Consider the following 71,512-nt stretch of genomic DNA (forward strand, 5'->3'; position numbering starts at 1 on the left):
GAGTTAACCCAGCACAGCTCTCTTTCCTATATCCTCTCTCAGGAATAGCATGCATGAGTACCTCTATTCTGCTCCATGACTGCTTTGTATGCATGATTAATGTTTAGCTGACTATCCTTGACTGATTCGTGCAAACAAAACCTCTTACTGGCATGTTGGGGTTGCCCTCAGGTGTCCAACTTTACCGTAGGCCTCCCTCAGAGAGGGTAAATAAAGAGGTTTGATACCATTATACAAAAAAACTCTGTAATAGCCTACTTTTGATTCTTGACAACCATAGGTTTGTAATAGGATGCATTTCAGAAGAAGCATCGCATGATTCATGTGAAATTAAGTATTTTACCTTGTTCTGTTCAGGGTTAGACAGAAAATGCATTGCTTCTGACAAAGACCCGCTGAATATAATATGTCCCACCACCTCCTGCAGAACATACCTGGACCACAGAAGGTTAATTGGTAACACTTTACGATAAGTTTCATTAGTTTACATTAGTTAACTACCTTAGTTAACATGAACTAAGAATGAACAATACTTCTACAACATTTATTAATCTGAGTTAATATTAATTTCAACATTTACTAATACTTTGTAAAAAGGTTGTAAAAGGTTGTATTTGTTAACATTAGTTAATGCACTGTGAGCTAACATGAACAAACAATGAACAGCTATATTGTTATTAACTAACATTAACAAAGATGAATACATACTGTAACAAATGTATTGCTCATTGTTAGTTCATGTTAGTTAATATATTAACTAATGTTAACTATAGAAACATTGTAAAGTGTTATCGGTTAATTGTAGGGTATTTGGCAGACAGAGGGCACGAAATGAAATGACATTGTCTGCACTGCACAAAACATTTGGCAGTGTTTTGGCATTTGTTGTTGGGGGATATTTCCTTGATATAAGCTGTTTGACAGCTGAGGATACTCATCCTCATGCAATATTTCACAATTAGGGGACAGCAAGGGCAAAGGCTGCCAGCCTGATCAACGCAGCTTTTGATGGGGTTGGGGCATGAAAAACATTATGGTGGATCATGAAAAACCACTTGAACAATTTGGGGCAGATGAATATCCTTGAGAAAGATCAGGAGTTCATTCTTGAGTTATTCATGAAATCAGTCCTTGAATTGAATAAGTATCCAGATATGACCCTCATGCTTACCTTGAGCAAATTTGGTCATAAGGATAAGAAATGAATTAACATGAAGACACTGGTTAATCTAGAAAGAGGAGCTACACTCCATTCAATCTGCTTCAGGATTGGTGAACAGTTGTTTCATAACATTTCCAGCAACAATTCTTAACTTACCCACTAAATCTCATGTAAGCTGCCCTCTAAACTACCATCAAAGCTAATAAGACAAACATTCAGGAATGTCTTGGATGTGTAACAGGAAACTCAATGCACCAAAGATGTTGTTTTGTTTTGTTTTTAAATCTAGGTAAAAGAGGGCCAAAAAGACGATACTTGAACAGAAGGCTACAAACACAACACAGAGCAACAGCAGCATCTTCTGGTAGGGTGTGCATACTAGCTATAAAACAGCACTGTGAGCAACAATGACAAAAAAAAGGGGCTACACCTTAAGGTAATAAATTAATATATTAAAGCACTCAATCATTAATCAAAATGCAACAGATCTTTAGCTACATATTCATAATTACTATCCTAGAAGAAGAAAAATGATATACATACAATTATTGTGTTAATATATTAGATATTTAATGATACATAAGGATTTGCTGCTTTTCATATATTGAAAAATGTGACAATATATTTACACTGTAAAATGTAAAGTTGAGTGTACTTAGAAAACATGAGGAAAATAATTGCCTTAAATTTCTCAAGGATTTTTTACTCATAGTTGTAAGTTGCTAATACAAATACATACAAAAGAGTGTCAGGACAATGATAGACTGTGCATTCATTTGCATTTAAGATACTGCAAATACTTTGTGTATGTCTGAAACTTAACTGAAACTTAACTTAACAAAGCAGTTAATAGAGATCACTGTAATTGTATTGCCTTTTAAATAAAGCAACATGCAGTACATGATCAATGTTTCTTTGTCCTGGACTGAAGCACAGGCACTCCTCTTCAGCACAATGGTAGCCTCAGAAAACTCAGACAACAGAAACCCTTTAAATCCCAACAGAACATTAAACACTAACAGATCTCAGCAGAGGAGGGTTAACAACAAAAACAGCATTACCAGCTTCACTTACTAACAAGTTTGACTTTATTTCTGTCATACGTCTAGAGAAGTTCTTATTGAGAATTAACAGAGGTTTAGATGTTGATGATTTAATGAAAATAATAGTTTATAATGATAGTTACCATTGTGGAGATCAGTGTTTGCTGTAGTTGGGCTCTTGACCCTTGACTTTTTAGCTTTAATTTTCTCTGCTTGCTTTAACTGTGTGTGTTCATTAGACCTACTAATTCATTAGACCTACATTAGCACTCCTAGCTACCCCCCTGCGTGGGTATGTCTGTTGTCCCTTTGGTACCACTCATACGAAGCTTGGGAGCCTGGCTAGCGCTTCCCAGTCCATCCCGTAGGCCGTCCCAGACCATCAAACTCGGCTATGAGATTCAGTTTGCCAGACGTCCCCCCAGGTTCAGCGATGTCCTGTTTACCTTGTAAGACGCAATAGAGCCTGTCCCTCCAGCCGAGATGAAGTCAGGATTTTACAGTCCGTACTTCATCGTACCCAAGAAAGACGGGGGGGGGGTTACGGCCAGTCTTGGATCTGTCTCTTGAATCGGCCCCTTCACGAGTTCCTGTTCAAGATGCTCACACAGAATCCTCACGTGCATCCTCACATGCGTTTGCTTCCAGGATTAGTTTGCGTCGATTGACCTGAAGGACGCGTACTTCCATGTTTCGATTCTCCCTCGTCACAGGCCGTTTATCCACTTTGCATTCAAGGGTCGAGCATATCAGTACAATATCCTACCCTTTGTGCTGTCCCTGTCTCACTGCATCTTTACCAAAGTCGCAGAGGCTGCCCTTGACCCGCTCAGGGATCTCGATGTCAGGGATCAGTTATGCGAACACAGGGACCTGGTGCTCAGGCACCCCAGCCATTTGGGGCTTCGGTTCAACTTAGAAAAGAAAAACTCACCCCCGTGCAGAGCATCTGTATGACAGAACGTCTCACCAACGAGCATGCACAGTCTGTGCTGAACTACCTGAATACGTTCAGGCGGAGGAGCGGTTCCACTGAAACTATTTCAGACGGTCTTGGGCATATGGCATTCACAGCCGTGATTACGCCGCTTGAATTGATGTATATGAGACCGCTTCCGCACTGGCTACACAGCAGAGTCCCGAGATTGGCATAGCGCCACTCCACTCTCCGTGTTGCCATCACACTGAGCTGCCACCAAACATTCAGCCCTTGGTCAGAACTTGCCTTAACCACGGACAAGAATGCCCCCTAGTTGTTGTCACAACAGATTTGCCCTACAAAGGCAAAATACCATAACTCGCTAGAGTGTGGAACTGAGAAAAATTACTTTAAAGATTTTTAGTTGTCCCGCAAAAAAATAATTATAGGTAGGACACTGGAAATCTGGCTAGATCTGGCCACTATTTTAAAGTTACTGTACTCTGCCTTTGTATTGTCAGCTAAAAAGTGAGAAGTCATGCCAAGGCAAAAGGCAGTATCTTCCACATTATCAATATTTGGTTGCTGATCACCATTAACAAAATCATTATAGTAACACCTGTATAAAATCTATTGACAGTGGCATTTATTTTGAATGATTTACAATTACTTATAGCCATCTACTTATTGCTATCCTGTACTTTGGTTGCATTCTGATGGCATTAATTAATACATTAGACATGACAAAATACCTCCATAGTGGTAAAGATATCTTCAATCGGTACCGATCGAGTGACAGAAAGGCGAATAACGGGAGAAACAGGTGAGAGTCTAGTTGACACAATCTCTGCTGACACTTCAGGGATGCGTCTGGATACGGCCCGGATCCAGCTGATTACATCATGCGTTGTGGTCGTGTCTAGGAGCAGGTCCACCATCTGATTTGGATACGGCCTGGATCCAGCTGATTACAGTGTCAAGTCAAGTCACCTTCATTTACATAACGCTTTTAACAGTATGGATTGTTTCAAAGCAGCTTTACAATGATAATAGAAATTAGTGTAACACTGAAGTTGCAAAGATCATTAGTCATTAACTTAGGGGCCGCTAACACGACTATAGTATATATATATATATATATATATATATATATATATATATATATATATATATACTATATATGTATATATAGTAGGCTATAGCAGGCATCATTAACAAGGAACACTTCAGTAACACTACACTAGAGAAAAATATATGTATGTGCTCGTTGTGCCACGGCGTTGGACTATGTTCTTTAATCTTCTTTAAGCACAACGGAGCAACTGTGTCTAAAGTGCTGGAAAAGAGAGAGTTAAAAGTTTCTGTTGCAATATCAAGTTCTTCTAAGCTATCCGGGATGCTGAGATGATGAAACTGATTAGGAAGATTATTGATAAAGCAATCTTTAGTGGCAGAAGTGATAGGTCTAACATATTTATAACACGGAGTCGGCTTTGTAGCCTTGGCTAAATGTAATTTACATGAGACTAGATAATGATCTGAGATGTCATCGCTCTGCTGCAGTATTTCAACGGCATCAACATCTATTCCATGTGATAGTATTAGATCTAGAGTATGATTGCGACAATGAGTCGGTCCTGACACGTGTTGTCTAACTCCAATTGTGTTTACAATGTCTTTAAATGCCAATCCCAATACATCTTTTTCATTATCTATGTGTATATTAAAATCACCAACAATTAGTACTTTATCTGCAGCCAATACTAATTCTGATAGAAAGTCCGCAAATTCTTTGATAAAGTCTATATGGTGCCCTGGTGGCCTGTATACAGTAGCCAGCAGAATTTTCAAACATGATTTATCGTTTACACTATATATTTTTACATTAAGCACCAACACTTCAAAAGAATAATATTTACAACTACATTTCTTAGTGGTTTTGAAAATATTACTATAAATTACAGCAACACCTCCTCCTTTGCGTTTCAGACGAGGTTCATGTTTATAACCGTAATCTTGTGAGGTTGACTCATTTAAGGCAATGTAATCGTTTGGTTTTAGCCAGGTTTCTGTCAAACACAGCACATCTAGGTTATAATCTGAAATCATATCATTAACTATTAGCGCTTTTGAAGTAAGAGATCGAATATTCAGCAACCCAAGCTTTATCATTTGCTCATCCGTATTATATCTGTTTTTTATTTTTTGAACATCAATTAAATTTTTAACCTTAGATGGGTTTGAACGTTTTTTTTGATTTCCAAGTTCGGGGAACAGACACAGTCTCTATATGATGATATCTAGGTGAAAGAGGCTCTATGTGATGGGATTTATCTGACCTTGGTGACGTGAGGCCACTAGCAGACGGTCGGTTAAGCCAGTCTGTCTGCTTCCTGACCTGAGCCCCAGATGGTCATGTTTTATCTCTAAGACTATGAGCCAAATTACTAGAGAGAAGAGCAGCACCATCCCAGGAGGGATGAATACCATCTCTTTTCAACAGGTCAGGTTTGCCCCAACAGCTTTTCCAATTGTCTATGAATTCCATATTATTTCGCGGACACCACCCAGACAGCCAGCCATTGAGTGAACACAATCTACTAACTATCTCATCACTCCTGCGAACAGGAAGGGGGCCAGAGCAAATTACAGTGCCTGACATCGTACTTGCAAGTTCACACACCTCTTTAATATACATTTTGGTGATTATCCGACTGGCGGAGTCAAAAGTCATTAGTGTCGACGTGAATAATAATCTTAGAGAATTTACGTTTAGCATTAGCCAGCACTTTTAAATTTGCTTTGATGTCAGGCGCTCTGGCTCCCGGCAAACATGTGACTATGGTGGCTGGTGTCTCTATTTTCACGTTCCGTGTGATCGAATCACCAATTACCAGGGCACAATCAGAATAATTCTCAGTGGGTGTTTCAAATCGATTTGCTATCGGAACGGAATAGTGTTTTTTTGATCCGCGACTAGAGCGATCTCTCACTGTCACCCATCTGCCCTGCTGGACGGGCTCTACTTCAGCCGGGACCGACTCATGTAAAGAGTTCACTAGGCGAGGCGCATCCAAAAAAGTATCAAAAGCTCTAGCACTCTTCTTACTATTCTCGATTAAAGTTTGGATGCGTGTCTCTAGTTCTGAAATCTTCTCCGTCATCCTGACTGTCTCCTTGCATTTATCACATATAAATACTATATTGCCGACAGAGAAGGCTATGGTAAAGGTGCAGGTGACAATAACAGGACAAGACATTACTCACCGTGTTAGTTGACTGATTCTTACTCACCTGGGCTTTTATGAACTCAAAGGCTCGGGCGCGCGAGAGAAAAATAAATAACTGAGCGCACGGGTGGTGCGTCAACAGGCTAGTGAGTTAGCGTGTTGTGTTACCAATAACGGAAGCTAGCAATGTCAGGTTAATCTGAGATGTTGGGTAAGCTGTATTTAGTAGTATAAACAACTAGAAATGATAGTAAATGATGGTTCAAAACAGAAAGAAATACGAAGCTAATACGAGGCTTAGCAAACAAACTCACAGCAGAGTCACAGCGAGACAGACAGGAGCAATCAAGACAGACAGGAGGTTAAGTCTTCTCTCAGCTGTCCCAGGTAGGTTGTGCTTGCTGGCAAATTCCCCATGATAGAATCGACATAAATGTTAGTGTCCTCCCAAAACTCTCTCTCTTCATGTAGCTCACATTGCTTTACCGGAGCACATGACAAAGTGTCAGCTACCCACAAATCCTTTCCTGGCACATGAACAATGGAGTAGGAGTAACGCATCAGTCGCATTTTGAACCTCTGGATACGAGGAGGGAGAGCATCCAGAACTTGTTATCCTAAGAGACTCAGTAATGGCTTGTGGTCGGTTTCCAATTCAAAATGTTTGTCCGATGCCCCAAATTCAACAGTTCTTTTTCGACAGCAGATCACGGAGAGCTTTCTCTTTGTCCGCCAGTTGGGGAATAAACTTCCCAAGCTGATTTACCATCCCAAGGAAGCTCCGCAATTCACTCACGTTTGAGGGCTCCGTCATGTCCCTGATGGCTGCTGTTTTCATTGGGTCGGGACTAATGCTATCGGCAGAAATAATGTGCCCTAAAAAGTGTACTGTCCGCTTTGACAACTCACACTTCTCGAAATTAAGGGTGATGCCTGCCTTTTGCATTTTCCTCAGTACTGCATGCAGACGGGTGTCATGTTCCTCCCTTGTTCTCCCCCACACCAGAACATCATCAATGTGACACACCGTACCTTCCAGTCCTTCCGTGACCTCTGTAGCCATTCTATTCTGGAAGTGTTCTGGTGCGGATGATATTCCGAAAGGAAGCCGTTTGAAGAAGTAACGGCCAAATGGGGTTATGAACGTTGTGTAGCGTGCAGAATCCTCTGACAATGGTATCTGCCAGAATCCCATATTGGCATCTAACTTACTGAAGATCTGCGCTCCGGCAAGCATTCCTAACGTCTGTTCAACTGATGGCAGGATGTATTTTTCCCGGCGAACTGACTCATTTAACTTGGAGTCGTCTACACATATCCGAACAGCACCTGACTTCTTTGGAACTATCACCATGCCAGCACACCAGTCTGTTGGTTCCTCCACTCTGTTAATTACCCCCAATGTCTCCATATGGCCCAGCTCTTCTTTAACTTTATTCATTAAAGGTAACGGGATACGTCTTGGGGTTTTAAGAGAGAATGGAGAAGCCCCCGATTTGAGCCTGATAACATATAGCTGTCGTACTTCTCCCAGACCGCTGCACAATTTTGGATAACTTGTCTTTAATGTTTCCATATCAATGTTATCTAATCGTGCCACAAGCTCAAGCTTTGCAATAGAAGCCCAGTCTGCCCAGAAGTGCGGTGTGCAGATTTCTGATTATGTACACATCTTCCTCAGACTGTTTTTCACCTCTCTTCAACAGCAGAATAGTAACTCCCCTCTAAGGGGACTTGCCCTGGACCTAGCAATGGCCTTGTTGCATCCTTGAGGTCAGGTAAATCTCCTCAAACACCTCCACTGGAATGACAGTGACATCCGCGCCAGTATCAATCTTAAACGGCACACGTTTGTGTCTAATGTCTAAGTCCACGATCCATGGTTCGCCAGTACCTGTGATGCTGCCAAGAAATATAGGATCCCCCTCACACACTTCACGCACAGTTTTTGATGATGTGCACATCCGCTTGTAGTGGCCTTTTTTCCCACAGGAGTGACATTTTACATCATTTGCTGGACAGTTACGCTTTGCGTGTGCTGGGGAGCTACCACACTTATGGCACTGGTTGCTATTCATCTTACTGGAGTGTGCTGTATGTGATTTTTGTTTAGGACCATTTCGTTTTTGGGGTCTCCCCACGTTATACTTTCCTTTGTACACTCTATCGACAGAGCCCGCCTCTGCAGCTACAGTGTCTGTCACACTTCTCAGCGCAGCTTGCTGGTGAGGTTTCACCTCCTCACTTTGCCGCGCCATTGCGATTGCTTTTTCCAAGGTCAGCTCATGATCCAGCTGCATGCGCTCAGAAAGCCGTCTGTCAGTCAACCCCACGACGAGCCGGTCCCGAATCAGCTCGTCATGTAATGCTAAATAATTACATGTGTAATTGTATGCTACAATGTTCAGCCAGAGCATACAAAGCTGTCACAAATGAGTCAACAGTCTAATTTTCTTCCTGTTTACGCATATTGAAACGTGCCCGTTCGTAAATTACATTTCTCTTCTCAACGAAATGTGTCTCAAAACCTGCTTTCACTGCGTCATACTTTGTTTTGTCAGTGTCCGCCAGTGGTAACCCACGGAGAATATCATCTGCCTCATCTCCCATGCAGTAAATGAAAGTATTCACTAGGGTTGGGGGAAAAAATCGATACAGTATCGCGATATTTTCTGTGGCAATACTGTATCGATACACGGGCGCCAAGCATCCATCTTTTATTATTTAAATTACACATGAGAATTTAACTTTGGTAGTAGAATGCTAGAAATCATTTGCAATTGCTCATTCAGTCCACTAGATGATGCTGTTTGTTTTCTGGTGAGGTCAGCGGGGTGACTGTCGGGTTGACTGTCAGCGTGCAGGACGTAAATAAAATAAACATGGCAGCATCAGAGAAAGAAATCAGAAATGCACTGTCTGCGTTTAAATCAAGTGTATGGACTTTCTTCTGATTTTTTAAGGAGGGGACAACTGAGATGGATATGAAACACGGGATTTGCAAGGAGTGTTGAATGAAAATAAAATACTCTGGGAATACCACCAACATGAGGGCTCATATCATTTTCATCTCACAAAAATTCCCCCCGTCGAACAAGCACTCAGCGGGACTGCAGGACTGGAGAAGCCGGCTAGGAGTCTCTCCCCACGCCGCCTTCAGATTCCGTTCCAGCTGCGCTATCCGGCGCGTTCATATCCTTTTGCAAAGTTCCGTCTGTGTCGCCGCTGCATCACAGACGTTTTTTCCTTATCTAAAAGAGCAAATTGCGGGCATTGTTGCAAATAACAGGCGTTATATATAACAATTGCAGGCGTTGTTGCATCTCATCAATACCTGTAGTAACACAGCAGTGCATACCTGTTTGTATTACAGTCTAGTCCACCTTAAATGCAAACAGTTCAGTTTGCCAGGTGTATGCAACATTTACCACAGGTTCATGTAAGTGTTTGTTAGTTATTCCGCTTGACAATCACATTTTGCGGCAATAAAATTGATGTGACATGAACAAACAGATGTTGACAGTTTTCCTTTGCGGATATAATTTGAAGTTGGAAAAAGGTAATACATTTCAATATATTTAAAATTTCAATATGTTTAAAATCTTAATAATATCGTATCGTGACCCAAGTATCGGGATAATATCGTATCGTGGTGCCTCTGGTGATTCCCACACCTAGTATTCACCTGATTTTCCTTCGAGTTTTCTTGCAAGTTGCTCGCATATCGGAACCGTTCAAACCTCCGGATCCATGTGGTTTACAAAAGTCGAACGGCTCAGGCGGCCGTATGCTGAATGTAACACCATAGCAACAACACCACACAGCCTCCTCTTTTACCTCTCCTGGGCCTTATTCCCGCCATTTTCTACAAAGGTCCAGAAAAGCAAGTCATTTTTTTGTGATTTATTGTTTTATACATAAAATCATCTTACATAATGAAAGAAACATTCTGTGAAAACTAGGGGTGTAACGATACCTTAATTTCACGATTCGATATATATCACGATACTGAACTCACGATACGATATTATTGCGATACTCCCAAGACATATGATAAAAGGTTAACAAAAAATGTACTGTTGATTAAAATGCTAACTTTGATATTACATTGTGGGTTTAAATGAACAGGTTTGGACTTGGTGCTTGTAATTCAAAGACAATGGTGACACCAGAATAAAAATATTCATGATTCTGAAGCTGACCATTATTATACATTATAATCAACATTATATAGTAGTTTAATGTAGTACTGACACTAAAACTCTGAAAACATGATTTTTTTCTTATACAGTAATTTCTATTTTGGGTGAACTGTCCATGATACATTTTGTCACGATCCACGATACGTATTGTTGCATTTTTGTATTGCGATATATTGTGGCACGATATATTGTTACACCCCTAGTGAAAACATATCCTTGATATTTTTAATACTGAACTTAATGATTTGACAGACAGGGTTACATATGAAACCGAAACATTAAAGACCTGAAACCTTAAAGTTAGTTCACCCAAAAATGAAAATTCTGTCAGTAATTACTCACCCTCATGTTGTTCCAACCATGTAAGTCTTTCGTTCATCTTCGGATCACAAATTAAGATATTTTTGATGAAATCTGAAGGCAGTCTCACTCCTCCATAGGCTTTCAGAGGGATCCAAACTCGCCGGCCCAGAATAGTTATTGAAACATCGTTACAATAGTCCAAGTGACTACAGTGGCTCTGTTAAGTTTATCATGTGACGTCAATACTTTATGTGCGGAAAAACAACAAAAATAACAACTTTATTCCACTATTAATTTCCTTCTCTCTGTCTCTAGTTAGTTCACGTAGTGTTTAAGCGCAGCGCGTCTGTGTTGCACGTCACCACGTAGACTCACTATTGGCCGACGCTGGTCATGTGTGTGATGCGTGGTGACGCGCAACACAGACGCGCTTCGCAAAAACACTACGTGAACTAACTAGAGACACAGAGAGAAGGAAATGAATAGTGGAATAAAGTCGTTATTTATCCTTGTTTTATTCCTCCGTTTGTCACAAATTCTGCGTGTATCCCCATATAGACGCTTACGTTTTGTTGGCACTTCAATACATGGAAAGAGTAATCGTGATCCATGATGTACACAACAGATATAACCACCACTTCCACATTTGTCCACGTGATATTGCGGAAACCAAGGATAGAGCGGATATTGCGTCACTGACAGGCGAATTTTTTTTTCCGGGACGGACAATTATTTAATATTGGAATTTCTCTGAAATAAAAAATCTTTGGAGACTTTTGGGATATTGTAAGTACATAACTGCAGGAAATATATCACACTGTCCAAGTGATTTTTGGATCTTTTATTACAAAATTGTTACATATTGTATCTTTAAAATAAAATATTAATTTCTCACACATCACTAAATTTTATTTTAAATAAATAAAGCATTTCAATTAAGATATCCATCATTAAATGCAACAAGTCTGGCTGTGCTTAATGGGTATGTTTTTGTACCCTTTAAGCACACCCCTGTTGTCAATAAGCTCAACTTGATATTTAAAGAACCTTTTTTAACAATAATTGAAAAAAGTTGTATGTGATGGTACGGAGTCAAGCTTCACATATAAAAAAATAGATCTGGTAAATCCCCAGCCTCATTGGGAAAGGATCTACACAAAGAAGAAATTGCCGGTAAATGAAAACATTCACACACACATATTCAGAAATATTAATAGCGCTGATCAGTACCTGACTCCTGCCAAACACTGCTCTCTTTTAACAGTTCAGTTTGTCTAACTTTTACCAAGCCTACCAGAAGACAACCTGAGATTTCCCTTTCTGTCTCTGCACTAAACACACTGCCCTTGATGCGCATCAACACTGATGTGCTCCTTTACTCTCTGGGTCAGAGCTTTCCTGTCTACTCCAAACTTCCTAGATAGATAGAAGGCTACTCATGCCTCTTTCATCTTTGGGCATAAACTAGTATTGTCAAAAGTACAGACTTTGGTACCAAGTCGGTACTAAAATTTAAAAAATGTGATGATACCAGAATTCCTCCCTAGCATTTTGAGTGCTGTTGAACGGATTCTTAAACACCTCTGATTGGCCATTGTGTTCACACGCTCAACAGATCTGTGATTGGCTAAAATGATCAACGCTTCAAAAACATGTTGTCTTCACCGAACGCTTACACAGATACACACAGGAGTGTTTGAAACCAGGACGTCTATCAGCGGATCCCTATATCCACTGATAAACCAATCCGCTGATAGACGCCTGCTTTCAAACACTCCCGTGTGTATCTGTGTAAGCTCCCTGAAGTCGGTACTTTTGACAACACTATCATAAACTATAGTTCAGTCTAGATTTTGTCCTCTTAAGGCTGTGAAAATAAGTTATAAATTATTTTATAAATATTAACTTAAAGTGACTACCATCAGTTAATATTTAAAAAATAAACGGTGGTCCGTTTATTAAGTAATTACATAGACGTTCAATGTGGACGAGCTTAAAGAAAGCACACTGAGCTTAATTGGAGCAGCGACAATTTTTTATTAATAAATATTACATACAATTTAAAGGACAATATTTTGCTTAATAAATAATCTAGGTAATGTATTGGGTTTATACATAGTTTAATATGAACAACTATTATTGACAATATCAAAGACAATAAGATGAAATTATAATTTTTCTAATTGATGTCACACTGAAGCTGTGTGATTTTCATTGTAGTGCACCCTTTAAATCTCTTAATTTTGCAGTAAGTAGTTATACTAACCCAAAATAAAGGCTTAAACGTTTTAAAAAATCACATTTAAGGGACTCCTCTTCTGGTGAAAGTTTTCAAACAGCTTTCAAAATGGTCGCCAGACAGTGTGAACACATGGATACCCATATCTCAGTGTGCAATGGTCTGATTTGCTTGAAATGACAGAAGCTACACATTAACACATTAATTGGTTAAGACGTCAAGTAGGATATTTTTTTCTTTTTATAATCTGAGCTCAAAGATGGTAGTGTGCTTAATGGGTACGTATACCCTACTTAATATGCTAATAGTATTTTTTTTGTCCCGAAAGAATCACTCCACTAATGTTTACTTAGTATGTATCTTTTTTAAACTTATAAGTAGCAATAAAGCTGCCGATTTTACTGTTAATAAATGACAAAAAAAAAAAAATCAACACTAAATTATGAATTCATCTCGCTTTATCAGAACAGAAAGATGAATCATGCTTATGTTTCACCAAAGCTAACTTGATTAACAGTTCATGCTCTTTAATTTCACAATCGTCTTATTAACAATAATAGTTTAAAACGTTATAAACTAAAACAGATTTTAACATAAAGAGTAGCGAGTGATATCGTCGCCGTCAGACATCCACAGAGAAAAGGCTTCGGTCAGGTGGGAGAAGAGGGTTTAGTGGTGCTTTTTATTTATAACTTAGTAAATGTAACATGTGGCTATTATTTTATACTTAGAATATATTTTCCAATACCGTCGTTGTCGTAGATCTGTGTCAACATGGTTTGAGTTTGGGTTTGAGTTTGACAAATTCTGACATTATGAAGACTTCTGGCGGTCAGCCAATCTGAAGCCGCTTCATACACACGTATTAATAATTAAGGAGGAGGCGCAGTACCAAGTCCTGCCTACAGAGGCGCACTTCCGATACACACGTCATACACAAATTCAGGTTTATGTGAAGTATAAAGACATGTGGAGAAATATTGGAACACTTCTACATTGCCCGAATTATGAGGACACAGGCCATGTCCTTATAATCCAAAATGTCCTTATAATGTGGCGTGTATTCATATGAAATGTCCTCATAAATCACATAGACGCACACACACACACACACACACACACACACACACACACACACACACACACACACACAGTGCACATGTATACTAAGAATGGGATATCATTCTTTATACAAATAAAGATTGATGAATTTGTGTATTGTTTGTGTTTTGGGGTATTGGGGAGAGAGTGCTTGCCAAACCTAATGTTGTGCATTAAAGTTTTTATGCTTTGAGCGCGCTCCAATTCAGACTCAAAACGAGGCGCAACCAGTTGCAGTAGCAGCACCTGACTGGTTTGTGTGTGTGGGGCTGCGAACCACTCAGGTGATTCATTCAAATGAAGCAGTTGCTGCTTCGGACATCATATGTCACGTGATTTTTCCGTAGCAAAGCAACGTTCGGAGCAGTGGTTCAAATGGAATTGTAGTTAATTCTAATTGTTTGAGGCACGTATCGAAGCTTCAGTGTCAGACTGCCATCACTACTGTGCGTGCAGATGCATCACACCTGCGGCCAATATTGATCAAGCTCTGCACGGGTGGTGACATGAAACTGTAGCTGACTCTTCAGGAGCAGAAAGTCCTGCTTGATGGACACTCTGGGACATCCTGAAAAGCCTTCACTGAAATTGAACCTCTCACCGTGAAGTTCTTGATAATTAGGTAAATGTTTTTTTTAGGTACAATATTCTTTGCAGCAATTTCCTTGAATGTGAGGCTATTTTGAAGCAAAATATTTTTTTTTAACTATTGCTAATTCAAGAACACAATGATTGGAAGCTCTTCTTCCCTCCATTTATAGTAATCAGTCAGCTTTTATAATCCAATCCGAATGATAGAGTGATTTTACCTGACTAGTACTTGTTCACATTTTCCCATGTGCTGATGATATGAACATTTGGGTTTTTGTTCATTTTTTTAGCCAATAAATATGTTTGCAATTATTTAAAATGCATCTGATCACATCTGAAACAATGTGAATCAACACCACAACAACTGAAGCAACTTTGCAAAACACAAAATTGTAGTCACTGCCAATAATTTTGGCCATGGCTGTAGATGTGAACATGTCTACAGGGTTTGACTCAGAAACAGGCAGAACTGAGCTTCTCTTAGCACACTAGAGGCAATGCAGTTGAAAGTGCCGTTACCGCCAAAGCCCCTGAGCAAGATGGCAAGACCTGCTGAAATATTTATCAGTGACAGCCACATTCACAGTTTAATGTGGCAAATCAAGCAAACAGAAGCTCAGCCGTGACTGCTTGTCTTGAGAGAACAATCTTCCAGAAGCTCAAACGTGCTTGCTTGAAGAACACACAAGCACACACATTTGAGCTTCCGTTTACCACATTTGATGTGCTCTATGTATGCGTTGAACAGTTTTAAGTGTAAATAAAAGCCTAAAGTAAATATAAATTAAATTAATCTGTTCATATAAAGTGATTGTCTTTTTAGAACTTGTTACATCATAAGAAGGATGGCGTCTACGCTAATATTAGTCTCTCTGTTTATCCGAGATTTACCGCAGTTTGCCGTATCCAGGCCGTATCCAGATCTGATGAGGGACCTGCGCCTGCACACGACGACAACGCAGTCCTGAAGTGTCAACCAGTCCTTTCCCTGTTACTGAAGTCAACGGGATCCCGGCCGTATCCAGATCAGATGGTGGACCTGCACCTGGTCTCATCCATGACGCATCCCTGAAGTGCCAGCCGGCGTGATGACTCCGACCTCCAACCAGATGGAAATTGATAAATAATCTAAATGTTCTGATCCAATCTGACTTGTAATGCTCCTGAATCATAATCATACACTGTTCGTTCATTGGCCAGAGGAGAACTGGGCCTGGTTTCTCCCAAGGTTTTTTCTGTCACCTGATGGAGTTTTGGTTCCTTGCCACTGTTTGCCTTGGATTTTGGCTTGCTTAGTTGGAGACATTTATTATTCAACAATATTACTGATCTGCCTTACTTAAAGGATAATTCCGGTATTTAACACGTTGAGTCTATATTGTAGTTTGTTTTGGATGAACAAGAGTGGACAACATTTTTTTGACAATGGTTCCTCTCTCTCGAGTTTTTGACTATAATAGAATTGGCCATGGACCCATTTAACATTGGAGTCAATGGGCATGTCCAAAAATGGCATTAAAACAGCCTTTAACATTAGTTTTCAAAACTGTGCAACTCACCGAGTGATTAGTGATGTTAGTTGATGTTCCAGAAACAAAAAGTGTTGCGAAATACAGTTTCTGTCGTGTTTTATTCGTCATTTTGTAAAATCCCATTGAATTCTGTTGAAGGACTGAGTGCTCGTTAATATAAATGCGCTACCGGAAACGGAAAGGGGGCAGTTTACATTTGGTCGATGTAGTCTTTTTGCTCGCTTCCGTTTCTCATAAGGCTAGCGAGCAGAGCAACTGTGCTCCGGGAGAGTAAGCGAAATAAACAAACACAACCTTCATTAATTGTTACTTGTAATATGAAGTTGAACTCGACTGTGACCGTGAGTGTCCCGCGAGACATAAACATCAGTTATCGCCATCAAGTGGTCGGGAGTGTGCTAACGCTTCAGATTCAAATATTGAGCGGAAGTTACACAGTTATGAAGTGTCTGAAAAAATAGTTCCACTATAGCAAAATAAACGGATTGGAATCATATATTGCGACGATATATTGTTTATAATCATCAACGAACACCACTAACCACTCGGTGAGTTTAACAGTTTTGTAAACGACCATTATTGGCTGTTTTAATGACATTTTCGGACATGCCCATTGACTCCAATGTTAAATGGGTCCATGGCCAATTCTATTATAGTCAAAAACTCGAGAGAGGAACCATTGTCAAAAAAATGTTGTCCACCACTCTTGTTCATCCAAAACAAACTACAATATAGACTCAAGGTGTTAAATACCGGAATTATCCTTTAAGGTGGACGATGATGCAATTTTCTTCTAGAAACAAACTTTGTTGTATTATTTTCATGTTATCACTGTGAAGCTTGATTTGATATAATCTGTATTGTAAAAAGCGCTATATAAATAAAGATGACTTGACATGTAAATCCTGTGCTGACAGAGAAGGCTATGCTATACATGTTACATGAAGTGCACGTAACAATAAGAGGAGATGACATGACTCACTGTGTTTGTTGACTGATCCTACTCACCACAGCTTTGATGGATTTGTAAAAGGCGCGAGCGAAATAGATAAATAAAAGAAAAGCACACTAAGATGTATTGATGTATAAATAAATAAGATGGCACACTAACAGGCTAGCGAATTACTAGCGTGTTGTGCTAGCAACTATTTAGATTGAAGCGATGTCAGGTTAATATGTGATGTTGAGTAAGTTATATTTAGCAGTATTAACAACAGGAAATGATTGTTGATTTCACAAGATGACAAGATGATTTAGCAACTTGTGTTGCTAAATGGCATGCAATTCATTTAAAAATATATTTTTTCTTGGAGAAAATGCTGTATTACTGTTGCTAAAAATAAAGCTCTGTCTTATTATGCTATGTTAGCCACTTTACAAAATAGTATTGTCTCTGAGATATGGTACAAACATGTTACTCGTGGTAAATCAAGAAAACAAGAGATTCAGATACTAACCGTGTTCAGCTATACAACAATGTTTAGTTTTCTGTTGAAAAAGGTATCCAAACATTTCCTCATAAGTCTAATAATACACATAATATATTAAAGCGTCTTTGGTGTTTCCATTGTTTCTACAGAAGTAAAACTGGAGATCAAGGGTATAGTGGATATTAAGTCATTGACCGGCGACGCAATGACACAGGCCGTTATTCTAGTTAAAATTGTGCATTTCTCTGGATTTAAACATTGTTGGAAACATTTGGGATAATATAACAAGTCAACAAAATATAAAACATTGTTTTAGTGTTTTTTTTATATTTTAATCCAAAAATCTTACACATTGTGCCTTTAATGATTTTTTCCAAACATGTAAACACTCCTGTCCCATCTACCATTGTTCTGTCAACAAACTTTTGTTGAGCTACTGCTGTGTTGTGCTAGTCAGGATACTCAAACAAACAGAACAATGTTTTCACTTACAGAAAGTCAACCTTCTTACAGCTGTCTCTGCGTATTGAACTGGGGAAGGAAAATCAAAACAAAATCTTATATATAATTAACGTACGTCAGCTTTAAAAAAGAGTGAGACAGATTTCGTAATTCTAGATGGAACACAAGAGCCAAACCACCTGCCTGTTTTGTGGTGTGGTGACAGTATGAGCTTTCTCCTGCCTATTTTGAAGGTGTTAATTAAACACTGTTTGCTTCTGGGACGTCATTGTCCACTAACTCATTGGCCCCTCTTCCATAAATATATCCAAGGGCCCAAGGTCCCCTAGGCATCTCATCAAACAGAATGCCCTCCAAACACTTATAAATTCTAGCCCCTTCACTTCACCCCCATGCCCCACACACACCATTTCAGATTTATTGAGGCTTCAGGTTTACAGGCAACTTGCCTTCACACTAAATAAATGGCAGTGTTCTGCCAAGAGTAATAACCACTATGCTGATGCACAAGGAGGGGGAAGTGTCTTTGCTCTCTCCATCAGTCTCAGAGCACAGCCTTAATATTACCTGCTTGCTTCCAGTCCCAGGATGAGTGCTTTTACATACAAGTCATTCTAATGGAGTGTGAGGCCTTGCCATAATACAAAATGGTATGACTTTATGCTCCACTATACGTAGCAAGACATATAGGACATGTATTCTAAATGAGCATTTGCACTTCCAGATGTTAGACAATATATAGTGGCCTGGTTCAATGCCTGAGATTTCATTTCTCAAGGACAAAAATGATGTAAAAGTATGGTGAAGGTGTCTGAGAATGGCACTGCAGAAGGGCCATTTCTATAAACCACTGTAACTGTAAGAGCAATATGAGATTGCTTCAGACTGGCATTAATGTTGCATCAAAACACAGCTCACTTTCAAAGAATAAATAGTATTAAAATTGAAGATCCATTATTCTCAACCCCTTTCCCCGCCCCGCCCCCTCCATTTTTTACATTGAACAAAGAAACTGCACTCACAACTGCTTGGTAAATGAGCATGTATTCCAGCCTTGCTGCTTTTATACAACATAAATATTTAAGACACAAAATTGTATCATCATTATTCCTCATGTAAAAATATATTTCTAGAATAATACCGCTAGAAGATATAGTGCCTGATCTATGAACTAAGGTTAACAGTTCTCTAGTTCGCTCTATGTGTGCAGCGCAGAGATGTTTTCCTCATATTAACTAAATAAAATGTATTTTACTGGCCAGTCGACATCTAGACTCGTAAGTATCCATTTTGCAATATAGTATGGAACATAACACTTTACGATTCCCTCATAGCAAGAACAATTGATAGACTGTTTATTATAACTGCACACCTCAATATTGTTAATAGCATGCATGCCAAATAAATTTCTATACATTGCAAGTACTCTGTCTGTCTGCTTGACCAGTTTCACAATCTAAAGAGATTATAGACGGTCAATAAAAACGGTCTGCAGTTCAACATGGACACAAGTGCCACCTAGTGACAAGAAATAAAACATGAATCCATTGGGTTTTCAGTTAGATTCATATTTTATCAGTGTTTTTTATAGTACGCTACTGTTTTTATATTAAAACATTTAGGTAAGATTAGTCAGCACCAGTGTGGCTTATCTTGTTGATAAGGGGAAAAGGATATGACAAAGTGTAGGACAAGACTGCAGTTAAAAAAAAAAAAAAAAACTCTTAACCAGTTTCAGGTCTTTCAAACTGTCAGCTTAAATGTTCATTTTAGTATTTCATCTGGAAAAAAAAAACCTCTTTATCACACCTTTCTATTCATAGTCTAAGTGCCAGACTGTTCAGGGAGCTACTTGACATTCACAGAAACATTCAGTCTAGACTGAAAATCTGCATGTAAATTATGAAAAATGTATATAGCTGTTTGCGAGTGTGTCCCATGCAAAGTATTTCAGAGTCTATGGTGTTATAGTTTTGATTTCCAAACACACATTCCAAACTGAATTTAGTTGTGAGAAAAGAAACATTCAGTTAATATAACAGATAAGCCACTCTATATTCCATGCAGGTATTTACATTGTCATTTCAAAATGGCATGTTTATACATTCAGAGATTTACAGCTGAAGAAATAGCATCAGTGAAAAAACATCCATCACCTTTCACTCTTTGATTACCATCAAAATCAAATAGATAAAAAACAAAAAATTAACAGCCAATAACCTTTTTAAGAATGTGCTTTTTGTCATGTTGTCATAGTTTGTTCAGTGTATACATACATCAACAAAAGAGACCAGCTTGTAAAACATATATGTGTCTGTACGCATGACAATAAGCAGAAGCTGATGGATGAATTTAAACATTACAAAAGAGTGTAAAGAGTGGCAGACAGCACTAAGAGGGTTCATAATTCAAAGATTTGGCTGGAAACACTGAGACAGTACTAATTATGCACTGAGATCACAAAATGTGGAAGTACAGATATCCTGTTTTTGGTGTCCCAGTGATTTCCAAGAGGGGCAATAGGGCAGAAAAGCCAACGCTTTCGGTGGAAAAACAAAGGAATGAAAAAAGAATGAGGATTTTGCTTCCTATTATTCTCCTTATAATGCAGCCAGTTCTTGTGTCAGTTGCTCCTTCTCTTTCTGGAGTTTGATGATACTTTGTTTATTCTGTTCCAGTCGATCTTCCAGCCACTGCAGCAGCGGACCGCTTATGGCCGACATCTGACTGCACAGGTTTTTAGTGAACACTGAGAAGCACGCAAACATACAAATTACAAAAGCACAACTGTAAAAAAAATTCTTCACATTTATGCAAATAAATAATGTTAGTCCCACACCATACCCAAAAATACTTATATAATAATGATTTATAATTAATAAATTGACAAATTAAAATAATATTTTGCATATAACATAACTTGTATGTTAGACCCTATACCTAGGGTCTTAGGGTTAGAGTTAGAAGAGATAGGAGATAGCTAAAGCTACAAGCTATTGAAGAGATAGGAGATATCATTAGGAAACATGGAATTAGCTTTCACTGTTATGCTGACGATACTCAGCTGTGTATTTCTTCAAAACCTAACGAAACCTACCAATTCACAAAATTAACGGAATGCATAGCTGATATAAAAAATTGGATGACTAGTAATTTCCTACTACTAAATTCAGAGAAAACTGAGATTCTAATTATTGGACAAAAATAAATTACGTCATATGCTCTCATTGACAAATGCCTAATCTAGAACAATTAGTTCATGCGTTCATGACCTCAAGGCTAGATTATTGTAATGCTCTACTGGGTGGTTGCCCTGCACGCTTAATAAACAAACTACAGCTAGTTCAAAACGCAGCAGCTCGAGTTCTTACCAGAACCAGGAAGTATGACCATATTAGCCCTGTTCTGACAACACTGCATTGGCTGCCTATTAAACATCATATACATTTTTAAATATTGCTAATTACTTACAAAGCACTAAATGGTTTAGCTCCGCAGTATTTGAGCGAGCTCTTAACACATTATAGTCCTTCACGTCTACTGCGATCTCAAAATTCCGGCCAGTTAATAATAACTAGAATATCAAAATCGACTGCTGGCGGTAGATCCTTTTCCTACTTAGCACCAAAACTTTGGAACAGTCTTCCTAACATTGTCCGGGAAGAGACACACTCTGTCAGTTCAAAGCTAGATTAAAGACACATCTCTTTGACCTAGCATTCACATAATGCATTAAAGACTTCTATAACTCAATGTTAGGCTCCATAGATTAGGTCAGCCGGAACTGGGAACACTTCCCTTAAATCCTGATGTACTCGTTACATCATAAGAAGAATGGCATCTACGCTAATTTTAGTGTCTTTGTTTATCCCGAGGTTTTCCCGCAGCCTGTATTTTCTATACCGGTCAATGTTTTATGTCAAATTCTTAAAATTCCATTAATTTAATTATTAATATAATAAATAAAGCAATACATTAAACTAGATAAATTATTTAAATCAAATGAAATCAGTATCAACAAAAGGCATATTTGCACTGCAGTGGCACAAGCTGCATCTAGATGTATTTACACACTGTTTAATGCTGCTCAGAGGTGGCATGAATGCAGTTACAATGGCATTAATAATGCTATGAGAATGTTTTAAACAAAAAATGTTCAATAGAAAAATATGAAATTCTGGTTTAAAAAAACTAAGGGATACTTTATAATATTAAACTAAACTAAAACCGCCAGTAGGTGGCGGCAAGTCACTGTCTTGCTACATCTAAAATCACATACTCACGAGTAGGCACTTATTTTGAATAATTACTTCACAACCGTTGAAAAAGTACATTCTATATAGAATGAATGTGAGTAGTATGAATGGAAGACATACTACATTCGCCATGTTGTCATTATAATGTGACCTACAAACATCAGTTCACTACCATTCACAAGTGTCCACCGTATGCACACTGGAATCTCGCCAGAAGTAGGTGGTCACCCGGTTACTTTTTGCCAACTCTTTTATGAGTACCGTGAATTCGGACATACTACTCTTGGCACATACTGTTTTTCGCCTACTATATAGTTGGGAAGTATTCGATTTTGGATGCAGCCATCGAATCATTCATTGATTCATTCAGTAACAAAGCAAGTGGTTGTATTAATGAATGGTAATTGAATCATTGACTCTCCCGATTTGTTCAAAGCCTCAGATTCGTTCATTCGAAACACTCCTGTGCACTTTAGAGACGCACAACAGTTCTGCTGCGGATTCCACTGGATTTTGGAACTATTCTTTCTTTTTTTTTAAATAGAACAAACAACGACAATCCTGTGTCTAAAATGTACATTTTGTGATGTTTTGTTAAAATGTGTGGATATTTGGGGAAAATTGCATTCTTGCTCATATAATATATAATATATATTAAAAACAAGTTTTTTTTATGTTTTAGTCTTGAAGTGACTGAGTTTTAAATCAATCTCTTATGCACAGTCTGTTTATTTATATATATTTGTTCTTCATGCTAGTAAGAGCTAAAACACCACTTTTACAAAGATACATTGTCAAGAACAGCAGTAATGTATCGTGATTTGCTAAGGCAAGAGACTCTGCAGGCACCCTGTCATACGCAGGCTTCTTGTGTGGATTCAAGTCAAGTCACCTACATTTATATAGCGCTTATTAAAATACAGATAGTTTCAAAGCCGCTTTACAGTGATAATAGGAAATGAATGCAACAAAGATGCATTCAGTTTTGACCGCAAAAGATGAGGTAATATGATTGATGTCATGCATTTGACCTTTTGCGGCACTACCATTTTCCTGTTTATACACTAGAGACGGCATTTTGCCTGTTAGAAATGCATGCTCGGTTTTAAGGTGGGGAAGAATTAAATGAATAACAAAAATTCACATACCCCAGTTTGGGAACCACTGATCTATGTAATTTACATGTGCAATGTGTTTGATCTTTCTTATATCTATATTTTTAACAATCTACAGCTGCTTCAGACTAAAAATATATTGTCGCACATTAATTTGTGTGCAAAGACAATAACAAAATGAGAAAAACAAGTGTCATGATGATGAAAAATCAGCTTTGATTTTATTTACCCAAAACCTAAGTATAAAACCTATACTTATCTAAAACTTTAACCCCCGGTTTCACAGACAAGGCTTAAGCCTAGTTCCAGACTAAAATGTATGTTAGAGCTGGTTTAATTGAAAGAAACTTGCTCTGACAGATCTTAAAATATGTCAGTGCCGTTGGTTTGTCTCAAGATGCACACCAGTAATGTTTTCTTCTAAGGCATGTTTATAAAAACTACTTTAATGTCCTAATTGAACTAAGGCCTAATCCTGGCTTAATGTAAAAACAAGGCCTAACAGTATTAAATTGCTGCCGTGAAAGCACTGCTAATTCCTTTATGAAATACAAACTAGATTTTATAATTGCATTACCTGATCCATTATGTATCTTTGTGATTGGATCCAGATGAGTTAAACTGGGGGGAAAAGGAAATTGAGAGGAAAAAATACATATTGCATGAGGTCATAAGCAACCATTTACTATGTAAAATAATCTTAAATATAGCTACAAGGAAATATATCCATGACATTTTTTATAAATGAATTAAAGTAATCTTAAACAAGGAAATGGATAACTCTGGCAATGGCCTATACCTGTGAATCCTTCTGTATGTATCCTGTTCTTCTTGACAGAGGATTCTGGGCAGTTCCACGGCAGACTCCAGGCATACTTTTCCAATGGCTTCATGTGGGACTACATGGATTGGGATCTCAATCCGCTCATACCTTGTCATAAGAGAAGAGTGTCATTTCTATATTTATGATCAAAAACACTGCACAAAATACTTTTTCTAGCACACTACAAAAGGCAATAGCCCTAACTTGGCTTTACCATGTTTGTGAACCTGTTAAACAATTAATCAAACATTTAGAGTTATATTAAAACAAATAACTAGTCAGGTGGGGACTAGTTTTGGTTTATAGACAGAAGCTAATAATTTAAAGGCTTGTGTTTAAATGCCTTAAACTAGTTTAAAATATGCATGATGCATAGATCGAAGTTGCAAAATAAAACTGTAAAACATTATTAATTCATGAATGTGTTTTTTAAAATAAAAAGCAGTTATTTACTCTGAGCCTTTCTGGGCCTGTACTGACTGGAAACAGGTATACAGAACTCTACCGGTCTGCAAGAGAAACAGAAAGAGCAGCCAAGGTAAAAAATAATAATAATAATCAGAATTGTATTGTTTCCTGTCTAGATAGTTTGCTTAACATACCTTTGTGTTTTTATCTTCTATAAAGCATGAGAAGATGAGTCCAACAAAACCCTGATCCATCATCTGATACATTGCTTGAGTCCTAACATCTGTATAATGCAAAGATCAAGTCAAATTAAAAAAAATAAAGGGAATATAATAATGCATAATTAAATACATTAATAAATAAAAAACATTATAAATTAAAGAACACACAAAATAAAAAATATATATAAAAGATGATACTAACCAACATGTGATGGCCACACAGTAATGTGTGGATGAGAGTGGTACCAGCCCACAACCCTCATGGGACGTCCTGTCATCTCAGCCAACCTGTGCTTCATTTTAAGAAAATATGCTAAAACAGTATCTGGTCAGGAGGAGTACACTTTATTATAAATTGCATTGAGCAGTCATGTTTTAAACACTATACAGTATAGTGCGTAAAGTTATAGTTCACCCAAAAATCGTTGTTCCAAACACGTATGATTTCTTTATTCTGCTGAACACAAAAGAAGATATTTTGAAGAATGTTGGTAACCAAACAGAACTGTTTGGTTACCAACATTCTTCAAAATATCTTATTTTGTGTTCAGCAGAATAAAGAAATTCATAATATTCATACATTTCTAGCATATCAATTTGAGAGAAAAATGCAGAATATGTATTGCTCATTTCACATCATATTGGTTCTTTGTTTTAAATTGTTTTAAAATCCTAAAACTTTGCTTATTGCAAAGCAAAATTACATTTTGAGTTTCAACATGTCTCAGATATTTTAGACCCATGGTATGAAAATATATAACTATTTAATGTGAATTAACTAATAACTGGTTTAACTATCATATATTATAGTAATGTTTGTCGGTGACTCATTAACGAAAGCTACAGAGAGGTGCAGGGATGACGTCTGTACCTGGAAGACTAATTCGCCAATGGTTGCCTCTAAATTTTCCTATAGGGTTTTATAATGGGGTTTTTCAATTTATGTGTGAAGTAAAGCTTGTGGTAAACATAACTTGATGATACTTTTAAGTTTTGTTCTATAACCTAAACTGCACACACTCTTAAATTATTAGAAACAAATGTTTTCACAAATAAACACAACTGCTTCAAAATTTGTGTTTTCAGTAAGGTTGCGTTATTTACATTGTAGAATAAAACATCAAAGTATGGACAAGTTATGTTTACCACAAGCTTTATTTTACTCATAAATGGAAAACCCCCATTAAAGAGAATGGGAGCGTGACGTCAGCCACCCAATGCATTCTGATACTTTCTGACACTACATTAGAGACTGAGTGGTAATGGAGGTAGATGTTAAAACTAATATTATATAGTTAAAAACACTTACGAATGGTGAACGCTTGCTGTGTTATGAACTGTCACAGTAGCTATCACGACCAACGTGGAAAACGTATCACAAATGCAGAGCAATTTTTCAACTTACCAGCTGGGAAACAACACAACGGTAAAAGTAAAACGCAATGAAAATATACAACTTAACCAAAATGTGGCACATTTAATACAATATAAATTTGTATAAATTTTTTATTTATAACAGATATATTACAGATTCATATTTCTGAACTGCTTTAATGTGCAAGTACTCACACACCATAAATAATGTATGAAAACACGTCTGGTTAATTGTGGTGGCTCGTTGCGACCACTCTCCGTGTTTGTACAGTAGCGCTCCTTTGCTTATTGTTCAGCTTCTCTGTTCCATTTAAGTCCAGTTAAAAAATTTAGTAGGCTAGCGCTTTCACAATAAATCATTTCAGAGCTGCATTAGCTACAGAGGGCCATACTGTTGTGTTATCCCTTAATGCTTTAACATTAAGAAATTATGATAAATGTTGATTTAATTAATTATCCACTGGCTGAGACCAAGCTATATTTTATTTACCAGATAAATCAGTGCCACTTTTTAGTTATTAAAAAATAAACTGCAAAAGAGAAAACAATTTGGTCTCGGGTGTGGTCTGATAGAAGACGGAGATGTATGGAACGTGATGAATATGTGCAGAGTCTTGGCCGCACAACTGAACGCTCGAAGGCATTATAATATTATAATAATATTAGCCCATTTATTCTAAGTTAGTGCAAGCAGTTCTTTAAAAGTATTGACGTAAATACACTCTTTTTTTTTCTCTCTGGTGATTTGTATTTGTTATCATTGTATGCCCCTGAGTGTATCCAAAAACATGGCAGCGACTACCTAGAATGCAATATGCAATGAGGTAGTTAAAACCCTATCGGAAAAAATCTTTAAGGAAGCGAATTAGTCTTCCGTGTTTTGACGTCATCCCTGCACCACACTTTCCAACTATTAAGGCCGATTCACACCAGGAACGAGAACTATAATAAGGAGAACTACATTAGCGTTTACACCAGCAGACAGGTAGTTCTTCTGTCTATATCTTTATCGTTTATATTTATAGTTATCGTCATTTGTGTGAAGGGGCCTTTATCCAGTACAGTGTACAGAAATCTCCTTTAAAAAAAATGTATTAATAATAATTTATATATATATATATATATATATATATATATATATAATTATTATTTTGTTATTTACACACATGGCAGTGTTTAATGTATGCCACCATAGCACATGTCCTTAGAGAATATAGTGAAGATTGCAGAATGGGGCAAAACAAGAAATAGCCCTATATAACCCCCCAAAAATCCCCTTACACAGATCAAATGGATATATGATAAGTCTATCGTTCGTGAAAGGATATCTCCGCTTCAGTGGATGCTGCTGAAAGCTGCTCTGGGGAAATCTCCACTCTGTCTTTTCTCTTGTCTGATCGACGCAGAATGATGACAGAATGAATGTGCACAATGCGGTTTGTATCCACCTGATGGAGATAAGTCGTTTACACGGTTAGCCTACAAAGTTTCATAAACACACCAGTTGCAGTTCAAGCACATTTCTACAAAACAACACATGATAAACGCCAGATATTCAAACCTCGCCAATGCAGAGCCCCATTACTTCCTCCTTCTCCGTACTCAGAGCATGGTTCATACATACTAGAAATGCGTCTGACTCTAAATGTACCGCGTTTACTGCCATGATAAGTATTACAATCTAATAGTTAATATTTTGGTCTGATTTATTTGTTTGTTTATCACTGTCCAACACTTCCACGTCAGTAAAGCGCATGCGCTACATTCAACTCCTCCTCCTTCTTCTTCTTTGTTTTTAATGGCGGCTGGCTACCAGCGTGATGTGTGCATTTAGCGCCACCTTCTGCTCCGATATGTGGAACACAGTTCTAGGACATGTTAGATTCACTTATTATTTTTGTTGTGTTTGACAAGCGGATTTTTTCATCAGCAATTCAGTTTTTACCATGATAATTCTTGAAATCAGTAATGGAATTTCTACTAGCAACAATGGTAATTCTTGATATCAGGAATTTTCACAAGTAAAAACACAAATAGCCTACATAATCTCTCACAGAATTCTAATAACAAAAACTAAATTTCGACTATTAGTAAAAGTGTAATTCTTTATATCTGTAATTATTAAATATCACAATAGTATGCCATTCAAATCCAATTACAGATATAATCATTTCTTACACTGAAATTATTTGACATATCAGTAAATCACTCTTACTTGTAAATAAAAAACATAATTGTTCACATCAATAATTAGGATGTTGATTTGACAAACATTTAATTTGGAATAATTAAAATGATCAATCTTCTATGACAATTGGGCTAAACAAAATTGTTTTGTTGTTATCACAGTTGCTAAATGATGAAGGCTATACGAAGACAGCTTAATACCACCAAGATGTTTGAGACTATATGCAAGGCATAAAGCAGTCAACGGTTAAAAATATAACCACAAACTTTTTGTAAAATGCAATAAAATCAAGATTTTTTTTTTGCACATTTAATTGTTTGACAATTCTCTCATGACATTTGGCACAACGTGATGAGCCATGATGACCCATCTTTGCTTTCACACTCGATAACGATCCCCTCGTCTATATTAATAAATTCACCTGCTTATTGAGGACTGTTTCAAAAGAGTTTAACTTGGAAAGATCATCTTTTCACTTTTATTTAGCCTCTGTCCCAACTTGTGATGAGTGTGTTGCAAGCATTAAAATCTAAATGTGTTAATATTTACAAAATACATTTAAGTTGGTCAGTGAAAACTTTGAAAATCCTTGTACTTTTGCCATTAAATAAAGGTTAAAGAGAATGAACATATCACAGATTCATGATTTTATTGCATTTAACAAAATGTCCCAACTTTTCTGGATTTGGGGTTGTATGTTTTGTTAAATGGTGTTTAAAAACATTTACATTTAGTCATTTAGCAGACGCTTTTATCCAAAGCGACTTACAACTGAGGACTACAGCAAGCGAGTCATCGTGAAGAGGCAAAAATAACGCAAGAAGTGCTCAAAATACAAAGTTCAGGCATTGCTCAGAGTAGCATAAGCCAAACAAGGGAGGATTAAAGGAAAAGTTTTTTTTTTATTTTTTTTTTTATGTCAAGTGCTCACGGAAGAGATGAGTTTCCAGTTGTCTTTTGAATGTAGTTAGGGATTCTGCATTCCGGATTAGGGTGGGGAGATCATTCCACCAGCATTGAATCGTGAATGAGAATGTTCTGGAGAGTGATTTTGTGGCTCTCTGTGATGGTACCACGAGCCGTCGCTCATTGACCGATCACAGGCTTCTGGTAGGGATGTGGACTCGTAGTAGGAGGGAGCTAAGCTTGTGGTCGATCTGTAAGCAAGCGTCAATGCCTTGAACTTGATGCGAGCAGCGAGTGGTAGCCAGTGCAGAGAGATGAACAGAGGAGTGACGTGGGCCCTTTTGGGCTCGTTGAAGACAAGACGGGCTGCAGCATTCTGGATCATTTGTAGAGGTTTGGTTGCACATGATGGAAGTCCAGCCAGAAGAGCATTGCATTAATCAAGCCTAGAGATAACCAAGGCCTGGGCGAGAAGTTGTGTTGCATGCTCAGTTAGGAAAGGCCTGATCTTCCTGATGTTGTGCAGTGAAAACCTGCATGATCGAGCTGTCTTTGTGATGTGGTCTGTGAAGGTCAGATGCTCATCAAATGTTACTCCAAGGTTTCTGACCGACCTTGATAAACAAATAATAATATATATTTGTAGAGGTTTGATTCATTGTCCTTAAACTTTTTATAATAAACACTATTGGAATGACCATTTTGAGAATATTAATTGGGAATTGATTTGGATTTATAATAACAAATACTGTGTCGTCAACATCAACAACAACAAAGTTAGTGATCCTATAAAACTGATCTTTCCAGAATCCTGTGCATTCTGTAACCTTTGTGCGGTAAAGAGACTGTCATTCCACGTCACATTAAAATACCAAGCATTATTCTCCTGGTTAGACAAGTATGTCCAGTTTCCTCTTACTGGACGGCAACACAGTTCCTTAGTGCACATATCAATAGTAGTCCTCTATCACAATTGACAACAAGTCGATTAGCGGACGATACAGCTTTCTTAAATTATTCGTCACAAATTCCAGTGGCTTTTGGGTATTCTTCAGTCCTTTTCTGAAGCCTCTGGATTAAATACATTTTAATCAATGTGAATTGCTACCAATTAAAACCTGCTCTCTTGCTTCAATTGAGGATATGTTACAAATAGGGTAACATATCTATATGTATACAAATTACTAAAGATGAATATAGGTGTTCAGCAAACTGCAAACCTATTATTACCAAAAACACACAAAAAAGGGATCTGTCCTTAAAAGGCAGAACTCTCTAACGGCAGAGGACTGTCTCATCTGGCCTATGCAGTCACTTTTTGTGGACAAGCCCACTTCTAAATTAATTAATGAGGTTTTAATAAAATAATTATGGAAAAATAAGTCTCATTATATGAGAAAAACAGTGTTTTTATAACAATGAACCATTAACCATTAACTTTTATAATAATGGTGGTCTGAATTTTATTGATTTTGATTCCCTCAACAATACATTTAAAATGAATTGGCTGAATCAATATCAAACTATTTGGAATGCTTTTCCTCAACTTGTTTTTTCACAACTTGATGACATTCATTTTCTCTTAATGTGTAATTATGATATATCCATGCTCCCTATCAAACTCTCCAACTTCCATCATCAGGTTCTCTTGGGCTCTAATTGATAAACATCTCATTTTTACCACAGAGATATTTGGAACAATAAGAACATCTTATTGAAGAATAAATCTCTGTTTTATGATAATTGGTTCAGTAATGGTTAATATTTGGTGGAGCAGTTGTTTAATAAGCAAGGTCTTTTGTTCAGATACTCAGAATTTATTTCCAAATACCAAATGCCAATAACCCCAAAATAATTTGCTACAGTGGGAGCCGATCCCTCTGGTTTATGTGCTTTTTAAAAACTGTAAATACTCCTCCTCAGTACTGCATCACTTCCTAAACCTGTGATACTTCTGTTGGTCAAATCTGTTTTTCTGAGTCGAAAGCTAAAAACTATCAAATAAGATATTTATTTCTTAAGAATTTGTATTTAAGAATAAAATAACTTAAGAATTCCACCTGTAATTTCCTTTTGGAATAATTTCACAAAAAAAGTGAAAGAAATTACCTTTAAGCACATTCTATTCTGTTACGAAATGTATACGAAGATTTAAAGCTGACATTGAGCTGACATGCTCTTTTTGTTTAAATTCTGATGAAACAGTTGTTCACTTATTTTGGCCACACTCAGACGCTTTGGAATGTTATTGGTGTATTTGTCAAGTGTGAGATTTTGGCAGGCTTTTCAATACATATGAGAAACATTATATTTGGGTATTCAGACCCCACAAACGAAAATATCTGTTTTGCTATAAATAAAAATAAATAAAAAAATCCTAAGCAAATTTTACATTCACAAATGCAAATTTTAAAACTGTAAACTGGTCTTCTCTGTCTTCTTAAAAGAAATGGAAATTTATTTAAATGTGATTTCAGTATCTATCATCAACGAATAAGAAAGCTATATGGACTGTTAGGATTTGCTCTGCCTTTGATCTCTTCATGTGAACATTTTTATGTGATGTAATGGCCCCCCTCTCTCTTTTTTATTTATGTAGGCCTATATATATTTTTATTTTTCCTTTCTTTTTTGCTGTTGTCTCCTTTATTATAGTTGTGGATGTATGCTTTATTCGTTTGTATGTTCCCGTTATCTGCAATAATAATAACATAAAATAAAAAATATATTCTTCTGACGTCTGAAGATGAGAACGTGAAGGAAATTTTACAGCTCATTCAGTCAACTGACGAATAATGATTATTTAATGCGCAACCTTATGATTTGAAATTAGTTTGAGGAGAGAATGTTTGAGCCTTTTTGAGTGGAATTTTCCCATACCGGAAGTACCACCTATAATCTTTCAAACGAACGTATATACTGTCTATGAAACGAACGCAGTCGGCTCGTTAGCTCGTTAGAAGAAAAAAAAAGTTCGATAGGCTCTTGTTTTTCAACCGGAAGAAATACATTTGCAGAGTCAGCGGCGTCATTGTTCATGTGCTGTTTACAAGTGTTTGACGGATTTAACTGGAATTATTCCTCAAACTGGAGCTCGGTTGTTCATATCCTAAAATAAGATGTCACAGAAAGATCCATGTCAAAAGCAGGCTTGTGCCATACAGAAATGTTTACAAGGTAGCAATGTTAAGTTAACCTTGCATGAATATCGCAGGCTGATGATTTGAAGCATTTAATTTTGTGACTTGTATTTTAACAGCCAACAAATACATTGAAAGGCGTTGTGAGGATGTGATTCGAGACATGAGGAAGTGTTGCGAAGTCCATGAAAGCTCTGTCTGCTGCTCTGGATTTGCCAAGGAACACAAATCAAAAGACACTAAGACATTAATTCAATAGAAGGATATTAAGTATATGTGTGTATATTTGCTGCAAGAGATCAATGTTGACTTTTAAGGACATGTGAAATACAAATTTATCAGACTATGTAATTGTGTGGATTTAACAGTCATTCTTCTCCTGTCTCTAATATATTACAAATTGAAACTTTCATTGAATCAGTGAGCTGCCTTTGGCTGTCACCATTTATTCAACCTAGTTGTACAGTTTAGTGAGAATATTGTTTATTCATTTAACATCTAGTGTCCATCAGAGTAAATTTCTTTTTTATATATATGTTGTTTATAGTTCATTTCATGTTTTATTTAAGTGACACTGAACACCAGTTGGTCAAGTTAAGATTTCCTAGTTTGAAAATACAGCAGGGATTTCTATAATTTGTCACATGAAACTCAGATCACAAAATCAAAAAGAAACTGGAATATCATATCACAATGTGGTAAGCATTAGCTGTAATTTGGCAAAATAGAGATGGATTTCATAAACAACAGCAATAAAAAGAGAAGAAAGGCAAACCAGCATTGTTTAAAACCTGATTATCAATTTACATTTAACATTTCTGCCATTATCAGTTAAAATTGCACATTTTATTGACCCTTGGTCTTTTAAATAATGTCCCGATTTATTACAAAAACAGATCAAGTTTGTACAGTTAAATGCACTTAGCTCAGGAACCATATTTCTGCAAGTTTAGGTATGGGTTTTTAACTGGGGCAATTTCAAATGTTGCAACTATTTACATAAACTGACTTAAGTCATTTTTCAGAAATTGATTGCTCCAAAGTAATACAGCAAAATGTTCAAATAAATAAATTTAACAGGTGTTAATTACAACAACAACAAAAAAAAAAGTGTACATTCAAAAACTGAAACCATAGATTCTAGCAAGCTTAAATGTTTTCTTATGAACACATAATCTGATAAATAGAGAACTAATAAAGGTGTGCCGAGTTAAATACAAGCTGTGAGTTAAATACAAGCTGCAATATCAGACAAAAGCTGTAATCTGCTGTATACATAGTTAGAAGACATCCTCAGAGTATAAGATATCAATGAGAGAGCTCCTATGAAGCCAGGCCAATCAGAAATCCTCCAGCAAAGCCCCCTGTGAGAACAATGTTCTTCTTGACGAATACCTGCACCTATATGGAAAGAGAAAATTGGACGTAATTAAGGGCTGTAAATCAATGACAATAAGCATTAAGGGATGTTTACACTTTTCGTTCCATTGACTTCCATTCTTTTTATGCATGTGAATGTGTGACATAGAAAAACACAAGCTCAAGTTTTATGGAGCTTATAATATAACAAAATTATTTGAATTGTGTAAATTTGAATTATTGACAAGTGTAATCTAACTAAATTTAATATTGTTTGGGATTTTAAATAGTTCTGAATTTGATTTCTTTAAACGAATATTGAACATTTGAAATTCAAGGAATTGAAATGTTTTTATGGCTGAATTTTATAGACATGTTTTTCAAACAGCTGGGTTTTTTTGTTTGTTCTGAGTTATTAGACTGTATTTTTTTTAAAATGGATATTTGCAGATTCAAATTTTCTAGACGAAGGAGAAATTCGGAGAGGAGTGGACTCGGGTCCCGAGATCGCTACTGCGCGGACTCGGGTCCCGAGATCGCTACTGCGCGGACTCGGGTCCCGAGATCGCTACTGCGCGGACTCGGGTCCCGAGATCGCTACTGCGCGGACTCGGGTCCCGAGATCGCTACTGCGCGGACTCGGGTCCCGAGATCGCTACTGCGCGGACTCGGGTCCCGAGATCGCTACTGCGCGGACTCGGGTCCCGAGATCGCTACTGCGCGGACTCGGGTCCCGAGATCGCTACTGCGCGGACTCGGGTCCCGAGATCGCTACTGCGCGGACTCGGGTCCCGAGATCGCTACTGCGCGGACTCGGGTCCCGAGATCGCTACTGCGCGGACTCGGGTCCCGAGATCGCTACTGCGCGGACTCGGGTCCCGAGATCGCTACTGCGCGGACTCGGGTCCCGAGATCGCTACTGCGCGGACTCGGGTCCCGAGATCGCTACTGCGCGGACTCGGGTCCCGAGATCGCTACTGCGCGGACTCGGGTCCCGAGATCGCTACTGCGCGGACTCGGGTCCCGAGATCGCTACTGCGCGGACTCGGGTCCCGAGATCGCTACTGCGCGGACTCGGGTCCCGAGATCGCTACTGCGCGGACTCGGGTCCCGAGATCGCTACTGCGCGGACTCGGGTCCCGAGATCGCTACTGCGCGGACTCGGGTCCCGAGATCGCTACTGCGCGGACTCGGGTCCCGAGATCGCTACTGCGCGGACTCGGGTCCCGAGATCGCTACTGCGCGGACTCGGGTCCCAGAACTATTTAAAATTTCACATAATATTAAATTTTGTTAGATTACACTTGTCAATAATTCAAATTTAAATCATTTTGTCATATTATAAGCTCCATAAAGTTTGGTGAACTCTGACCTGCGAATTCGTATCACATGAAGACGTGTGACTAAAAGGAGATCGATACATCATGGCGTGACTTCTTAGCTGAATAAAAAAAAAAAACAGCAAACCGTAAAGCTGCCGGTTTATAGTTTTCCAGTAAAATTTAATACAGTGGGCTACACAAATATTGCTTGGTAAAAATTAGCAAAGTTGACTGAAAATTAGTTTTTGCCATTTCTCCTCTTAGTCTTTCATTTAAAATATTCACAAAAAATAACCTTTAATTGTATTTACATTTTAATGTGGAATAAAAATATATATTTGTTTTTCTTTAAAATGTGTGACAAAATTATTGGCATCCCTACAACTTCTAATGAGTAGAACTCCTACTGAAGTATATTCCTATTCATGTGGTACGTTTTTTAGTTCACCTCAAGTCATGACTTCCTGTTTAACTGGGCTCTAAATATGTAGTGACAAGGGCCAAATTCCTAAAGTCATCCATCACTATGGGAAAGACCCGAGAATACAGTAATGATGTGTGACAAGTTTGTTTAGCTGCACAAATCAAAAATGGCTATGAGATAATAGTTTAAATGTTGGAAGACTCATGTCCACTATTTGTGCAATAATTAAATTAAGTAGTTTAAATCAACTGGAGATGGTAACAATCTACCTGGAAGTAGGTCTTATCTTATACTATAAGAATATCCTGTAAGTTTCAGAACTGAAAACTTCCTTGTTAGTCGAATAAAAGCTTTTATTGACACCAGGCACAGCGAACGACAGGTTTTTCAAAGTGGGGATCTATGACGTCAAAGGGTATCAAACACCGCCTCCGCACAAGATCAACGCCTACTTTAACACCGCCTGTTTAGCCCCGCCCACCGATTCACGCATTACATGAAACTCATTATACGGTAATATGCAAAACTGTTATCCAATCATAGCAGTCAAGTCAAGTCAAGTCATCTTTATTTATATAGCGCTTTTTACAATACAGATTGTATCAAAGCAGCTTCACAGTGATAACATGAAAATAATAATAAAAATAATTTCATCATCGTCCACCTTTAAGGCAGATCTATAATATTGTTGAATATTAAATGTCCCCAACTAAGCAAGCCAGAAGGTAAGGAAACAGCGGCAAGGAACCAGTGGGCGTTTACTCCCAAGTCTTCAATGCGGCACGCCCATAAAAACCGAGCGTTTCGGGAGCTAGGCTCAAAACCAGGGTAGAAAATAGCCTATTAATTTTGATGTTTTTGAATGTAAAAACCAAGCGAAAGTCATAAGTTGACCTCAGACAACAATATTTAAAAAGCCAGTTCATGACCCCTTTAACAACATAAATTGATTCAATTTTAAAATAAAAAACTGCTTATTCTTCACTATATGTATGAATTAAATATACAGATTCTTATTAAATCTACAAAAGTTATTCAGTCAAGTGCATGGAGTGATTTTCTCTTTTACTGTTTGATTAAAGGGGAACACGGTAACTAGCAATTTCTTCGCTGATTTTCACTTTTGTTGTTGTGTGTTCTCTTACGTAGAGTTCTCTCGTACTGCGTCGAAGAACGCTACGGGAAAGATATTTCTTTGTCGAGATTGAAGCCTAAAATTAATCCTTAATTTTGTAATATTGTAAAACGCTTTTCTGAAGCATACAACCTAGGCGGAGCAATACAGCTCACCCATTGGCTGCTCTGCCAGAAAAGCACAGCCTATGCGAGGCCAGAGACGCTGACCAATGAGGACGCTTCGCGCCCTTCTGCGTCACCTCCCGCCCAAACAGGCGTGGCCTAGGCCTATAAATACGAGCATAGCTGTCTAACACGTCAAGTTTCTTAAATTCACGAAGCTGCACGCATCGTTGGATTGGATTCGAGCCGCCACAGCCGTTTGGAACAAGCACCTCAGCAGGACGCGCCTCTTACCTGAAGCCGCTGGTCATCGCCGCCTTCAGCCGCCGTTCCCTGCTGCGCTTCTCCGGCGTGGAATATCCTTTACATTATGTGTGTGTGTTTTGTGTGTGTGTTCGCCGTCGCGTCACACAGTTTTTCACCACTAAAGAGTCGAGCGTCTTTTTCAAGATGCCTCGCACCTCCTGTGGCTCGTGTAGAGCCCCGCTCAGCGACGGGGACCACGTGCTTGTGTTTCCTGCCTGGGTATGATCACGCAGCTTCAGCTCTCGTCGATGGCGGCTGCCATCACTGTGATTTGATGCCTACGGTGACTCTGCGGACTCGCCTGGCGTTCTTTACTGAAGCTGCATCTTTCCGCCCGCTGTAGTGCCGCGCCGTGAAAAGCGCCGTGCTCAGCGGAGCCCGGAAAGCCCCGTTTTCAGCCAGGATGCGCACTTCTGCTTCGAGGAAAGCTACAGTGTTAAAATCCCGCCACGGCCGGATTTCACTAAAATGTCTCGCTCGCACAGTCCCAACATACGCGACCGTGCCAGTGTATTTTGCAGTCACCAAATCGGCATCAATGCTCGTTTGCCTGCACACGACGCCCCAGGTAAATCTGAAAATGTATTTTCTGGTGTCCCGGCCACGGCCGATGGTGTAATGTGTGTATCCGTAATGCCCACGACCTAGTGCCCATTCGTACACACAAGCACAGCCCTACACAATACAGGGCTTGCACACATAAAATCGACTCGTGTCGATTGTGCAATACATGTAAGTTAGTGAACGTGCCCGCTTTTCAGTGCCCACAATCACTACACACTGCATGTCCCGTGGGTTCTGTAAAAACGAAACGAATGCACGGTCAGTCGGTTCTGATAGACAGTACTCTCTGTGCTACACGGTGTCCCGGCCACAGCCGATGATGTAATGTGTGTAACTGTATGCCCACGACCCAGTGCCCATTCATACACACAAGCACAGCCCCACACAATACAGGGCTTGCACACATAAAATCGACTCAATGTCGATTGTGCATTATATGTAGTGAGCGTGCCCGTTTTCAAGTGCCCACAATCACTACAAGCTACATGTCAACATGGTTTCTACGGAGACCGCGTGCTCTCTCTCTCTCAGCTGAGAGAGCTGAGCGCGCGCGCGGGCTGCCCGCTCGATAAGCGCGCCCCCGCATCACGCCATGTTACAGCACACGACTGCTCTCGTGTCGCCGCCATTTCGCGACCAGAGCCCGGTTTTTCAACCCGTGCAAGCACAGCCCCGTACAACACAGGGTCTGCACACATAAAATCGACTCAGGTCGATTGTACTTTACATGTAGTGAGCGTGCCCACTGTCCAGTGCCCACAACCACTACACACTGCACGTTCCGCGGTTTTTCTGTAAAAACGAAACCAACGGACGATCAGTCAGTTCACAAACACAGTATTCCCGGTGTTATAAATGTGCCCGCTACCACGCGCCCACATTTATTCACAAATATACGAGCCCTACGGGCAGCCCCGTTCAACACAGGGTTTGCACACTTAAAATCGACTCAGATCGATTGTGCTTTACATGTAGTAAGCGTGCCCACTGCCAAGTGCCCACAACCACTACACACTGCACGTTCCGCGGTTTCTGTATAAACGAAACTAACGAACGGTCAGTCAGTACACAAACACAGTGTCCCCGGTGTTATAAATGTGCCCGCCACCAAGCGCCCACGTTTATTCACAAGCATAACGAGCCCTACGGGACTCGTCCCGCGCGCTCTCTCTCGACACAGAGAGCCGAGCGCGCGCGGGATGCATACTGTGTTAAACATGCCCCCCGCCTCACACGCCACGGCGTCCATGTCACAGCACACGGTTGCTCTCGTGTCGCCGCCATTTCGCGACCAGGGCCCAGATTACATTCAACCCCTAGTCACACGTGCAGATGCATGGGAAAGACTTCCCGGGGTCTCAGAATGGGTGCTAGAGACTATAAAAAGAGGCTATTCGCTACAGTTTCATCGCAGCCCTCCCCGTTTCACGGAGAAAGTCGAAACCACGGTGAAAACAGAAGTAGCACATCTACTTCGAGCCGAAATAGCGAAGCTATTGAGCAAAGGGGCCATAGAGCCTTTATCTCAGAGCGAAGGGGGTCTGTACAGCAGATATTTTCTGGTACCGAAAAAAGACGGGGGTCTCAGACCCATTTTAGATCTCAGGCATCTGAACAAAGCGCTGACAAAGCGAAAGTTCAGAATGCTCACGACCAGAAGAATCCTCGCGCAAATTCGCCGAGGAGACTGGTTTATGGCGATAGATCTGAAAGACGCGTATTTCACATACAAATTGCGTCACGTCACAGGCGATTTTTGAGATTCGCCTTCGAGGGCCGGGCATATCAGTACACAGTCCTGCCATTCGGCCTGTCTCTAGCACCTCGTACATTTACAGTGTGCATGGACGCGGCGCTGGCACCCCTGAGACTCCGAGGCGTTCGAATTCTGAACTATTTGGACGATTGGCTAATTCTGGCTCAATCGCCGTCAGAACTCGCTCACCACAAGACACTAATACTCGATCACCTCGAGTGCTTAGGTCTGAGAGTCAATTGGGAGAAAAGTTCACTGTTTCCCAGTCAAAGGATCTCCTTTTTAGGACTGGATCTGAACTCACTGTCTATGACAGCACGGCTGTCATCACAGCGCAGGCGAAATACCCTGCAAATGGCGAAATCCTTCCGCAGCGGCCACATAGTGCCACTCAGGAGATTTCAGAAAATGCTGGGCCTCATGGCCTCAGCCTCAACAGTGCTGCAGTTGGGCCTGCTGCGCATGCGCCCACTACAGTTCTGGTTGAGAACGCGCGTACCGCGCCGAGCATGGTTACACGGTCGTTATCGCCTCAAGGTCACTCAGGAATGCATTTCAGCCCTGACACCATGGAGAGCGTCAGACTGGTACCGGTCAGGTGTAAGCCTGGGGACTTCCTCGAGCCTGAAGGTGGTGTCCACGGAGGCGTCCACCTCAGGCTGGGGAGCACTGCTCGACGGCAGACCGCTCTTTGGCCAGTGGGCAGAGCGGGCCAAACTACCGCACATAAACTGCCTGGAAATGATGGCGGTGGACTTTGCGCTGAGGCGCTTCTGTCCCCGGATAAAAGGACACCACGTCCTGGTCCGCTCGGACAACATGTCGGTAGTAGCCTACATAAACCGCCAGGGTGGCCTGAGATCCCGAAACCTATTCAGGTTAGCGGAACGCATACTGGTGTGGGCCCAGCACAACCTGCGCTCGTTAAGAGCAATGCACGTGCCAGGCCACTTGAACGTAGGCCCGGACAGACTCTCACGGAACAACGTTCCTACGGGAGAGTGGTCCCTACACACACAGACAGTGCGTCTGCTGTGGAAAACGTTCGGCAGAGCGGAAATAGACCTGTTTGCAAACCAGGAAAACGCTCACTGCCCAGAATTCTTTTCGAAGAGCACGAACGCGCTGGCCAGAGTCTGGCCCCGCCGTCCGCTCTATGCTTTTCCTCCTGTCTCACTCCTGCCTCAAGTGCTGGAGCGTATCAAGGAGAGCGGATGCTCAGTACTACTAGTTGCTCCATACTGGACGAATCAGACCTGGTTCCCAGCTTTGATGCGACTGAAAAGTACTGCCCCGTGGCCGATTCCAGTGAGGAGAGACCTCCTCTCACAGGCCAAGGGCTCGATTCTGCATCCTCACCCCGAGCTTTGGTCCCTACACGTATGGGCCATAAACGGGTACCCGCTAACCTCCCAAGAGGAGTGTTAGACACGATCGAGCAAGCTAGGGCTCCGTCTACTAGACGACTCTACGCTTCCAAATGGTCGGTGTTCTCTGGATGGTGTTCAGATCAAGGTCTGTCACCACTTCAGTGTGGAGAACCGGAGATTCTCTCCTTCTTGCAAGAGCTATTGGATAAGGGAAGAACCCCATCCACGCTCAAAGTCTATGTGGCTGCCATATCAGCGTTCGTTAATCCAACGCTTGGCCGTTCACTAGGCAGGAACGACCTGGTGGTCCGCTTCCTTAGAGGCGCCAGGAGGTTAAACCCTCCAAGGCCTCCCTCAGTCCCCGTTTGGGACCTTTCTACAGTGTTGAACGCTATGAAAGGGGCCCCTTTCGAGCCTATTCACTCAGTTGACATGAAACACCTGTCTTTCAAGACCGTGTTTCTTTTGGCTCTCGCTTCAGTGAAGCGTGTGGGAGACTTGCAAGCGCTCTCAGTGAGAGCTTCTTGTATGGAGTTCGGGCCAAACGACTCTGTAGTCGTATTGAAACCGAAGCATGGGTACGTGCCTAAGTCCCTCAACACACCGTTCAGGGCTCAGGTCATCTCCCTGTCGGCCCTGCCGGCCTCAGAGGACGGAAATAGCTCCCTTTGCCCGGTCAGGGCATTAAGAGCTTACGTGTCCCGCTCCGCTGTTTTTCGACAGACGGAGCAGCTCTTTGTTTCGGTCAGCGGACGCTTCAAGGGGCGAGCCGCGACGAAACAGAGTCTGTCTCGATGGGTAGTGGACGCCATTGCGCTAGCCTACGCATCTAGAGGTTTGGAATGCCCTTTGGGCGTCAGAGCACATTCCACGAGAGGCATGGCCTCTTCATGGGCTTGGTATAGCGGAATCTCGTTACAAGATATCTGTATGGCGGCAGGCTGGTCCTCCCCGTCTACATTTATTAGGTTCTATAACCTAGAGGTTCCTGCGTTGCAGGCTAAACTGCTCTCGGTCTAGAAGACTATGTATAAGTACTCCTGCCCCGCGCTGCGGCCCAGGTCACTTCAATGTTAATATGTATAAGTGTTCCTGCCCCGCGCTGCGGCCCAGGTCACTTCAATGTTTAATATGTATAAGTGTTCCTGCCCCGCGCTGCGGCCCAGGTCACTTCAATGTTTAAGCATCACTCACTGACAATGTGTCCCATGAGCATGCTATTACCCCTCATATATATCTATATTTACATATATATGCTATTATGCCTTAAGAGGCACTACTATAAAGGGATGATGCTATTTTAGCCGCTCTCCCTATACTTCTTGGGGTAGGCACTTGTATACCAGGGCGCGCGCGCCCTTAGGTGTCTGTGTCGGTCCAAGAGCACGCACGGCGGTTTACATAGGGTTCCCGTAGCGTTCTTCGACGCAGTACGAGAGAACTCTACGTAAGAGAACGTACTCGGTTACTAACGTAACCTCGGTTCTCTCTAGAAGAGGGAACGAGTACTGCGTCTCATGGCCGTGCGTGTCCACGCTGCGTCGCTTCATTGACGAAAATCGGCGTGTTAGACAGCTATGCTCGTATTTATAGGCCTAGGCCACGCCTGTTTGGGCGGGAGGTGACGCAGAAGGGCGCGAAGCGTCCTCATTGGTCAGCGTCTCTGGCCTCGCATAGGCTGTGCTTTTCTGGCAGAGCAGCCAATGGGTGAGCTGTATTGCTCCGCCTAGGTTGTATGCTTCAGAAAAGCGTTTTACAATATTACAAAATTAAGGATTAATTTTAGGCTTCAATCTCGACAAAGAAATATCTTTCCCGTAGCGTTCTTCGACGCAGTACTCGTTCCCTCTTCTAGAGAGAACCGAGGTTACGTTAGTAACCGAGTACGTTTTCTCAACAAGCTCCCCCTACAGCTGTGGGGCGTATATTCCACAACACGGTCGTAAAAAAACCTGACTTGCGGCACCCTCCTCCCCCTTTCTACCGCTGCTCATGTGCATATGTTATTATCGGAGCCGGCCAACTTTATCGTGTGGAACTGTGTCTACCGAGGTGGGTAATACATCATACACAGTATCATAGAACATTGACATGTATGTCGAATTGCCGTAAAGCAGTTAGTGTTTCTCGCTCGTTCTCGCTTCTCACGAGACTTCCTATTTCCAACTTACCGGGACGTTAATCCCCATGTTGCAAGGTTGGTTTTCCACCTGGGAACGCGGGGGGAGTATTTTGTGAGCGGGATGTTCTGGTGAGCATTTTCAGCAGAACAGGTTATTTAACCATCTAAATGATTTCTAAACGGTTTTATTAAGTTGAAATAGTTGCCAAGTTCCCCTTTAACATTAAAGCACACAGACGGAATTTAGGTTTAATAGGCTGCTGTCACTTTAAGAGCTGCACAGAATGCAGCCTTTCCTTCTCAATGGTTTACTCTACTTAAGACATAACCAACCGTGTTACGTGAATACTCACCAAGATGGGCATTTTGACTACATTTTGGGTGTATTTGGCCATATAAGCTGCGGAAGAGAACTGAATTGTCCGAGAGACGGCTTTCTGTGCGCAAGTACTTCGCTTATTGCATTTAAAAACATTAAACATGTCACATGTATGTAGCAGTCATGTGTCCAGTCTACTCTCTGCTGTCTGTGTCGACCTAAAACTTGGGACTTTTTGTAATCTTATGGAGTATTAAAATTATGCAGTTATCACAAGCCGTTGCGATCGCCGGCACGCTCACTTGCATATTTTCCTGATAACAGCGGAGTCCATCAACACCCCCGAAAGCTTGCACAGTCCTAACCACTTCCTAGGTCCACATTTCACTCTGTAACATTAGGCCTAGGTAACACTCTGCTTACATATGAGATTTCTTGTTTCTGCTGCTTCTCTGCCCATGTTTTGATCTGGAGATACTGTACTAAGTATTAACATAAACCCCTGGTTTCACAGACAATGCTTAAGCTAGTCCCAGACTAAAATGCAGGTTTGAGCTGTTTTATCTGAAAGCAACTTCCACTAACATATCTTAAAATATGTCAAATCATTCTTTTTGCCTCAAGATGCACACCAGTAATGTATTTTTCTACGGCATGTTTATAAAAGCTACTTAAATGTCCTAATTGATCTAAGGCCTAAGTCTGGCTTAATCTAAACCCTGTCTGTGAAACCGGGCCTAAGTGACATGGCATCTGACGCACAGGAGCCAATGGCACGTCACTATGCGCAGAGGTGGACAGAAACAAAGTACATTTACTTGAGTAGTGTACTAAAGTACACTTTTTGAGTATCTGTACCTTACTTGAGTATTATTTTTTTCTGGAAACTTTTTACTTTACTACATTTTAAAGACAAATATCGTACTTTTTACTCCACAACATTTCTGTCAAGGTCCTTGAGTAGAAAGAATTAACATCAGTCAGGGATGATTTGGGTTGCAGAATTTTGGTTGTAAATGAAAGTCGGGTTGACGTCAGATTGAACTCAACATCCAACGTCAGACAGATGTTGGATTTTGGTTGGAAATGTAAGTCTGGTTGACTGATGTTGATTTCTGACGTCAACCTGATTTTAAACCACAATACAGCATCTGTCCAGCGTTGGAGATTACTGAGATTACAATCCCACTACTGGAACTGTGTTCTATGAATAAATTTGATATTAATATGAGGGTAGGTCAACAATGCAACAATAAAAAAAACAATGCATTGACATTTACTTTTATACTTTAGTACTTTTAAAAACGAGTACTTCTGTACTTTTAATTAAAGGGTTAGTTCACCCAAAAATGAAAATAATGTCATTAATGACTCACCCTCATGTCGTTCTAAGCCCGTAAATTCATCTTCGGAACACAGTTTAAGATATTTTAGATTTAGTCCGAGAGCTTTCTGTCCGTCCATTGAAACTGTATATACAGTATACTGTCCATGTCCATAAAGGTAATAAAAACATCATCACAGTAGTCCATGTGACATCAGTGGGTTAGTTAGAAGTTTTTGAAGCATCGAAAATACTTTTTGGTCCAAAAATAACACAAAATAAGACTTTATTCAGCATTGTATTCTCTCCCGGGTCTGGAAAGCTCAGAAAGCTCTCGGACTAAATCTAAAATATCTTAAACTGTGTTCCGAAGATGAACGGAGGTCTTACGGGCTTAGAACGACATGAGGGTGACTCATTAATGACATTATTTTCATTTTTGGGTGAACTAATAACCCTTTAAGTAAAAATTGGTCTTTACAACTTTGACTTGTAACGGAATAATATTTGACCAGTAGTATCTGTACTTTTACTCAAGTAAGGAAGTTGTGTACTTTGTCCACCTCTCCGGTGGCACATCCGGTCTTCATTGGCGTGTGCCAGTGGATAGTGGCATGTGTCACTGACATTATCGCGACACACTGACATGACACCTGACTGACACGAGTCGCGGAACATGTTGTGACACCTCCAGTGACTGACAGATTAATCGAGCACCTATACTGGCGTAATTGTGACACAAAATAAATAAATAGCCTAATTTTGTGATATTTTTAAATATCAATTAAACGCATTAAAGTCAGTAATATTTTTTCAAACATGTTATTTGTGTCATGTCTGTATTTGATTGGTATGTGCCACTGAATGTTTTGTAATAGTATGGTCTATGCAAATGTGACGTTGTGAAATGCCCATGCTCAGTTTTCAAGTCATCCTATGTAAGTCACAAAGCAATGTGCTGCATTAGCAGTTGGATCACAGGAGTTTATCCGAGGGTATGTTACCATGGCAGGTTATATTAAGCGTGGTGTTTTTTGAAACCAGCGAAAATTGCAGGTTACCGCTACTATTCAGAAATATATATTTTTTAAATGTATTTTTTTAAGTGATTAAACCACTTTTTGTCAAAGTTAGTATTGTTGCCATTTCTTTGGTCAGACACTTGCATGTGTCGTTATATTATTAATATATCATTTTTTCCAAAATCAACTCAAATGGAGTTACAAGGTTTTTCACCAGCGAATGTTGGAGATTTCAGTTTTGTCCATCATTAGCCTCTGAGACAGTAAGTGCATCGCATTAAGTTATGATCTACTTACAGGTTACAAAGGTTAATGTAGTTATGTGGGCGCTCAGTTTTTACTGTTGTTTAATATATTTGGCAAAAAACTTTGTCTTACAAAAGGCGAAGTGTTATAATAATAATTTGTTACCTCAAAGCGCTTTGTTATGCACAGGCTGTATTAGCTATGACTAGACTGCAAATACCAGATTAAGATACTCTCCTCCGCTCCTCAAATACATAAAACATTAGCCTTTAGTCACACATTGTCTTTTGAATAAAAAAACAGCTGTACTTATTCAAAGACTCAGACAATAAGAATTTGCTTAAATAAAATGCTGACTAATTTTATGTGAATTTTGCTAATGTTGTCATGCCAATTAAGCACATGAAAGTTGTATATACACAACAAATGTATATAACAATAAAGTATTTTCTTACTTCATTAAATTTTGTTCTCATCTCTTTGGGGGGCTTGTCTGAATTCAGCTTCAGTTGCTTCTTGGCCATATTCACATCATGCTCAACTCTTTTCCAGTCTACTTTAATGTAGCCTGTGTGATGAGCAATCTGAAAGTACATTTGAAGATTATATAGTTATATGGTGCTTAAACAGTCAAAACAACAATTAAGATAAGCACTTGGTCGATTTTTTTTTTTTTTTACAATTTACCTGGAGCAAAAAGAAGCCACCACCTACAGCTGATGCTGCAAGCTTCCCAACTTTCTGAAACAAGTACCCTGCGCACCTGAAAGACACACAGGAGTCCGTGGTTTGTTTATACTGTACTCAGTGCTTTAATGCACATTACTGTTCATATAATGACTTACCAGCCAGTCACTCCACCAATGGCCAACTGTGTTGCAACAGAGTACTTCTCAGCAGCTGGTCCAGATTGATTTTTGCCAAACATTTTGTTCCACCACCTTTGTTTCTTCACATGCTCTGCCAATTCCATGACATCAAAGGTTTCAGTGTCTGTCAGAAAACAGTTAAGTGCATTCAGCATATTTAAATCTGCTTGCAAACCACATGTTTAATATCCCAGAAAATGCTCTTTCATCATTGTGGCCCCCACATTGAGACAACTGTTTAACAAATAGATATTTTTCTAATGTTTTAAAGACATGATAAACACACCAAAATGCACTTTTGTTAAAATATTTTTTTCAAAGAAATAGCAGTAAAAGGTTATATAAAACTACTTAGTAAGGTTTTCTTTTCAAGAATATAATTTATGTTATGAAACTTCTTCTTAATATTATGATCAGTTGGATCATCCTGACATTTCTCATCATCAAAATTGAAATTTAAAAAATATTTAAGTCACTGCATGACATGTACATCCTTATTCCTAACATCTTGTGTCATACACAGAAAGCAACATTCAATAAACAAAGGCTACTTTCATTTTCTATTCTGGGCAGAGACTGACTAATACAAAACAAGGTCGAGGAGAAAGGCAGTTAGAAAACCCGGAAAAACTCAACCACATTAAATGCACTGCTTTTGTTCTCCATCAAGGTGGGATAATAGACTTTAGATACAGGAGCTTAATACAGGAGATACCAGAGGGAACTGTGGGAAGTCAGCGTCTTCACGTGACTGTAGCCTTGGCCAAAGAAGTGACCTTGCTGGACTTCAGACATAAGCCAGACACAAATAGCACACCACTGCAGCCAATACACGGACAGACCACAGTATCACTTTCAGACAGATTTGAAGTAAAGAGACACGTTTAAATCGAATCTGCAATGCAATGTTGAATCCCCATCAATTTGAATTATAAAACCATCAAGTTTGACTAGGCACAACAATACTAATACAAAAACTTTTAGTCTTTGACAGCATTAATCTTTAGAATCTGTTTTATTATTTTTTGGAGCTTGTTTAATTCAATCTGTCAACCAAATGTTTCTATGTCCCTGACTGAACGATTTCAAACAGAGTTTTGGGATGTATATTTTGCTGTTTAAGTAGACACATTCAGAGCTTCTTTTAAAACCTCACGTAAAGGGTTAATTTGGAGGGGTATGTGCGGTTAATGACTCATACCACAGATGTTAATTGGTTTTGCATGTGACTTTCAGGCCTCGGCTAATGTTAAGATAACGAGCGTCTTACTATGCTTTAAAGGAGATATAATTGTGATATAACTCTCTTCATCGTTTCAACTGTTTCTATAACTTACGCGTTTAAAATGGGTTTTAATGTAAGTTGTACTATATACTGAAGGACGTGTTCATATGAGTTACGCATGTTCTCGTAATGTAGCAGACCTGAAGATCGTTTCTCGAGGACTAGGTTTGCTATAATGTCAAACAGAAAAATTAAGTAATGTACAGCCTAAAATGTGTATAAAGTGATAGAAAAAAGAAAGGCATAGTACATACCCTTTTCAGACATTCTGCGTTATCTTCTTCTTCTTCTTCTTGTTTCTTGGTGGATCGCTCTTTTGGAACATTACGGCCACCTACTGCACTGTAGTAGTAACGGCACTCCCATGAGCGTGGAGTGAGACAGGGCTGCTGCTTAAAGGGATAGTTTACCCATGACCTCAAAAATAACAGTTATGTTAATAACAGTTGCCCTCAGGCCATCCAAGATGTAGGTGTCTTTTTACATTATAACCTGTAATTCACAGCCTCTGCAAACGGACCTGAGCGCGTTCACTGCAGTCTGTCATGTGAGCTTCCTGACTCATAATGATATAAAGCTGAGATCAAAGTCAAATCCCCTGCAATAAAACAATAAAACTCACTAATTTCTAGAGAAGATATCTAATGAGCATCTGGCGTAGAACCTGGAAGCGCTGCACTGTATTCAGGGTTTGAAGTTAACTTTTTCACTCACCACCACACCAGCCAATTTACCAGCCATTCAGAACTTTTACAAGAAAGAAAGAAAGAAAGAAAGAAAGAAAGAAAGAAAGAAAGAAAGAGAAAGAAAGAAAGAAAGAAAGAAAGAAAGAAAGAAAGAAAGAAAGAAAGAAAGAAAGAAAGAAAGAAAGAAAGAAAGAAAGAAAGAAAGAAAGAAAGAAAGAAAGAAAGAAAGAAATCAACTAGATTAACTATGTACTAATTCTGGCTTCTAATTGTTTACTTCTGTAATTGGCATGATACATTTTTACCTGAAAAAATAAAATGTTAGATTTTATTTATTCTGTATTATTCTGAAAACATGAATTCTAGTAGATTAGAGTGGAGTCTGGTATTACCACAAATCTGTGATCAGGATAGATCATACCGAAGGCCCAATGAATGGAGAATGGAGCACATTATCTAGCAAGTTGTTTTGTGACTATAAAAAGTTAAACTTTTTGTTATAATCAAGCAGGGCTGACTTAAAGGTAAATAGTTCACCCTGCATCCTCTGTCTAAAATCAGAACTGAGAGTTTGTGTCGCATGAACCGGCCGAAATATGACTGAATGATACCGGGTCCCCTAATGAACGAATATTTGAAAGTATGGGATACCCAGAATAATCAATTATCTAAATTAATACATAACAAATATTTATGATTAGTTCTTAAACGGAAACACAATCTAAATTTAATAATCATTTGAAATTGGACTCAGATTAAATGGTAAATGGACTGCATTTATATAGCGCTTTCACAGACCCAATGGCCACCAAAGCGCTTTACAATATTGCCTCACATTCACCCATTCACTCGCTCATTCATACACCGATGGTGGTGTCAGCCATGCAAGGCGATCCAGCTCGTCGGGAGCAGCTGGGGTTAGGTGTCTTGCTCAAGGACACCTCGACACTTGGTCAGGTGGAACCGGGGATTGAACCACCAACCTCCCGGTTTGTAGACAATCTACATGAACCACTGAGCCACTGCCGCCCCAGATTAAGCTCCAAGATTAAGCTTGGAGCTAAAGTAAAATTGAAACTAAATTAAAAAAATGAAGTGAACTCCACCAGAGCGCTGAGTTTAAACACTGAGTTTAGGTCAATTGATTCAACTGTGTGATACCCTCACGAGGATGGACCAAAATTTCTGACATGCCTGTAATTCATCCAACCATCCAATTGCCAGTAGGGAGAGGTTTATTGCCTCTCGTTTCCCCCTATACACTGCTCAAACACTACATGACAAACGACGCACAACAAAACTGAAAAACCGGGCAACTCAAAAAGAGAGTCGCACAAGTCAGAATTCGGCTCAAAATCGGATGAAAATCGCACAGTGTATGCCCAGCAGCAGCCCTGTCTTACTCCATGCACTTTTGAATACTACTACAGTGCAGTAGGTGGTGGTAATGTTCCAAAGGAGCGATACTCCTACATCTTGGATGCTATTCCAAGTGAACTATCCCGTGAACACGTATTCACTTTAGGATAACCGCATACTCACTCATCACAGAATAACTATCTAGGTCTAAAATCACCTCCACTATAAACTTTATCCCAGTAGTGAATGAACTGAGATATACGCTCGTAGGGCCTTTATACCATAAAAAAAAAACAATGTCCTGTGGAGATTAGAATTTGTCCAAAAATAGTGGAATCCGTTATTGAGCCAATTGCCCTGCGTGGCAGTAATATGAGGGGTCCATTCATTGACAAATTCAAATCAAGAATTATAAATCCCAAGAGTTGAGCAAAGGAAATAGTCCCCTCTCCCATCTGGTCCAGAGCTTTAGTCCTGAAGTTTTTAACATCTACTGACCCCATCACAATGATAATCTGGACCAGAACAATACAGTCAAACTAATTAAATCCAGCCAAATTACAGCACAGTTGAAACAAAATTACATCACTCATTGGCAGGGGCAGTTCTAGGCCCTTTTTACGGGGGCCCTATCTGTCGTCTCAGCCCCCCTAAAACTATACGACGTCAACAGCATAGGAGAATGACGTGCAAGAGGAGAGATTGCTGAATAAAGTCGTTACTTTTGTTTGTTTTTTTGCGCACAAAAAGTGTTCTCGTCACTTCATTACATGAAGCCAATCAGTATATATGGGGATGATGTGGTCATGATGATGGACTGAGGCCAATGGGTAAATTTAGTCAGGATGCCAGGGTTACACCCCTACTCTTTTTTCTAAAGGACATCCTGGGATTCTTAATGACCACAGAGAGTCAAGACTAAAGACTTCGGTTTGACGTCTCATCCGATAGACACCTGAAGCGCACACAGAAAGTTCTCCAAATAAAGCACACTCTTAGACAGCACACAAGTGCAAAATTTAGTTATCTTTCATGTCGTCTAGAACAAATACTCACAAAATTGTGTCAAAATGCCATTTTAACAAGTATCCACATAAACACAGTCTTAACTAAATTTAAACAGAAAATATCTGATGTGTGTCAATATAAGGTGACATTATTAGGTGTTAAAGTGACAGTAGCCTCATATACCTTCTGTTTTCATAATGTTAATCAAACAATAAAAGAAAGAGAGATAAAGACAGAAGGTTGAAGGAAGAACAAGAAGATGATGATCAAGTTTCAAAAGTCTTTAATAATCCACAATTGGAAGTAAGAGCTCAAAACTATAGGTTTTCACTGTCGTCTCCTGTCTGCCTGGGTGAATTGCATTTGCAGCTCTGTATAGCTTTGTTTTTAAATTCTATTTTCTATCTTCACTGCCCTTTACATTGCTTACTATAATTTAATCATCATAATATATCTGATATCATCTAATATTGTCTGTCACATTGATCTGACATCGCTAGCTGTAATCTAAATCGATTAGAACATCAAACAGGTTCTCCCCACTCAGTGATGAATCCTGTTGAAACACATCCTGATTACACGGAATAGAGACACCAGACACCACAGTCACATGTTTGATGGGAGCCAGAGCGCCTGACATAAAAGCACATTTAAAAGTGCTGGCTAATGCTCATTGTAAATTCTCTAAGATTATTATTCACGTCGGCACTAATTACATCACATAGAAACTCTTTCAACTAGATATCCTCATATAGAGACTGTGTCTTATCCACGAACTAGGAAATACAAAAAACTCCTAAACCCATTTAAGGGTAAAAATGTAATTGATGTTCAACAAATAAAAAACAGATATAATACAGATAAAAAGAATGATAAAGCTCGGGTTGCTGGATATTCGATTCATTTCTTCAAAAGCACTTACCGTATTGTTATTGATATGATTACAGATCATAAACTAGATGTGCTGTGTTTGACAGAAACCTGGCTAAAACCAGACAATTACATTACTTTAAATGAGTTCCCCCATTTTTATAAGAATGGTTTTATATCAAATTCTTCATTAAGACCATGGGGAGATATTGTGTTTAAATAGTGAATCCAGTTGTTTCTCTTTGGAGAAGCCTTTTATCATGATCTCCTCCTCTAGACGGTTTGTTGCACTCCACCCCAATATATCTGAGGGCGCTGACATTATGCCCAGCTAGTAGACCTGTGCCTAGACACGACCACACACGCATTCCTGAAGTGTCCGCAGAGATTGTGTCGACTAGACTCTCCCTTGTGAAGGCCTCATCGACATGACAGCCATCGGCACTGATCCTCAACAAATCCATTTCCATACCGGCGCGATGACTCCGATCTTAAATCAGATGGAACTGGATAAATATTCGGAATGTTCCGATCCAATCTGACTTCTAACCTGTAAAGCATGCCTGAATCATAATCATACACTGTTCGTTAGTTGGGCAGAGGAGAACTGCCACCCCCCAAAATTCCATTCATTCATTTATTGCTATAGGAGAGGAAGAATTGTCTAAAATCGATTACATGTATGTAAGACCCTATACCGACTAAGCTATTGAAAGAGATGCTTCTTAATATCATTTATTCATCTTTGTCTCTTGGATATGTACAGAAAACTGTTAAGCTGGCTGTTATTAAACCTCTTATTACAAAAACGCAACTTGATCCTAGAGATTTAGTCAATTACAGGCCAATCTCAAATCTACCTTTTCTATCAAAGTTACTAGAAAAGGCAGTATTCTCAAAACTATGTTCCTTTTTAGAAAGAAATGAAATCTGCGAGGATTTCTAGTCAGGATTTAGACCGTACCATAGTACTGAGACAGCTCTCATCAGAGTTACAAATGATTTTCTCGAATCATCCGATCGTGGTTGTATCTCTCTATTAGTGTTACTCGATCTTAGTGCTGCATTTGATACCATTGACCACAATATTTAATTTAAATAGACTTGAAAATTATGTTGGCATTGCATTAGCATGGTTCAAATTATCTGACATTTATCAGTTTGTAGCAGTAAACGAAGAGATGTCTTATCGATCAAAACTTCAGTATGGCTGTCATGATTCTGCCCTCTTGTCCTTGTTTTTCTCTAGTTTTGAGGCAGGATCATGACAGATCCATGTTTTGTGTTCGAGCACATGGCCTCTCGTTTGGGCTGTCTGCTCTTGTTGTCTCGTCTCCTTACCCCGCCCCCTTGTTCTTCTCGTTTGTCGTTATTGCTTAATCAGTGTCACCTGTTGTCCTTATCAGTTTCTCCCCTATTTAATCCCCTTGTGTTTGCTGTCCTGTGCTGGATCGTTTTGTATCCTACCTGTGAAGTATCTCGTCAAATGTTTTGTCCAGTGAAGTTTAATCTTGTATTAGCTGTTTGTTTATTGTCTAGTTCTCAGTCTAGTTATAGTTAACCTTAGTAAGTCTAGTTTCCCTCACCTGTGTTATTTGCCCCCTCATGGGTTTTGTTTTCCCCTGTTTTCTGTTTCTAAAAGAAACTGTGATTCACGAGTTCACACTTACAAATAAGTCAGATGGAATAAATGGTATGCATATTTGGCGTGCTGTCCGAGGAGAGGGCTCCGGGCTCGGTATTCGGCCCGAACCCAGAGTACTCCCCCCGTATTGCTGGTTTAGGAAGTAACCAGGCGAGTGTGAGGAGATGGGGTGGTGGAGGGATGCTGAAAAACTGTCGAGGAACATTGGTGAGTCAAATGAGTATGTATATAGGTCTCCACTCATGCTGATTGGATAGAAATGTTGATTACTGATTGTTGACAGCTGGTTGGAATGATGTGATAATTGGATCAATTATTTGAACGTGCTCCTCCCGAACTTTGCTTATAAAACATCATTTATTTATTACTGTCTGCACTTGGGTTCGTTTCTGAAAGTCGTGACAATGGCGTACCACAAGGCTCAGTACTAGGACTGTTGATGTTCACTCTGTACATGCTACCCTTAGGAGATATCATTAGGAAGCTTGGCATTAGTTTTCACTATTATAATAATAATATAATTAATAATAATTCGTTACATTTATATAGCGCTTTTTCTGAGACCTTAAAGCGCTTTACATAGAAGGGGGGAATCTCCTCAACCACCAGCAATGTGCAGCATCCACTTGGATGATGCGACGGCAGCCATATTGCGCCAGAACGCCCTCCACACACCAGCTTACTGGTGGAGAGGAGACAGTGATGAAGCCAATTAGTATATGGGGATGATTAGGAGGCCATGATGGACAGAGGCCACTGGGCATATTTTGGCCAGGATGCCGGGGTTACACCCCTACTCTTTTTCGAAGGACATCCTGGGATTTTTAATGACCACAGAGAGTCAGGACCTCGGTTCAACATCTTATCCGAAGGACTGTTATGCTGATGATACTCAGCTCTACATTTCTTTGCACCCCGACGAAATGCACCAATTCACAAAATTAACGTAATGCATAGCTGATATAAAAATTTGGATGACTAGTAATTTCCTACTACTTAACTCTGAAAAAACAGAGTTTCTAATGATTGGACCAAAAACCTCCACACGTACTAACCTAGATTACAGTCTAACAATTGATGGCTGCTCTGTCAAGTCTTTGTCGTCAGTTAGGAACCTGGGTGTGCTCTTTGATATCAATCTTTCATTTGAAAGTCACGTTTCTAGCATCTGTAAAACCGCATTCTTCCATCTTAAAAATATATCTAAATTATGACATATGCTTTCAATGAAAAATGCGGAACAGTTAGTTCATAGGTTCATGACCTCAAGGCTAGATTATTGTAATGCTCTACTGGGTGGTTGCCCTGCACGCTTAATAAACAAACTACAGCTAGTTCAAAATGCAGCAGCTCGAGTTCTTACCAGAACCAAGAAGTATGACCATATTAATACATGAAGAATGGCATCTACACTAATGTTAGTGTAATGACCTCAAATTGTTATTTCATTTATTTCATTTCCTTGTTTATTGTAGATAATTTGCACTAATATAAATGTAAAGGGTATACATATAGAAAGCCTCAGAAAATATGTAACAAATACTCATCTGTTCAGTGAGTGGCCATAATGTTGCCTGTGTGGGAAGCTACGCTGGATGAAATAGAGAGTAAATTACTCGAGTTATCTGCTCGAGGTGGGCCAAGCCAGACTGCACCCACCCCTGGACCAGGATCACCCTGAGGAGCGCGTCAAAGGAGGAGGCAGAAGACAGGAATAAAAAGAATGACAAGCTTTATTTAATATATAAAAGTAATTTGAAAATCCTAATCTAAAATCCTCTTCCTTCCTCTTCCCAGGAATCCAAGGCGACACCGTGGTAAGTGATGGACCGGTGGGTAGGTCAGGGGTGGGTCAGGCTCACTTCCTTCTGGCGCTGGTGCCAAACTCACAGTGGTAAGTACTGAACCGGTGGGTATCACAGGTGAGTAGATGGTCAGGCTCACTTCCTTCTGGCGCTGGTGCCAACTCCCAGTGGTAAGTGACAAACAGGTGGTTATTACAGGTGAGTAGGTGGATCAGGGCTCACTTCCTCCTGACACTAGTACCAGACTCACAGTGGTAAGTGACGAACACCACACAAGGGGCCTCCGGGCCACAGCAACCTCAGGGTCGTCGGCGGAGCAGAACTCTCTTTGAACAGGCCGGATCAGGACCTCCAGCAGAGATGTACAGTTCTCACGTGGGTTATAAAGGGCGGGCACTTCACACCATACAGGTGGGTTTCAGGGCTGCAGCAGACTCAAGTCGCAAGCTGAGCGGGGCTTTCGCTGGCACAGACAGAATCAACACTTCAAATAGAGGTGAACAGCTCTCACATGGGTTGCAGGGGACAGATACTTCGTACCTTACAGGTGGGTTTCAGGGCTGCAGCAGACTCAAGTCGCAAGCTGAGTGGGGCTTCCGCTGGAACAGACAGAATCAACACTTCAAAATAGAGGTGAACAGCTCTCACATGGGTGGCAGGGGACAGGGTCACAAGCTGAGCGGGACTTCCACTGGGGCAGACAGCACAAAAACTTCAAGCAGAGGTAAACCGTTCTCACGTGTGTTGCAGGAACAGAGTCACAAGCTGAGCGGGCTTTCACTGGAACAGAGGGAATCAACACTTCAAATAGAGGTGAACAGCTCTCACATGGGTTGCAGGGGACAGATACTTCGTACCATACAGGTGGGTTTCAGGACTGCAACAGACTCAAGTCGCAAACTGAGCGGGGCTTCCACTGGAACAGATGGAATCAACACTTCAAATAGAGGTAAACGGCTCTCACATGGGTGGCAGGAGACAGAGTCACAAGCTGAGCAGGGCTTTCACTGGGACAGACAGCATAAAAACTTCAAGCAGAGGTAAACCGTTCTCACGTGTGTTGCAGGGACAGAGTCACAAGCTGAGCGGGGCTTTCACTGGAACAGACAGAATCAACACTTCCAGTAGAGGTGAACAGCTCTCACATGGGTGGCAGGAGACAGAGTCACAAGCTGAGCGGGCTTTCACTGGAACAGACAGCATAAAAAACTTTAAGCACAGGTAAACAGTTCTCACGTGTAGTGTGCACACGGGGGCTTTTCCTTCTGACATCCAACAGGTGACTACAATCGATCTTACTAGGCTCTTATGATGAACGGTAGACCAGCATGACACATGGGGAGTGCACGGCGATAAAAGATAAATCTTCCACACACACACGACAGTCCAACTCCAAACATGCAACGTGATGGGAAATGTCAATTCCAGCACTACAAATCCACTCTTCAAGTGCAAAATAAGGCCAACACTCAACCAGAGGTCACGATCTGAAGAGCCGATGATCGTCAGAGTTGGGACAGATGTTCTGAATAATTTCCCCACCACTACAAGCGGGCTTCACTTCGCTGTTTCCAATGGCCAAGGAGGAGGCAAGAGATCGACAAGGAATCAGTATATTTCACTCAGTGCGAGGTGTACAATGTGATCCAAGCACTCCAAACCAGTATCCAATTTAGTGTAGAAAACATGCGTTTATGAGATTCAATTTGTCAATCACTCATCTCACTCTTTTCCAGTCCAGGCGACAAATTCCACTCTTCAAAAACTGCCCTCGGATCACAAACATTTCCCAACGGGAGAGAACCACACCAGATCGACGCGGGAAGACAAAGAAACAACAACACAACACGGAGAGAGAACACCCAGCCTTCTCTTCCCCTTGTGTTTTATCCTCTCCAAACACTGGCGCCACCTCAATCAGACACTCAGAGTGAAGTCCCCACACCTGTTGCCAATCTGCTGTTTAGTTGTCATGACGACAGACACACACACAAGCCCGGGGACAGTGTTACGCTAAAAGTGCCCCGGCGGGAACACTTCTCTGGTGGGAATAGTTCCGGGGATTATTTGTCACCCCGTGACACTTCACAACTGAGAGATTTGTGAGAAATGTTCATGCTAAATGTGGGGGAGGATGAGACACACACGTCTCGCGCGCTGAGAAGATGCATTCTGCAGTATTTGGAGGGAGATGATGTTGTTTTACTTGAAGATGAAGGACAGTTTGAGAAATGTTGACGAAGAGGAAAACGAGAACTCATCTAGTGTAGAGGTTGAAGCAAGCAACGAGGGGCAGCGAAAAGTTGACCTGGAGCACCACTCTGTGGGCGTTAGTGGAATTGCATCAGAAAAGCCTGTAATAATCACTGCAACAGAATCACGATGTGCCAGAACAGACAGAAAAATGCCAAATTCATCAGCTTCAGGAGAAAGTGTCACACTAGTGCATTCAGTGTATAAAAAATAACTGTGAACCTGGCCAGAGAGACAAATGAAACTTTACCAGCCTGGACAGACAGATCCACAAGGCATGCAAAAGAGGTTATGAGGGAGAAATTGTTGAGGCAGTCATTCAAGCCATCATTCCAGGTGTCAGTTTGAGAAGTTACCTAGAGAGTAGAACAGACTTAACATTACCTGCCCTTAAACAAATTCTCAGAGCACATTTTATTGAAAATGATGCAACTGAATTGTATCACTCACTCACACGTGCAGTTCAAGAACCCAAAGATCCAGTTCCTAGTTCGAGCCATGGATCTCAGACAGAGGGTTTTGTCAGCATCTGAAAATGTAAAGACAGGATTAAGATATAATTATGAACTAATCCAGAATCAGTTTTTGCAGACAGTTCTGACTGGCCTTCATGATGACACCATACGCACAGATCTAAAACCCTACCTGGAAAACCCGCTGGTGGAAGATGAAGTGCTTTTGGAGAATGTCATATAGTCTGGAGCTTGAAAGAAAAGCAAAGTTCTCAACCACACGACCAAAAATAGCCAAGGTGGCCACAGTTAGGGAGGAGGAACAGGCACATGCTGAACAAGATAAAGGTGTCAGTATGAAAAAAGAGAAAGCTCCAAAGCCTAACACCCTGATGGAAAAGCTGGATGTGCGAGACAAAGTGATCTGTGAGGCAATCCAGAGCCTTACGTCTCAAGTAGCGAGCCTTGCTCAAACATCACGACCTCAGACAATCAGAAACGGTAACCAGAGATTCACTCGTAATCAATTTCCACCTGTTCGAGCAAACACCAGACGCTGTACCCAATGTGAGCAGTCCAACCCAGAGGGAAGATGTGAACACTGCTACAAGTGTGGCAGCAGTGAGCACTGGGCAGCAGGTTGTCGGAAACGAACTGTGACCAATGTGACGTCAATCAAGATTGAGATTACATCAGACATCATCAAAAGCTTACCAAGAGCTTGCTTATCTGAAGGACCATGGTCGAACAAACAGGAGAAAACGGCCAGTTTGGTGGGACGCAGATGCTTGGTGCAATGTTCTCTAGGAGGTGTTAATACATCAGTGCTTTGGGACACGGGGTCACAGGTTTCAATTGTGGGCTCAGAGTGGAAGAAGAGACATCTTCCTGACGCAGAAGTGAGACCAGTGAGAGAGCTGCTTGAGGAGGGAGAACTCAACCTGACAGCGGCGAATGGGACGAGCATACCATATGAAGGCTGGATGGAAGTGGAGTTTTGTCTGTCTGGAAACACTGAGACTGAAGGAAGGGCCACACACCTGCTGGCACCAATTCTCATTGCATCTAGTGAATTGGAGAAACAATAATCGGCTTTAATGTGATTGAGGAATTGGTCCACGCTAATGCAGCCCAGCAGATTTCCAGAGTTCATCTCTGGAAGTTAGCCCTAGGAAAGCAAAAGCCGTTCTGTCACTCCTGACGAAACGCAAAAACAGCAGCGGCTGTCATATTGCAAGACTTGGAGGAAAATCCATCATTCTTCCAAGGTGCACGAGAGTGAACGTCAGTTGTGGCAAACTGAATAAGGCGGTTACCCTTGGAACGCACGTGATGCTGGAACCTGATTCAGAAGTACCCTGGCCTGCAGGTATAAAGGTAAACAAACAGCTTATTCAGATGCCTTGGAACGATAATGACAACATTACAGTGATGGTGGAAAATACCACGGAAGAAGAGGTGACACTTACAGCACGGACTGTCCTGGGGTGGCTGCATACAGTGGATGCCATCCTTCAGCTGGAAGTGAAACCACCACCTCAGTCTGAATCCCAATCTCAGCTATCACAATGTTCAGGAGAGTGAAGGATGGGACCCTCCAGTGGACCTCAGTCACTTACCTGGGGAACAACAGGAACGTGTGAGACAGCTGTTGAGAGAGAATAGTGTAGTGTTTGCTAAGGATGACTGGGATACTGGATGTATTCAGGACCTTAGAATGGACATTTGTTTGAAAGACAAAATCCCTGTACAAAAGACGTACAATGCAATCCCACGACCCCTGTATCAAGAGGTGAAGACCCACATACAGAATTTACTGAGTCAGGGGTGGATCCAAAAGTCGACATCCTCCTATTCCTCGCCGGTTGTGTGTGTGAGAAAGAAGGATGGAAGCTTGCGTCTGTGTGTGGACTACCGGCTGCTCAATGAAAAGACACACCCTGACCGGCATCCCATCCCACGAATCCAAGAGATCCTAGAAAATCTACTGTGCTGGACCAGGGTAAAGCCTATCATCAGGGCTTCATGAGTAAAGACAGTAGGGCATACACAGCATTCATAACACCCTGGGGGCTCTACAAGTGGGTACGCATACCTCTTGGCCTCACGAATGCACCCACCGCCTTTCAGAGATACATGGAAGAGTGTCTAGGAGAGTTAAGGGATGATATCTGTGTTCCCTATCTTGACGACGTGTTAGTCTTCAGCAAGGACTTCGACCAGCACCTAGAGGACTTGAAGAAAGTACTACAGCGACAGGATCAGTGTGGTATCAAGCTAAGGCCAAGGAAATGTGACTTTTTTAAGCGGGAAGTCTGCTATGTGGGCCGCATCATCTCTGAACATGGGTACAGCATGAACCCCAAAGAAAAAGAGGCTGTGCAAGCACTAAAGTGGGAAACACCTAGCACTGTTCGTGAGGTGAGGAAGCTCATGGGTTTCCTTGGTTACTACAGATCATACATTGCTGACTTTGCCAGAATTGCCAAGCCTTTATATGAACTGTTGACAAAGCCCAGCATGTGCAAGACGAAAGGCTCCAGAAAAAGAGGGAACTCTTCCTCGCAAACACCTCCATCACTGCCAGTAGAGTGGACAGGGAGACATCAGGAAGCGCTGGAGAAGCTGATCGCGGAGTTGTCAAGGCCACACATTATGGCATATCCAGACTTTGAAAAACCATTTGTCCTTCATGTTGATGCGTCAGAAGAAGGGCTAGGAGCCGTATTGTACCAACGACAGGGAAGTAAACTCCGGGTAGTTGGTTATGGGTCTCGGACTCTGACCCCTGCCGAAAGGAACTTCAAGCTGCATTCTGGGAAGTTGGAGTTCCTGGGACTCAAATGGGCAATCACAGAGCGTTTCCGTCACTACCTGTTTCATGTGCCACACTTCATTGTCTACAGTGATAATAACCCATTTACATATGTCATGAAAACGGCAAAGCTTAATGCAGCGGGGCAACGGTGGGTTTCTGAGCTGGCAGACTACCGTTTCACTTTGAAGTATAGACCAGGAACGGCAAATGGAGATGCAGACTTCTTATCACGGAGACCAGTGCCCATTGAAGTCACAGTCAGAGAGTGTACTCAGGAATGTGAGCCAGAAGTTCTGGGATCAATCAGGGAAGCTCTGAAAGCACAACGACGTGGAGAAGTGGACTGGATATCTGCAATCACTTGCAACATAGATGTATTACCGGAGGAGCTGAAAGCTGGATCAGAGACCAGTCAACGGCTTACACCTCAGGATATCAGGAGCGCCCAGTTGAGTGATCCAGTCTTCAGCCGAGTATTTGATTTGAAACAGAAACAAATCTATCTCAAACACAAAGACAAATTGAAGGAACCGGAAGAGGTGAGACGACTCCTACGAGAATGGCATCACCTGCAGATTAATGAGGAAGGTATCCTGCAAAGAAAAATAATGACCAGAACTCAGTTAGTTGTCCCAGAAAACTTGAAAAGTATTATATACAAGTACTTGCATTAGGACATGGCCCACCTAGGTGCCGATCGTATGGTGGCAGCAGCGCGTGCACGTTTCTTCTGGCCGAGAATGAGAGAAGAGATAGAGCATTATGTCACCAGAGTGTGTTGATGCCTAAGACAAAAGAAACCAAATCGGATCACCAGAACCCCAATCAAGAGCATTGAGACAACAGGTCCGTTTGAGATGATCTCAATTGATTACCTGCACCTGGAGAAAAGTAGAGGGGGAGCAGAGTATATCCTTGTGGTTATAGACCATTTTTCAAAGTTTGCTCAGGCTTACGCCACCAGAAACAAGTCTGGAAAGACAGCAGCCCGCAAGATCTTTGAAGATTTCATCATGCGCTATGGTTTTCCTGCAAAGATCCACCATGACCAGGGGAGGGAGTTCGAGGGAGTTACTGTGGGATTAGGCATTCATGTACAACTCCCTACCATCCCCAAGCTAACCCGGCAGAGAGGTTCAATAGGACACTGTTGGGGATGTTGAGGACCTTAGAGGAGACAAAGAAGTCTAATTGGGCAGAACACCTTAACAAAGTTGTCCACGCCTATAATTCTATAGTGCACGAGTCAACAGGATTTTTCCCATTCTTTCTCCTTTTTGGCCGAGAGCCAGTTCTTCCAATTGACCTGGTGCTCCCCACAAAGCATGTAAAGGACACTCGGTCTCACACCGACTACGCTGAAAAGTGAAAAAGGTCTATGCAAGAAGCATATGAGATTGCAAAAAAGAACATGAAGAAGGCTGCTGCAAGGGGGCAGAGAAATTACAATCGGAAGGCATGGAGTTCTGTCTTGGAGCCAGGTGATCATGTGTTGGTGAGGAACCTGTCAGAAAGAGTCGGCCCAGGAAAACTGCGAGCGTTCTGGGAAAAACAAACGTATGTGGTGAAAGCAAGGAGAGGAGATGGTGTATGTAGTTGGACCGTTGGATGAGACTAGAAAGGAAAAAGTGCTGCACCGAAACCTTCTATTACCTTGCCCTTACCTGGTTGATGTGCCCAGGACAGCCGATGTTCGTCTGGAAAGAAAAGGATGTCAGAGGAACAGGTCAAATCAGGAAGCACAACCTCAATGAAATACTCACCATGAAAGCACCGACAGTTCCAGCGACGAGGAGGTTGACTTGTGGGTTCCAATGCAGAGAGCAGGAACAGATCTGGATCCATGTGCAGCAGAATTTCACCCTGGAAGAGAGGAGAGAAACAGGACACCTGTAAAGGAACCTGACATTGAAGAAATCGTTGACAAATCTGTAAACCTACCTGACTCCGAGAAGTCCGATGAAGAAGAGCTGGGAGATCTTCAAGGGGAGCGGGAGCCGGAGGAAGGATCCGTAGGAGAAGCCGAGCATGAAGATAGTGACTTGGCATCAGAACCTATCAGGAGAACTTCTGCCAGAACCAGGCGACCAAGGAATCTATACACGTATGACACCCTGGGTGAGCCCACGCTTCGACCAGTGAACTGGAGTGTTTGTGGTGGAAATACTGACGTGATGACCAGCTGTGTACAACCCCAGCTGAGCATTGATCACCGTTTCCTTCATACTAAGTAATACTAGTGAAATTTGAAATAGGAACGTTCAAAGTAATATTTTTGTTAAGTGAGTTATAAGCAGTTAAGGGTATTGTAAGTCTACAGTCGTAATAGTGCTATACAGCAGAATAGTTTGGTCAGCTTAAGGTATATTTGAAAGGCTGGAGGAACACTAAGAGATTAATGCATTATTGAAGTGACATTTAAAATGTGTCAAATACATAGTGGAAGTGTATGTGGTTGTGTCCACTTGTCATTACAGGATGTTCTGGGGGGCCCACCAGCGAGCCTAAAGACAAGACATATCTCAACATGCATCAAATCTAAAAGTTTAGATGATTGTAATTATGTCACAGTTGTATGGAAGTAAAATATATTGTTAACCTGTGAGAAGGCATGTACATTACACTGTTATTGGAACTTACATTTTCAATATTTACCCAGAGATAGTAAACTGAAAATGTTATGTAAAATTTTATTTTTTTTAGTGGGGGAGGGTGTAATGACCTCAAATAGTTATTTAATTTATTTCATTTCCTTGTTTATTGTAGATCATTTGCACTAATATAAATGTAAATGGTATACATATAGAAAGCCTCAGAAAATATGTATACTGTTGGGGGCGCTGTTAGAAGAAAAGACTAGTGAGTAAAAACGGAAGAGAATAAGCGCAGTTAACGCATGTTCTGTTGTTGTTCATGTTAAAACTTTCACTTTTGTTAAAACAAAAGAGAAAACAACCGGGGCGAATAAATCTACAGAAAAGAAAAAGTTGTCGTTGTTATTGTCCAAGGTTTACTGAAGTCTGCTGGATCCGGGCCTTATCCAGATCAGACGGTGAACCTTCACCTGGACACGACCACAACGCATCCCTGAAGTGCCAGCCTCATCAGCCCTGTGAAGGCCTCATGGACACCTCAACAAACTCTCCATACCGGCGTGATGACTCTGACCTCCAACCAGAGTGAAATGGATAAATATTGTGAATGTTCTGATCCAATCTGACTTCTGACCTGTAATGTTGCCTGAATCATGATCATACATATAATTCACCTTATTATATAAATATCATATAATTTACCTTATTAATATAATTTAATTTAATTAAAAAATTCATCTAGGCCTATATAATATTGTCTCAAAATTTTTATGTTTCATTCAAGTAATGATTAATAAAAAATAAAAAATAGATGGTAAAACAGAAATAAGAAAGCTGTAAAGTAATCTCTGGTTTAAACATGCTCGCTCCCATACTTTCACGCGAGCTCAGTCCTCTCCGCATTGGATTGTGGGAATAGTGCTTCAGCAAGTGTACATCGAATGTTCATAAAGGATTGTGGGTAAAAGTAGTGAACGAATGTTGGGAATTATGTCGTTCACTAAGAATTCGGACACCCCTACAAAATGTCCGACACCCGATATAGTGCACTATATAGTTGATAGGGAGCGGTTTCAGACACAGCTCTTGGCTTTTGGCTTGCTTAGTTGGGGACATTTAGTATTTAACACTATTATTGATCTGCCTTACTTCAGGTGGACGATGACGCAATTTTCTTCTAGAACTTGTTCACAGTCATAACATGAACTCATTTTCATGTTATCACTGTGAAGCTGCTTTGATACAATCTGTATTGTTAAAAGCGCTATATAAATAAAGGTGATTGACTTGACTTGCCTTAAGCTGGACTACGAAGAAATATAGCGTTATTTTCTTCTAGATCTGCTGTACAGCAGAAACAAACTCTGTTGCTTTATTTTCCTGTTATCACTGTAAAGCTGCTTTGAAACAATCTGTATTGTAATAAGCGCTATATAAATAAAGTTGACTTGACTTGACTTGACATAACCTCCCCTGTGGGCAGGGAGTGGTTTCCGTAACGTCACTCACCATTGGACTAGGTATGCTACCCCAGATTTAACAACACTGGTAATGGCTGAAAACAATGGGAATTGAGATCCAAAGCACTCTTCCCAGTGAAAGGAACAGCTACGACCATCCCCAGAGTAAGTCATGTCCCTTCCATCCCATTTGCTATGGAGGACTACCCCTCTGGCTTACTTGAGGTGCTGGATAGGTTACGACATTGTGAGAGCAGTTGCCAAAAGGGCACGTCGTAGCTTGCCAGCATCTGCATCTCCAACACAGTTCAGTGGCTGTGGCTCTTTCCATAGGGTCCCTAATACGGCAGTATCGACGTTACGTTGAACGTAACTGACTGAATGGGAACATCTAGGTTACTAATGTAACCCCTGTTTCCTGAAGAAGGGAACGGAGACGTTACGTCCCCCCTGCCACAGCTCTGAACCACTGATGAATGGCCAGGATTCTGTATTGGCTCCTCAGCAAAACATGAATGAAGTGAGTAACGTCTGTCATATTTATGACCCGTATGTCCGGTTAGGTGTAACTCAAACTCTTAGGTTAGTAACTGCAAATCTCCCTGGCCAATGTTCATTGGCTCATTCTGTTACCACTTGGATGTGATTGGGCTCCCAGGCGAGACCTCAATCAGTTTCGACGTAACATAGTAACCTAGACGTTTGTGGGGATTCGCTGTTCTAGATTGAGTTCCATAATTTCCCTCAATTTTTCCTACATTAACCGTTACTTTAATAATCTAATGTTGTTTGGATAAAAAAAAAAATTAATCAACCGTTTCTAAAAGAAAAAATATAAGAATATACAGTATAATCAGTTTTCAGAGATGCTTATCAGTCCCCTGTAACTGCTAACTCATCAGGCATGTCCATTTGTTCAGCAATGTCTTTAAATTTGAACAACTATTACTTTAACAAAACAGCCTAGAACCGTTTTAATGTGTTCTCAATTTAATAATTTCTTCATTGTTCATGATTGATTTAACTTGTTTACTTTTTTCTTCCAGGGATTAAATGTGTTATTAAATGTAGCTTTCAAAAGAAAAAAATCTAGCGCAATTTTCACAAATGTGTTAGATTTTAAAAAGTTTAACATTACACAGTAACTGCCTTTCATAAAGCTCTTACTATCAAACTTTTTATTTGCATCTCTTTTAGTTCAGTTTTATACAATATTAATGTTTAAACAATGAATCGTTTAGTACATCTATTGATTTCTATAGATACAGATTCTATATAGTTTCTACTTGTTTGCCATTTACGAGATAGATAACCAAATGTAATGAATATAAGTGATCTATCTCTGAATTGCATTTAATGCATTGTTGCTTTTAAATTAATTAATTGTTACAGTTTTTCTCAATTGATTTGACACATTTCTCCAAACTCACACAGTTTGTCTCACACAGTTTTTATCAAAACAGTTTTAACACCATAATCTGAACACTTTTAATTGTCCTAAAGAGGTTGTAAATTTCCCTTTATTTCATGCACATTACAAATCACATGCATCATTTTCTCAAAGTACTGTTCACAAAATTGTCAAATGCTTTTACAGTAGTTCATACAGCCAGCCAAAACTTTAATATATCAGGTAAAAACAATTGCAGCTCTTTTAATTGGTTTTACAAAAATCACAATCATTTGTGCAACAACAAACAACAAACAAAACTGTTATTTGTTAAATTCTCAGTTGCATTCAGTTGCACTATCTTCTGATTTAGTAATGCACACACACAGGAAATGCTAAATTCCTAATTGTTCACACAGCTATTTCAATTACAAAAACTATAAAAGGGGGAAAGAAAAACAAAACTAAAAAGAAGAAGAATGGGAAAAGGAAGAGGTGTAAGAGTGAGAGGTTTTGGAGATGATAGAGGAAGGGTAATATTGAGAGGGAGAGGAACAGTAGAAGAGGTAGAAAGAAAAGAGGGGAAAGGAATAGATGGTATAGGAAGAGGCGATGGAGCAAGAAGAGTTGAGGATGTAGGAAGAGGGAGAAGAGATGGTAGAGTGGAAGGCAATGGTATTAGTGGAAAGAGCAAGAGAAGAAAATATAAGAAGACATGGAGAGAGGAGAAGAAAGTTCAGCCCAATATGAACATTGTGCCACAATGTCCCTGGAGGACAAGTGCTGCAGTCCACTGGTGTTGTAGCACACAACCCTGTCTTTGGGCCGCACAATACAGGCTTTTTAAACTCCCTCAATGCAATTAACTTTCCGTAGAGTGATCAGGAGTAAATTGAGCGAAATTGTGTAGTTGTTTGGGACCATTTTCAATTTCACAATTCATCACTGGAATTGTGAAATCACTGGTTTGAGCATCATCCACATTTCAGGATGGTGTTCCTTCCAGCATATTCTCCTTCCAGTAAATGATCGCAACCTTTACAACCAAGTACTTCTTTCTTCAAGCGATGGTAGAGGCCAGTGGAGAAGTTGGCACAAGGATAGATTTTTTTTTTTTTTTGCATGACTCGTGAAAATATATGCTGTGATGTGGATTAAATTCTTTGACCAGATGTAAATGAGAGGCACCTATACATTTTATTTTTTGGACGAAAACTCATTGTTATACAACGAAACTCATTAATAAAAACCTTTGAAGAACACGATAAAAAAACACGAAAAACATGTATTTTCATTCATGTATTTGTCTATCTAGCTGTCTATTTTATTCTAATAATGCATTTATCAAAAATAAATAGTAACATCAAAACTACAAGTGTGCAGATATCTGTATCTGCACACTTGTAGTTTTGATGTTACTATTTATTTTTGATAAATGCATTATAAAATTCAGTGCTTCATACAGTGGTTGTGAATACTGAAATGGCTTGCCACCATAAGAGTGTGTTTAGTTTGTGTTAATTGTTTTGAGAGCGACTACATTCATTTGGATAAATGTGTCAAATAGATTGAGAAAAACTGTAAAAGTAATAAATTGAAAGAAGATCATATTGTTGTGTTTCGGTGATTAAACCAAATGTTCTCGTTACATATTACAACAATAGTGTGTTTTGAAACAATTATGTGGACTGAAAATTTGTACTAAGAGTTTTGAAAATGCACACCGTACTTGTGAAAATACTCCCAAAGCGAGAGAAGAAGAAAAAAAACCTTGACTAAATCATGAAAGGTTTCTTGAACGTTTGACTTTTGGACAACGTTGTTCTTATAGGAATGACTATAAGACTCGTTTTTGACAATATTTTATTTTGTTACATGAACTGTACATCATTGATTATAAAGCATAATATTACAGAAGCAGTCCTGGTTGCCATATCATGTCGGTGTGAAAGAAAGAAAGAAAGAAAGAAAGAAAGAAAGAAAGAAAGAAAGAAAGAAAGAAAGAAAGAAAGAAAGAAAGAAAGAAAGAAAGAAAGAAAGAAAGAAAGAAAGAAAGAAAGAAAGAATTATATAGGTACCAATCATCTTAGTTTTCTTGAAGAACATGTGATTGAAGCATGTGAAATCTTTACTGACCCAGTAATCAGATGTAGCTGCATTTTTATATCAAACAGACTCTACACTGAGTACTGAGTGAGCAAATGACATCAGTGCAATCCTCCACAAAGCCATAGATACACTCAGAACAGTAGTGAACACAATCAAATTCAATTAAAATATTAAATAAATTACTCATAGAAGCATCTTCCATGTCCACGAAATGAAAACATATGTCATTATTGTTTTATAAAATAATGAGCAGGTCCACTCATAATAATCCAACTTGACAGCAATTAAAGTGTCACACTATTCTGTTCTTTGCTTTCTCTTTGAAAGAGCTGTTCAGAAAAAATGAAACTGATGGTGTCTGTAAGGGGGAATACCATGTCCTTATTATGCATGTATATTAGGTTATTTCCAAAAGCATCCACGCTTACTGGATACAAACTGAACATAAAATGTGTAATTCACAATATTATGTGACAGAGGAAACATTGCTTATGTTGCTTTTTTAGCATTCTTCTGGAAGACTCCTTTCTTTGTTTATAAACAAATAATTTCTCTTTTTAAATATAGTTGTGTATGAAGTTAACACAGAAATAGTTACAGCTGCAGGTTTCAGAGTTACAAAATGCACAAATTTTACAAAAAAAAACAAAAAATGTATAACTAGCCCCTACATTTTAAGTCTATCTAGAATTTACTTACTTCATCTCAGTAAGCCATTCATTATGGCTTCTTGTGTTGCTACATCTTGGTTTTGCAGCGCTGCACATCTCTGAGCTCGTCAAACGACATGTTCAAACACTAACAAAGACATTTGTTGGCTCAGAAACCTACCTGTGTACAACCACACCAATTTCCACTGAAATCCTCACTTGACGTCTCAAGCAAACTGTCTATTGCTCCACATCCTTCCTCCTACTGTCTAACCCGAATTCTAAGAATACGGAAAAAAGTGACTTCCTTGGTTGCAGAAAGCGCTTCAGCGTGTTGTGTCTGCACATGGTAGACCTTGGTGCTCGTCTGTACGTCTTTTTGAGAGTGTGTCGGGTGTGCGGGTGGCCAGAGTTTATCAGCCCTCTATAAATTTCCCCTGGGTCTCTCCCTTCACCTGGCTGGGAATTGTGTGTGTTAGTCACCTTACAAGGGACAGTCCCTTTAGACAATTTCAATAAGCATCTTAGCTCACAGGCAATACCTTGGACAGGGACACTTGCACAATCGAAAGTTGAATTTAGCTGAGGTGTTTTTTGGCAGGAGACTTTGGTTTGTTTCTAATTTATTACATTTGGAGTTTGGTGCATACATTTTTTGTGAATAAAAAAAAAAAAAAAAAGAAGGATATATCTCTTTTTAATTACAACAATTATTTTTATAGGATACAATTTTATTGAAAAAGAAGACCTGTAAAAAAAATAAGCTTTTTTTGATTCTCATTTGGTATGAAATTAATTAATATTTCATTGTCTCATCAACTTTTCTTGACTCTTTTTATTTGCTTGTAACTGATAAGTGAGACAACAGAACAGTTTAGGGCCAAAGATACATAAGTTAAGTTAAGTTAAGTTAAGTTTTTTTTTTTAAGTTCTTTAAAAAAAACTGTTTTGTTGTCTAATGTGTGTGATGGAACAAAATTATGACAAAAAGCAGTTTCAATAATGAAGGGCAAGGAAAGCATATGAAACAGTTATATCTATATCTAGTCAAGTCAAGTCACATATAACAGGAAAATAATGCAAAAAAGTTTGTTTCCAAAAGAAAATAGCATCACAGTCCAGCTTAAATAAGTTCAATGATGTTTCATTTTTGTTGTAAAAAAGTTATTAATTTAATTATTTTATATATCCGCTCTGGAGTAAACCGTGATGTTATCATCCAGCCTAGTTCAGTTCTTCTATAATAGTGTCAATGACGGAATATTTAATAATATTGTTGAATATTAAAATTACAATCTAGTGGAGAATGTATGCCTTGAGAGCATTACATCATTCTGTATCTCATTCTGTTCATGTACTTATTTGACCTTCTGTGGGTTCTGCACTGATGTCATCATTTTGCTGTCCCCAAGAAGTTTTCTATTTGCATAAACATTTTGGTGAATCATAAGTACCTTGCCATCTAAAAGAGGGAGTATGGCAAACAGGAAGTCAAAGCAAAGTTTGCGCGTATTGCGTACAGGAAGTCAACGCAATGTTCATCATCCTCCTAACTGGTAGATGGGGCTTTTTTGTCTTTGATGTTGCCTGGTCAGGTCTAAAGTCAGGATTATTTGGATAATGCTTTTCACAACACACATACTGTAGTTTTAAATCATTACTGGTATCTTGCCGTACAAGAATTTGATTGAATGATAGATTTTTGATTAGTTCAGTCCCCCATTAAGAAAGCTAGAGGTGACTGTGGCAAGGAACAACAAGAACAAAACAAAACAAAAAGTGGAAAAAGATACGGGGGATAAAAACTTTGGATGAACCAGGCCACACTGAGTTTTACTCTGGCTATACATAATGTCAAAATTAGTTAGCTTCAGTATATTGATGTACGTACAGTTTGTACAGTAGCTGTACAGAATGGACCATAAGAATTAAATGTCTGGATTTGTGAGGTTACACATGAAAGTCTGAAAGGGCATGCAGACAAATAATCCTTGAGATATGACGGTCACTTTGCACAGGTTGCAATTGTAGTCGTGGGACAGAGACATATAGCGCTTTCACAGACCCAATGGCCACCAAAGCGCTTTACATGTTGCCTCAAATTCACCCATTCATTCATACACCGACGGCGGTGTCAGCCATGCAAGGTGCCATCCAGCTCGTAGGAGGTGGAACCGGGGATTAAACCACCAACCTTTCAGTTTGTAGACAACCTACATGAACCACTGAGCCACTGCCGCC

The 71,512-nt window shown here is 40.0% G+C and overlaps 3 protein-coding genes across 4 annotated transcripts; 1 reads left to right on the plus strand and 2 right to left on the minus strand.

Annotated features, from left to right (window-relative positions):
- Positions 1–19,766: 19,766 nt before the first annotated feature.
- brcc3 (BRCA1/BRCA2-containing complex, subunit 3) lies at positions 19,767–28,184 on the minus strand. The gene is made up of 8 exons (XM_079587219.1): positions 27,973–28,184; positions 27,739–27,859; positions 25,240–25,326; positions 25,011–25,099; positions 24,862–24,917; positions 24,385–24,516; positions 24,163–24,206; positions 19,767–20,963 (listed from the first exon to the last, which is right to left on the minus strand). The coding sequence occupies exons 1-8, from the start codon at positions 28,075–28,077 to the stop codon at positions 20,815–20,817; spliced, it is 783 nt and encodes a 260-aa protein (XP_079443345.1). The 5' UTR covers positions 28,078–28,184; the 3' UTR covers positions 19,767–20,814.
- Positions 28,185–32,484: 4,300 nt separating this feature from the next.
- On the plus strand, positions 32,485–33,029 carry cmc4 (C-x(9)-C motif containing 4 homolog). Its single transcript, XM_079584909.1, has 2 exons — positions 32,485–32,682; positions 32,765–33,029. Exons 1-2 carry the CDS (start codon positions 32,625–32,627, stop codon positions 32,902–32,904), a joined length of 198 nt encoding a protein of 65 aa, XP_079441035.1. The 5' UTR covers positions 32,485–32,624; the 3' UTR covers positions 32,905–33,029.
- A 153-nt stretch (positions 33,030–33,182) lies between these two features.
- On the minus strand, positions 33,183–48,774 carry fundc2 (fun14 domain containing 2). 2 transcript variants are annotated; one of them, XM_079584907.1, is made up of 6 exons: positions 48,427–48,538; positions 46,864–47,011; positions 46,706–46,781; positions 46,474–46,602; positions 35,377–35,445; positions 33,183–34,046 (listed from the first exon to the last, which is right to left on the minus strand). In XM_079584907.1, the coding sequence occupies exons 1-6, from the start codon at positions 48,437–48,439 to the stop codon at positions 33,969–33,971; spliced, it is 513 nt and encodes a 170-aa protein (XP_079441033.1). In that variant the 5' UTR covers positions 48,440–48,538; the 3' UTR covers positions 33,183–33,968. The 2 variants fall into 2 exon arrangements, with proteins under 2 accessions (XP_079441033.1, XP_079441034.1); XM_079584908.1 differs by lacking the exon at positions 35,377–35,445 and having other exon boundaries at positions 48,427–48,774.
- Between the last annotated feature and the right edge of the window lie 22,738 nt (positions 48,775–71,512).

This window comes from Phoxinus phoxinus (assembly GCF_949152265.1).
Source record: "Phoxinus phoxinus genome assembly, chromosome: 17".
NCBI lineage: Eukaryota > Metazoa > Chordata > Actinopteri > Cypriniformes > Leuciscidae > Phoxinus > Phoxinus phoxinus.

What these genes read in the sequence shown, in the direction of transcription:
- fundc2 (XM_079584907.1), bottom strand. An exon ending in ATTGGTGGAGTGACTGGCTG is followed by an intron (nt 46,782 to 46,863) that starts GTAAGTCATTAT and finishes TGTGTCTTTCAG; the next exon opens with GTGCGCAGGGTACTTGTTTC. An exon ending in CATGTGATACGAATTCGCAG is followed by an intron (nt 34,047 to 35,376) that starts GTCAGAGTTCAC and finishes CTTTCCATATAG; the next exon opens with GTGCAGGTATTCGTCAAGAA.
- cmc4 (XM_079584909.1), top strand. Translation starts at nt 32,625, where the DNA reads ATGTCACAGAAAGATCCATGTCAAAAGCAGGCTTGTGCCATACAGAAA. An exon ending in CATACAGAAATGTTTACAAG is followed by an intron (nt 32,683 to 32,764) that starts GTAGCAATGTTA and finishes GTATTTTAACAG; the next exon opens with CCAACAAATACATTGAAAGG.
- brcc3 (XM_079587219.1), bottom strand. Translation starts at nt 28,077, where the DNA reads ATGGCAGTAAACGCGGTACATTTAGAGTCAGACGCATTTCTAGTATGT. An exon ending in AGCATCCACTGAAGCGGAGA is followed by an intron (nt 25,327 to 27,738) that starts TATCCTTTCACG and finishes AAATGAAGCACA; the next exon opens with GGTTGGCTGAGATGACAGGA. An exon ending in CAGGCCCAGAAAGGCTCAGA is followed by an intron (nt 24,517 to 24,861) that starts GTAAATAACTGC and finishes TCTTATGACAAG; the next exon opens with GTATGAGCGGATTGAGATCC.